This window comes from Uloborus diversus, chromosome 8 (genome assembly GCF_026930045.1).
Source record: "Uloborus diversus isolate 005 chromosome 8, Udiv.v.3.1, whole genome shotgun sequence".
NCBI lineage: Eukaryota > Metazoa > Arthropoda > Arachnida > Araneae > Uloboridae > Uloborus > Uloborus diversus.
In genome coordinates, this window is record NC_072738.1 from 23,375,596 (window position 1) to 23,447,684 (window position 72,089).

The 72,089-nt window shown below is 35.6% G+C and overlaps 6 non-coding genes and 3 pseudogenes across 6 annotated transcripts; all 9 read left to right on the plus strand.

Moving 5' to 3' along the window:
* The first annotated feature begins 12,918 nt into the window (after positions 1-12,918).
* On the plus strand, positions 12,919-13,111 carry LOC129228777 (U2 spliceosomal RNA). Its single transcript, XR_008580968.1, has one exon. It is a non-coding gene; the product is annotated as a U2 spliceosomal RNA (small nuclear RNA).
* Positions 13,112-16,754: 3,643 nt separating this feature from the next.
* On the plus strand, positions 16,755-16,947 carry LOC129228775 (U2 spliceosomal RNA). The gene has a single exon (XR_008580966.1). It is a non-coding gene; the product is annotated as a U2 spliceosomal RNA (small nuclear RNA).
* A 5,356-nt stretch (positions 16,948-22,303) lies between these two features.
* Positions 22,304-22,496, plus strand: LOC129228773 (U2 spliceosomal RNA). The gene has a single exon (XR_008580964.1). It is a non-coding gene; the product is annotated as a U2 spliceosomal RNA (small nuclear RNA).
* Positions 22,497-27,858: 5,362 nt separating this feature from the next.
* On the plus strand, positions 27,859-28,019 carry LOC129228780 (U2 spliceosomal RNA; annotated as a pseudogene).
* Positions 28,020-34,229: 6,210 nt separating this feature from the next.
* On the plus strand, positions 34,230-34,390 carry LOC129228782 (U2 spliceosomal RNA; annotated as a pseudogene).
* Positions 34,391-47,715: 13,325 nt separating this feature from the next.
* LOC129228774 (U2 spliceosomal RNA) lies at positions 47,716-47,908 on the plus strand. Its single transcript, XR_008580965.1, has one exon. It is a non-coding gene; the product is annotated as a U2 spliceosomal RNA (small nuclear RNA).
* Positions 47,909-53,243: 5,335 nt separating this feature from the next.
* Positions 53,244-53,436, plus strand: LOC129228776 (U2 spliceosomal RNA). Its single transcript, XR_008580967.1, has one exon. It is a non-coding gene; the product is annotated as a U2 spliceosomal RNA (small nuclear RNA).
* Positions 53,437-58,788: 5,352 nt separating this feature from the next.
* LOC129228778 (U2 spliceosomal RNA) lies at positions 58,789-58,984 on the plus strand. Its single transcript, XR_008580969.1, has one exon. It is a non-coding gene; the product is annotated as a U2 spliceosomal RNA (small nuclear RNA).
* A 5,336-nt stretch (positions 58,985-64,320) lies between these two features.
* On the plus strand, positions 64,321-64,424 carry LOC129228781 (U2 spliceosomal RNA; annotated as a pseudogene).
* Positions 64,425-72,089: the final 7,665 nt, after the last annotated feature.

The window sequence follows — 72,089 nt, forward strand, 5'->3', positions numbered from 1 at the left end:
ATCAATGGATGAAGTGTTGAAAGCTAATTCAGTCTGTTTTGTAGACTCGCAATATAAAGCTTGTTTCCTCTCGAGATCTCTGGCTTTTTTGAAGCATTTTTCTTCCGAATGATTTAGTTTCCCGCAGTAATTGCAGCTAAATTTCGGCCCCATACAATTAAGTCGTGAAGAATTCCAATTTTTTCGAGGATCCAGGTCGCTTCCACTGCTTGAAGACGATGGCTTTCTATTTCCGAAATTCTTTTGCATTGGAGGTTTCTCGTCAGGAGACTTGCATTTTGTCGTGTATGCATCAGCTATAATTTTCCCTTCATCTTTGCGTTTCAAACAAATTCTTCCATACTCTGTGATAAGTTGCTTCGATACATTCTCCAGCGTAAAATCTTTATCTTCTAATCTGTATAGTATTTGAACTAAGTTATCATATTCTTCGGGTAAACGGCGTATAAGTTGGAAACACAGTAACAACTCTGGCATGTCAAAACCAGCATCTCTTATTTGTAGCGTTTTTTCTTCCACTTTCTTGCAAAATAAACCAACAGTTTCTTCTCTCGGGTTAAATTTCAGTTCAAAGAATTCATCCAGTAATCCAGCTAAACGTGCTCGGGATGTCGGTTCAAAATTTAACTTCAGAATTTCCCAGGCTTCCTTTCCACTTTCAGTCTGTGCGATGAGGATTTGAAATTTCCTTTCTACGGACTGATAAATGGTGGTATAAGTCCTTCGTTTACGCCATTCAAAGTCTCTTTTATCTCGTTCAGACGCAGCGTCATCACATTTGACTTCTTCAGCGTTTGTAACAAACTCGTAACAATTTCTATCAATCAAAACACACTTTATGTCGAGTTTCCAGGACGCATAATTATAGTCGAACAGCTTTGGAAATGTATACGAAAGTTCTTGCACTTGAGCCATTTCAGTTTTTCAAACAGTTCAATAGTTTTCAAATACTACACCAGTTTGCAACTATTGGACCTTTTAACGCATGAAGAAGGCCCATAACCAATATTCCGATAAGTAGCAGAGTTTGTGTACGCAGTGCCATTGCCTGGTGTAGTTAGAAACCGAGAGATAACTAGCATATTAATTTAAAATATGTTTATTTTATACTCAAGAATTAACGTAAAATAAAAGTATTTACAGAACATGTTAAACAGACAAAATCAACACATAGAATCACCCGCACATGGATACAGTCGACTGCTTAAATACCTTCTTAAGCTACAGAAATTTGCATACGGTTAAGCAAATGAAACAGTTAATACATTACGACAGAATAAAATTAAAATTCCAACAATATCGATGGTGTTATATTGTAAATCAACATATTTTACGTTTAATTTTCAACTTATTTATGTATTGGCTCCCCCCCTCCCTCTACTATAATTGTTTTCGACACTGTAATGTTGAAATATGCATAAAATATGACTTATTACCTTTTGCCAGTTGACAATGCTTTAAGCACCGGAGCCTTCGGGGTTTAACAGATGGGCGAGTTCGGCCCATTTTTTCTTTTTATCCTCTTTCGTGAATTCCTCAAAGAATTTATTCTTATGAACGCTTGGATTTTCTTAAAGAAAATCTAAAATGATTTCAATGTGATTCTTCGTCACATAAAATGTGTACTTTGAAGCAGCTATTTGCAGGCCTTTCAGTGATAGAGTCTTCAAAGTTCGCGCCTTATCGTACACGGAAGAAGCGAAACGAAAACTACCTGCGGTGAAAGAACGTTGGTCGTAAAAAGTCACGTGCTTCAGCGCGCCGATCATGCTAGCCGCACCCGGCGAAAAAACCTTCCCCCTTTCGCGTCTGTTATCTTAAACTCGCCGCAAGCTAGGAGTTAGGACTTTGGAATAGTACATTGCGAGATATTTACGTCAGAGCCGATCACGTGACGGGAAATGTCGAACTCGAAAGCAGAAAACCTTGGAATGACCTCCCAGGCGTGATGAGCAGGGAGGTTATTCCAAGGTTTTCTGCTTTGTTATTAGTTTGTTTAAGCCTTTTAAGCTTTGAAAACTTGTTGTAAAGCGAGAAATGTTGCATATATACCTATTTTATGTTTGCAGTTATAACCCCCACCCCCTCCCCTTCTTTCTCCTGCACCATTTTTGGGGTTGGCCACATCCTAATTCGTTTTCCTCGTGCCAATACCTTTCAGAAAAACTCCCGTTTTTGCGTCACAAAAATAGAACGGAAGACCACTCCCCCCCCCCGGTACAGTTAAACCCCCGCCCTTGCCCCCTGCACCATTTTCGGCGTTGGCAAAATCCTAATTTCAAATTCGTTGTCCTCCTGCCAATAAAGACCTGTCAGAAAACTTACTCCCGCAATTGTATCACAAATTGAATGGAAAACCACTTGCTCCTCCTCCCCGTGCAGTTTTAACTCCCCCCCCCCCCTGCTCCCTGAACTATTTCCGGGATTGGCAACATCCAAATTCGCTTTCCCCGAGCCAATATATTTCAGAAAAACCATCTCCCATAATTGTATCACAAAAATCGAATAATCTCACCTGCTTTGGGGCAGGCGAGATTTCGCTCGCAAGCAAACGCGCGAAGAAAGTCGCTTTTCCCCCTTCCTTTGGCGATTGGAATAGGAACTTGCGAGATTCATTCTGTGAGACTTCGGTTTTCCTTATAGCGCCATCTAATAAGACGATTAGAACTAATCTCGCAAGGTGAATTTCGAGCTTGGAATAAGCACCCAGGTCAGAGGAGTCGGAGTCAGGATTATTTTAAGGTAGAGTCGGAATCGGTTATTTTCGCTCCGACTGTGCAACCTTGGTGATAACTGCTCTATTAGTTATGAAAAGTGAAAATAGGGGAATGCAGGTGGGACACTGATCCACACCATAATCGGAAAATTCAACTTGTGAGTTTTCAATGAGTTTTATATTAACGATGATCGGGTTTTACTGTAACTGTAAAACATATCAACATTTTTAAGGCTATTTTTGCTTCAATTACGATCAGATTTCTGAAACTACTTTGTGAAAACTTTTCAGTTTCTTTATACTATTTGAAATATTTGGCATTTTGTTAGAAATAATTGCATCTCAGATTTTGCATCCATTGATAAAATTGAAAACGGTTCGGAAATTGCACACATCCCGAACACGATGTGCCCCAGGCAAAACAGACAAAAAGGAATAATAAGATTCTAATAGTATACAGGCGTCCCTCGTATAACAAGATACTTGTACAACATGGTTTCGATATTACTCGATACCAAATTTACGATTATTATAAAACGGTTTCGATATTACAAGGTACGAAACTTAAATTTAATACTTCATGGTTTAGATATAACACGAATGCTTTTTTTAAAAAAAGATGGAATTTCATTTTTGTTTAATACATTCGGTAAATGTTTCATAATAACTCTAATACTTTACTTTGTTTTTACGAAACTTAGTTTCGATACAACAGGGTACACATCCCTTCGTTTGCATTATTTCTAAGTCTCGTACAACACGGTTTCGATGTAACACGAAACACGGTTCCGATATAACACGATACACATTGACGTGATTTTTAGTATGTACACGATTTATTAGTGTACAAAATGAGTTAAGGGGTCTAAGGACCTTTAAACTTCAAAATTTTCGACTTTCTGGAAAAAATATATGTTATGAATATTTTAATTCTGAAGAATTTGATACCTTATTTATTACCATACGACAAAAACTTTTCAAGTTATCGTAAAAATGCGTAAACTTTCCCCCATAGAGATTTATGTTAACAGCAGCTGTTTAAGCCTCTTTTGCTCAGATGCCGGTTTCTTCGGTTTTCTCGTTTTGCGCGCATAATATCTCAGAAAGTGTCTTATATTTTTCCGTAAAATTTTTCATACTTGTTTGTCTAGTTTATATTTATGACCTGAACCTAAATTTGTTTAATTTTTTTTAAATTATTTATTTATTTTTTGAAATTTTACAAGTCATAATCAAAAATTTCCAAAATTTTGGGCAAAAATATATATATTTTTTAATATTACCCTTTCATTTTTAGTTAAAATTTAGGTTCATATCATAAATATATACCGGACAAACATGTATAAAAAGTTTTATGGAAATATATAAGAAACTTTCTGAGATATCATGCGTGCAAAACGAGAAAACCGAAGAAACCGGTACCTGAGAAAAAGAGGCTTAAACAGCTGCTATTAACATAAATCTCTATGGGGAAATTTTACGCATGTTTACGATAACTTGAAAAGTTTTTGGCGTATGGTAAAAAATAAGGTATCAAATTGTTCAGAATCAAATTATGCATAACATATATTTTTTCCAGAAAGTCGAAAATTTTGAAGGTTAAGGTTCCTTAGACCCCTTAAAAAGTTATTTTTAAAAAAGTGGTTTCGATACTAATCGGAATGAATTGACCGTGTTATACGAGAGACGCCTGTATACAATTCTGTTCGTAGCGTCACACGGCATTGCAGAACCATGAAGAGGAACTGGACGGCTAATCGGAACGAATTGACCGTGTTTTACGAGAGACGCCTGTATACAATTCTGTTCGTAGCATCACACGGCATTGCAGAACCATGAAGAGGAACTGGACGGCTGATAAAAAAAATTTTAACGGGAATACGGATCATGATTTAACTTCGGTGGAGAGCGTGAGCTCTTTTGCTGAGTGTGAGAGGATTGAGTCATTGTTGGAACAGATCATTGATGGTATGAAGGGAGGAGGAGGAAAATTATCAATAAAAAGAGAAAATCTTTTCAGGGGTTTAACAGGAAAACCAAGTTTTACATATATATATATAACATTAAATCATTAAACAAACTCGGAGTTATTGTTAACTATTATTTAAAAAACTGACAAAAATATATAGATAGTGCGCAGACGTCAATGATAACATACGGTAGGAATTTTACCAAACCAGGCGTGCTGACCAGGTCTGTGGAGTCGGAGTCAGGCCTATTTTAAGGTTAAGGAATCGAGATCGGTCATTTTCGCTCCGACTCTATTAGTTATGAAAAGTTGAAATAGGGGAATGCAAGAGTTATCCACACCGTAATCGTAAAATTCAATTTGTGAGTTTTCAGTAAGTTTCAAATTAACAATGGACGGGTTGACTGAAACTAAAACATATCAATATTTGTAAGGATATTTTTACTTCAATTACAATCAGATTTTGAACACTTTTTTATTTCTTTATTTCACTTGAGATATTTGCTATTTTGTTCGAGATAATTGCATCTCAGATATTGTAAAATGTCACACATTGAGGAAATTGAAAACTGTTCGGAAATTGCACACATCACGAACTCGACATCGATCTGCTCCTGCCAAATAAGATAGAGAAGAATAATAGAATTCGTATCAGTACAATGTTATCACGGAGTAGGAAGAAGGAGAGAAATGTCCTACGGGTTTGCTAGTGTAAAAGTGGCAACGATTGTTCACTTTTTTAGAGGGCGCTGTCTTCGAACAGCTCCCGTCAATCGCAGCAGATCAATGTAAATGATGCTAAGTTTCTCATTTTTTTAGAGGCAGCTATTAAAGCAAAAAAAGAAAAATACTACTGGAAATTGGTTGTAATAAAGGGCTAATATAGTGGACGATGTACGGGTTTCGTCCACAGGAAGTTTGCAAAGTATTTTGATGGAAAAATTAATTTTATTTTTCATCACCAACTTGCCGTATTCGTCTGCTATTAATATTGCGCTGTGCGATGTTCTTTTTTTTTTACGAGTTGGAATGTTTCTATTCCTGTAAATAATTGACGAAATGAGAATACGGTAAAATTAATTACGTAAATACTTTTTTTTAATTAGTTGTAAATTTCGTGACATGTTTCGAGAACTAATTAAAGCGAAATAACTTTTACTTTCACGACCTTTAACAGATAAAAATAAATGTTAATGTTCTATTTACTTAACTTCAAGCTGATATTGATTATAATAATTTTATTCATGTATTTACTCACTGCTTAAACAGAATTGTTATCATTATTTTTTTATTATTGCATTTATTTCGACAACCAAATGGAAAAAAAAATCCAGAAACCTTATTCATTAAAAAAATACATGTACAAAAAGAGTAAATTTTAATTTTTGAAAACTTGATTAATTTCAACAGTCAATCCCACAAATATCTCAAAAAAGCGTTCCAAGGTATAATTTTTTTAATTTAATTAACATTCCAACTCGTAAAAAAAAACATCGCACAGCGCAATATTAATAGCAGACGAATTCGGCAAGTTGATGATGAAAAATAAAATTAATTTTTCCATCAAAATACTGTGCAAACTTCCTGTGGAGGAAACCCGTACATCGTCCACTATATTAGCCCTTTATTACAACCAATTGCCAGTAGTATTTTTCTTTTTTTTTTTTTTTTTTTTGCTTTAATAGCTGCCTCTAAAAAAATGAGAAACTTAGCATCATTTACATTGATCTGCTGCGATTGACGGGAGCGGTTCGCCGACAGCGCCCTCTAAGTAAGTGAACACTTGTTGCCACTTCTAAATAGGAAAGACTTATCTCCTCCCTTCTACCTCCCTGAAATTTATGCATTGAATCGCAAGGGAGAGCACACAATCATATTGGACCACTCCCTTTAACCCGAAATTGATTATCCTTTTTCCTTGGTGATCGTTGGAACTAGGTTTTCTGATATATAAAGCATTACATCCTTAAACAAACTGGAAGATTTAATAAGTGTCATCCAAAAGTAAGGGTGTAGATGAGGTAGAAGATCAGGGATTGATTGAAAGTTAATAACTTCCCAGCAGAAAGTGTACAATATATATCCTTCCCCATTAAAATCCTGTGAGGATTCAACTTTATACCCTGATTCACTAAAGTCTATTAATGCAACATTAGATCAATCACTAACTTAATTTCAGACTTCACGCTGATTTTGCAAACAAATAATCTGTGGCAAACTATTTTTCTCGGCAACACTTTTAGAAAACTCTAGCTTCTAATTGCTTCTCAGATTTTGTCATCCATTGATGAAATTGAAAATGGTTCGGAAATTGCACCCTTCACGAACTCGATATGCTCGAACTCGACCGAAAAAAAATAGACAGAGAGTAATAATAAGATTCTAATAGTACAGTAGACCCTCGCTTTACGCAGGGGTTACGTTCCACGAAAAAGCCGCGTAAATCAAAATCGCATAAATTAAGACAATATTGGTGTTAAAATAGGGGTTAGGTTCCATAGATTTAAAAAAAAAATTATTTTAGTGATGACTAATTGTATAATAAGCTTAGGGTGATATCGATTTCTATGCACAACATATGTAAAGAAAACATAAATTAACTTCGGGTTCTGTTTATGAAAAGGAGCTGGCTATGATAGTCTTTTGGCAGTCACTAAGAATTTTTCTCTGTAGTTTTTTGCAGAGCATTTACGCCTCCATGATCACTTGCGTCATTTCCATGACAGAATCTTCCATCATTAACAAATCAGAAAGATCATTTCTATTGGCTAGGAATGACTCAAAATTTTCAATGCGAACGTTTTTGGTTGTGTGTCACCGATGTCGGTATGCTCGTTCGTTTTGTCCTCCTTTGTCACTCCTAAAAACTCTTCTTCCAGTGAGTTCTGAACTGTGTGAGTTTAATAACTTTACTTCTGGAAAGAGCTTTGGAACCAATCGCATAAAATGTCTCCAGAGGCTCATGCTTGATTATTAGCATGCCAAACTTCAGTTTATTCCGTGTAATCTGCAATCTTTAGGAGTTGGGATTTTGAAAGAGGGGAAAATTTTATCTCTTTGCCTTGCAGCATCCGCGTAAAACCGAAACTTCATCCACGTAAAATAAAATAAAGGTGTCAAATCTTAATCCTCTGAAATAACCTCCTTCAATTTCAGTGGAAAAACTGCCTCTGCACTCCCGTGCGCATCAAAATCAGAAGTATCCCCCCCCCACACACACACAGAATGAAGGGACACACCCTGAAATGTTATAGAGCACGCCCCGTTAACGAGACTACCCCTCCCCAAATAAGATTTTTAAAAAAATTTTAATCCCGCTCCTCATAATATCAATGGTGCAACCTCTGCCAGGAGTCCCCATCGTGGCGCTCCTATTTTCTTCCCATGCAGAAATGAACTCTCTCAAGGTCAAGAATCTTTTTGTTAAAGCCATAAAATACAAGCACTTGTTTATGCCATTTCAGATAGTTATTTCTGTGAGGGTTACCAATGAGCGGGGAGAGGTATATATAGCACAGGCTGCATCAATGAAAATTTCAGGGGGGGGGGCAATTTCAGAAGGTTTCTGTGCCCAGTTCGTGTAATCTTTTTTTGGGAGGAGGGGGGGGGATCCAGCAATGGAAGGCGCACGACGTCGTTCTTGGGTGGATGGGCAGTGTATCGCCCCTTCGAATGCTATTGTGGCACCCCCCAACGACAGGTCTCCCCATAAGGAGATCAAAACCCCTCAAAAATTACCCCCTATCAATTTTAGTGAAAAAGACAGCCCTTGTACCCCCGTGCGCACTCAAATCAGAAGTATTCCCCCAATATGAATTCACACACCCTCAAATACTATACAGCACGCCCCGTTGACGAAGATCCCCCCCCCCCCCAAATAAGATTTTAAAAACGTTTAAAATCCCTCGCCCCCATAATATCAATGGAGCAATCTCCGCCAGGAGCCCCCATCTTGAACGGCGGTAGGGGTTCACAGCGCGTTGACGGTGTTTTAGTCCGCTGTTTTATAGCAAGCTCTGTTTTAAGCCGTCGAGCAATGGTCGATGGTAAACGTTACTCATGCCCTTGAAATGCTATGAAAACCTAATATAATCTAACTAATATCATCTGAAAAATATGTGATTGAACAGTCACATGCTTTCCGTAAATGTGCAATGGATCCTTATTGCTTTTGCTGCGAGTTTTATGCCAGTGGTTCGCCGAAATTTCCTTTTACTTTCCCTTTTGAAATACGGTATTTTTGGGAAATACCGTATTTACAACATGACCTTGCCCAAAATTACCAGCATGTTTTCCTTCGTTTACTTGACTTATCTTGACTTGTATGCTTCACGATGTTTTTACGTTTGTTTTGCACTGCTTAATATTTTTGAACTATTAAGATTTCTTAAATGCAGTGGTTTGCAAACTGTTGTTCATTAGTCCCCCTTTTGTTCACAAGGAATTTGTCTCTCCCCCCTCGCCCTTAGCCACAAATAGTGGTAGGTAAGGGGGACCCTAGAGTGAAAAGTCTCTCCCGCCCCCGAAAGATTGTTTCAGAAAATATTTTCCGTAAAATCTATCTCCTTCTTCATTAATCTGTTTATTGAAATATTTTTTCTTAGTTTTTTTTTTCAAAATTTGTTTGTAATTGAGTGAGGAAAATTGTTCGTCAGGGAAACAACACTTTGTAAAAATAATGGTTATGAACATTCAAGAATAAGTCACTAAGTTCACTCCCCTGAATAGTTACACAGTTTCTCAATAGATGGCGGGATAAGATGCAAAGTTAAACACTCCGCGAGCAATAGCGGATAAGAAGAAAAAGTTCTTTTTGCTCTGCAGTCTACTCATCTGTGCTATGGCAAGGCGGAGATTCAAAACGTTACTGTAATGTATATTTCTTTTCGGTTTTCATTCTGTAAAGAAAGAATCCGCAAATTGCAAAATACCAAATACCGAGAGCCTCGTCATGACACCCAGAAACTGCTGTTTTCGCTCTTGTTATAGACTCATCGCTGATAGCTATTATACGTTTTTCACGAGAAGGCACTTAGCCCCGCCTCCTCTTACGGAGAGTTCCATTTTACGCGGGGTGATTGGTAAACATATCAAGACAACCTTAACTTGGGCGTGCATTTTAATGTGCAAAAAAGTCTTAGTCCTTTACATTACTTGCTTCACTTGTCTGTTGCTATTATATTTACTTATCCATTTTAAAAACTGCTGCTTTAATAACAAAATGCTATGATCTGAATATACCTTTTGCCGAAAACAGCGAAATAGAATCATCGGGTACCACGTGACGAAGGAGGAGTCAAGTGCCTTCTCGTGGAAAACGGACATTAGCTAAAACACACTCGATGGTGTACTGAATTAACTTAAGCTTTCAGTTTGTTGATAATTTCAACTGCAATGAGACAGCATATGCCACCAGTCTCCTCCTCGATGGTTTCCTAAGCTCGTTGAGTGCGAACAATTTTTTTTTCCTGTTCTTTGGTTTTGTCCAGGAACTACCATTTGGGGAAGAGCACCAAAAAATTACCAGCACCCCCCCCCCCCCATGAACGAAACCTCGGTTTTAAGCACGAAAATTTTCAGAAACTGCTTTTATGTCAATAAAAATTACCAAATCGAATCAGGCTCTTAATAGGCATAAGTCTTACAAATTAATTTCATAGGCAATCAAAAGAAATAGTATATCAAATATTTACTTTTAAAAATAATTTATGAATCGAAAAGACTGCGGAAAACGTTTACATTTCATTCATACAGTGTTTGAACACAATGTGAACGGATAATATTGTCGACGGTTTAGGGTGAGGGGGCATGACCCTTATAACCCTCCCCTTGTATCCCCCCGCCACTATTCTCCCCCCCCCCCCACCCAGCCAACGAATGGGAGACGCGACGAAAGCGGAAGTTATTTTCACTTCAAATCAGAATTAGCCTTTTTCATGGCTATTACACGCCATCTCACATTCTCCATCCGACGTTTTGTATTTCTTATCATACCTAACTCAACCAAATCTGATGCTTCACACGCTAGAAAGGGCACTCCAAATAAAAGAAGGAAGGCACAAGTCAGAGACACGAAGTCTAACCAAGTACAGGTTCACTGCTTGTCTTGTCATCAACAGACTCTACAAAAGTTGTTGGTGGAGACCGCAGCAAGCTTGGAGAAATTCTGAATTTTCTAATAGCAAACAAAGACGAAATAACTAAGTCAAAGGAAGATTTTGGGCTTATGCTGACAAGAAAAAAAAATCGAGATCGAACGTATTCTTAGAGAAAAGATCACTATGAAACTGTCGAGACTTTGTCATGCTCCCACATAGTAACACCTCAGAATGGAGTGACTGTGACACAGAGAAGGACGATCAAAAACGACTCAAAAATGGACGAAAAGACAATCTCCTTACAAGACCATCCTTATCCAGAAGGAATTCAACTGATTTGAATAAGATGAAATTGAGGATCCAGCTACTAGTGACCCCACAAATGCAAATCCTAGTACAAGAAAGCGAAGGAAGCTGCAGCCCATAACTTTTGTAACTTTCATAACGATCCTGTAAAGTTGTTCTACTACCCTTTTTTTTTCTGCCGAAGCAGAATCATCAACAAGATACTAAGACTCGACCTTCTAACCCCCCAAGACGAAATTCTCAAAACTGAGAAGTACCTCACAAAAGCCAAGTTCCAACTTCGCCCCCCCCCCCCACCCCCCGTCGCTTACTTTTAAAACAATGTTCTCTCAAGTCAGTAATAACCAATAAACTTTCCCACAAATGAAATAGATTTTGAGCTGGCAAATATGGTATTTTCCATAATAAAGGACATCCATGTAAAAATGGGACCAGAAAAAAAAACTTCTACCCATGTTTCCTGCAATCATCGAAAAAAATGACGAAGCCGAAGCTTCTTACTCCCCAGCATAGGCTATCTTAAAACAAGCATTGAGCGACTACGCCCGAAGCAAAGTTTCCATCCTGTGCTTTGTCTGTCAGAGATCTGGACACTGCAGTCAAATGCATCCGAAAACCAAGAAGTATGAAATGTGTCCAAGGACACCCTTTGGTAGGAAACCAATAACCCAAAAGCAAACAAGAACCGACCTGCTATGGTCTTTGCAGTAGCGACCACGCTACACGCTACCGGTTTGCCCGGCGCGTCCCGAGTCCCGTCCGGTCAGTCAGCACTGCACCTTCCAGAAGCAAAGCTGAAATGCTTGGAAAAGACTGCCCGGAAATGAGAAGGTAATGGTGAACTTTCTTGGCCAAGAAAGGATCTAGTATTCTCCGCAGGTCTCGTGGAGCTCGCCACTCCTCTCTGCTAAATTGAAGATCAAAAGAATTTACAGAAATGCGTTTCGTCATGTTGCTTCCCAGGCTACTGAAGACAAACTCTGGAGAAAACTGTGCGAGATGTCGCACTGTATTCCGAATTCTCCTCCAACTGCTGCTGTGGCTGTTTTAAGACTTACCTATTTGTATCGTTCTCACCTGACGGATTCTCCAATCTGTACTTTATGTAACCCTTGGACAAGTCATGGACGCTGCTCATCTGGACGATTGCTCAGCACTAACAAATTTTAATTGTGTTGTTGACAAATATTTGAGAGCCCGCGGTTTAATGAACTAATGGCCAATTGACCCGGCATTTGTGAAAATAAAAAAATTAAATGGTTGGAAAAGCAGCAAGCTCTACCTTAATTCAACAGGACCCACGGCTTCTCTGCAACTAAAAAATTGTTAATCGCCCAAATATTGCGACGTCGCCAAGAGTCTAACAAATCGAAATATTTCCGCTCATCTCCCATTTTGTAGCATAAGGATTTTGGAAATAAATCTCAAAGCTTCTCAATAAAAAAAGAGATAGGCAATTTCACCGAACATCGATATTTCAGTACGATAATAATAATGAACAATGGATGATAGAAACCGGGGAAAGAATGAAAAGCTTATTAGCAACAGCCACAACAGCATTGGGTTGCATACTATACTAGTACTTTTACTGCCATCTTTTGACAAAAATACGAACTATAACACCTGATTTGAGGGAATTCTTTTGAATATTTTTTATCGAATATTTTCAAACAAACAACTGATTTGAGAAAAGAATTCCGTTTTACACTGAAAATGGAGAACAAATAATGTTTTTATGAAGTTGAATGTAAAAAATATAATAAATTATATGGTCACCACTTTATTTTCCATGGCTATTAATATCTACAGATCCTGAGCAATTGCTCGTCATCGCTTCTCGGCCTTTATGGCTAAGATCATGTGTAGTATCTGCTCTTGTCAGAGTAATATCTGATGCGCCGTCCAATGGATGGCAAGATTTACTCCTACTTTTTGGGACAATCGCTGGAGTGTGGAATTCATTCTACCTCCAGCGGTGGGTTGACCCGTAATTGCACTACTTGCAGGAACGGCTTTCATTGTACAATAAAATAGATTACATCTCTGAGAGAGGGCATTATATGAACTAAGTCTATATTTTAGTGCCATGAAGTAGGATCGAGGGGAAAGATGCCAGTGACGTCAGGGTATTAGCGCGCTTAATTCTTCAACCTTTTTTACCGTTTTAATGTTTAAAAGTTTCTTGGGCGTTAATCTACAGAAAGGAAAGAAATACAAGGCTGCATGTTTTGAGTCCCATACACAAACTAATAAGACGATAAAAAAAAAAAAAACAGTAACGCTAATTAAAATCTACAATACAAATTTTTAGTTTCTCTTGTGTCGTTTTGGATATACTTTATCCAATATGCGTGTTTTAAAGGGGTAGAAAGCGGAAATTTTGCACAATAAAATTGAGCAAAAAAAGAAATGAAAATAATTTACTGTGCTTGACAAGTTTCCTCTTGCGTCTACTTAATTTTGTTAGCCAAGGCTTTGAAAAACAACAATAATATTTTATTTTAAACTTGTCTTAAAGAAAATGGAAGAGATAACACAGATATAAGGAATAAATAAAATATATTTGAATTTCGTGATACCCTATTTGAATATAAATACTGCCGATATTTTTAGATGAAGGTTTTTTTACGTGAAGTAACTATAACTCTGACCAAGAGTTATAACAAACCTTGTTTTTGAAAACTGAAGTAGAACCTTATTAACCTGGACTAATAGGGGATCGAAGTCATCTGGATTTTTAAAAACAAATTAAACAAAATAACCTACAAATAGAACCAATGCACATAAATAACTATTGAACACAGAAAAAATTGTATTTTGAATTCAAGAGAATGAATTATAAACCTGCATAGAGGGAGTTACAAGAATGAAAATACAACCTTACAAAAATACACTATTGCACTAACGCGTTCTTTATTTATAAATCATGTACATTTAAATGGTACATACATGAGGACAGTGGCTGGATAAAGCGAAGTCCGCTTTTTTTTTTCTCGCGCCCTCGAATCTGTGCGTCTTCGGCTTTTTGCACAAACCTGGATTTCCGAAGGGCTTTGGGAGTCCAGGTTGATGCCCTCTTGGGAGACCTAGTAAACCCCCGGGTGCCTCCGGCATGAAACATAGGTTTATTCAAAAAATTTCAGAAAAAAAAGAAATATTAAGCATTTAAAATATGAAACTAGAAAGAAAAAAAAAGAATAATGCAAAAGTTAATCAAACTAAAAAACATAAATAGTTACTCACTTAAAAGAAAATTAGCAGATAGGATAAAAAGCGTGTAAGTGGGATTTTATGCACTCTCCTGTATTTGGCTGAGATTTCAAATTGATCAATAGAGTAAATAATTTTTAAAAACAGTGGCATATTTTTCAAAACAAGTCGATAAAACGAGGCGGCACGCAGAAAGTGGCTCGTTACACAGTTATTTTTAAGTGTTAGAGAGTGGGATAAGTAAGCACTTCTCGCGTGGGACGGAACAGGAACATGCATACTTGCCACATAAATAGTTTAGTCTGTAAGTCCGTGTATTAAATTAAATAATAATTTACTGAATATTCATTGTTTCCTCGTCAATTGCTACCACCAATGGTGGTTTATTTCGGGGGGCGGCAGATTTTGCCATTAAATGAAGGAATAAACTTTCTCTTCTTGTGATAAAACCATACAACAATAGTTTTTCCTTTACAAATATTCTACTTCACCCTTTTCTTAGAACATGGAGGGGGAGTCTGTTAATTTTGGCAGAGGCACTTACAAGCACCAGCGAGTAAACATATGACTCTCCGTCATGGGCGCAAAAAGGAGGGAAACAGTCTTGTCCCCATATTAAAAGAGGAAAAAAATACTGCTAACTTTGTGCTGTAGTCTTTATTGTGCAATTATGAAATACGAGTATTTGGAGATTTTAGTGCAACATCTGACCGGTATTACACAGAACAAAGCATTAAATTAGCAGAAGAATACATAAATCACGTATTGCGAAGAGTGTCATTCTGTAAATATTGAGATTAACTTAGATTATAGCTGAAGCAGGCTTAGAACATTGACATTGAGAATTTCCTGCTTACTAGCATAAATGCTAAGGATCATATATTTAGATCTTATTTTAATTCAAAGCTTCAACAACATTTTATTGACAATTAGGCTCTTATCTTAGAACCATGTGACAGTTGTGCAACCAAAGGGGGAGGGGGAGGGGAGAGGCAAGGGGACTGCCCCTCCCGAGAAGGGCGAGTATATTAATTTTTCAAAAACATTCCATCGCTCCATCATATTGTTAAAGAGAAGAAATAAAACGCGCCTTGGGAAAACGAAGTAATTTTAATAGAAAAAAATGTAGAATGTTGGGGGGGAAATCTAAAGTCTTTAAAATGCAACACTACCGAAGCCCCGTCCCCCAGCCAAACCTATTCAAGAACTTCTCAAATCTCGTTTCCAAGGCTTCAATTTCGCAAAATTCCAGGGGACATTGCCTTCTAACAACATCAAAAATCGTTAAAGACTGCTTTTTTAGGAAGTAAAATTTTGAAAAACTGCCGACTCCGAAATGTTACCAAATGCGGTCTACAGTCACGTTTTCAATACTTAAATTTTGGAAAAATTCAGAACAAGTCCCTCGAACTTCTTTTTTCTAATACCATCCAATTCGTCTTAATTGGATTTTTTAAAAAGGACAATCGATTGAGGTGCTTAGCAATCAGTCCCCTTAAAATAGAGTAAACTGATGTTCCGGTTTAAAATCTGAAAATGAAAAAACTACAGTTTAAAATAAAAAAAAAAACAGAATCACTAAATATTGCTTTAAAACTTTGTCGTTTAGAATTTCTATTTCGAAATGATTTTAGGGAAGAGTCTCAGACCACCCACTTCCCTAACATCATCAAACGTTGTCGGCAACTGCGTTTTGGAACTTCAATTTCGAAAAATTGGGAGAGGGGTGATCAATTTCCCACCAGTTTTCAAAAAAATCGATTGGAAATAGTGCCTAAGTCCCCTCTCTGACCCTAACGTCAATAAATATCGCCTATAATAGCGTATTTAGGACTTCAGTTTCTAAAAATTTCTTCAGAAATCCTGACGAAATCTTCCTCCCCATAACATCACCCGGGTTGAGTAGGGTTGCCTGTGGGAAATTTGAGCATCAGGGTTGCAACTAAAAAATTGTTTATCGCCCAAATTTTGCGACGTAGCCAAGAGTCTAACAAATCGAATTATTTCCGCTCATCTCCCATTTTGTAGCATAAGGATTTTGGAAATAAATCTCAAAGCTTCTCAATAAAAGAAGAGATAGGCAATTTCACAGAACATCGATTTTTCAGTACGATATTAATAATGAACAGTGGATGATAGAATTCGGGGAAAGAATAAAAAGCTTATTAGCAACAGCTGCAACAGCATTGGGTTGCGTGCTATACTAGCACTTTTACTGCCATCTTTTGACAAAAATACGAACTATAACACCTGATTTGAGGGAATTCTTTTGAATATTTTTATCGAATATTTTCAAACAAACAACTGATTTGAGAAAAGAATTCCGTTTTACACTGAAAATGGAGAACAAATAATGTTTTTATGAAGTTGAATGTAAAAAATATAATAAATTATATGGTCACCACTTTATTTTCCATGGCTATTAATATATACAGATCCTGAGCAATTGCTCGTCATCGCTTCTCGGCCTTCATGGCTAAGATCATGTGTAGTATCTGTTCTTGTCAGAGTAATATCTGATACGCCATCCAATGGATGGCAAGATTTACTCCTACTTTTTGGGACAATTGTTGGAGTGTGGAATTCATTTTACCTCCAGCGGCGGGTTGACCTGCAATTGCACTACTTGCAGGAACGGCCCTCATAATACAATAAAATAGATTACCTCACCAAATTCCAAGCCACGCTTACTCTTTTGAACACTAGGTGGCAGGGCTGCACGGGGTCACTCAAAACTTGCGGCGGAAGTCTCTTTTGTATTGCTTCTTACGACGAATTGTTCTGTTTACGTATCTGTAATTTGATTGAATTTTTTAAATTAATCATGAATTTCAAAGGCGCAAAATTTTCGTAAAAAGAGGGGATGTTGTTCTGCTTTCGGGTACAGCATGAGGACAGGAGCAAATAAGATGTCAGAAATAAGGATGTTCAAATTTCTAAAGGTCCTGATCGTCGAATCAAAGCCAATGCTTTAAAGCGAAAGGATTGAATCTTAATGAATATTATGTAGTAAATACACTTTGTGCGAGGTATTTACGAGCTGGAAACATTCACCTTAATTTCATCAGCATTGTATTTTTACTGTAATGTGTGAAGATCTATATTGATCTATATTAAATTGATTATTAGAAAAACTCAACCTGAACAATTTTTTATTTGCTTCCTGCAAAGCTGAAAGTTTCCAGTGTTTTGACGGGTTTCAAACAGTTTGATTTGTGTGATTAAAATAAAGAACCACTATTCATTACCTCATGAGAAAAAAACTTCCCATAGCTCGAACTATCAATAACTCGAACCATTTAGCCCGTCTCTTGGGACTTCGAGTTATTGACGGTACTTTAATATTAGGCGCTCTAATTGTAAACAAATTTAGATATTCGACAATCGGTAAACAAACACATTAATTAAAGTTATAGTATAGTATCATAGTATAGCTATTGGTATTACATTCAAAGCAATTTTAACGCAGGAGAAAGCACTCGAAGTTTAAATTTAAATTTTGTTATCTTTCAATTTTTTTTTTTTATGCCTATCAATCTTGCTACAGAAGCTAGTTGATTAAACAAAAAAAAAGTAAAATATATATTAAATATCAATAAATATAATAAAATGTATTAAATATCAAAACTGAAAATTAGGTAGCAACTGTAATAAGTGTGTGTGAACTGAAAAGCTACAACAGGAGAATTGATTGAATATGACACCAAAACTCCCTGTCATAGCCATTCTGTGTGAACACAGTGCAGAAAAGCTTCCATCTTTGAAAAAATAGCTTCAACTTAAGAATAGGAATTACAATTCACAACGTACCTGCAATCCAGTAGATTTGTGATATCTTGAAAGCAGACTTTGTATCAACTTTATTTCTGTTAAGGAGGTATTCATAAATGCTTATCATTGAAATCGCGGTAATAATCGACAAACGAAGACTCGTTTTTTTTTTTTTTTTTTTTTTCTTTTTTCTGTATTTAAAGGATCAGGAAAATCAGATCCGTTGATCGACAATTTTTGAGAATAGCAAAGCCTATTATACTCATTTAATGCATTAAAATACGCAAAAGACATGATTCTACCTAGAACTGAAAGAAAACAAAATTGCCTGAACACTGTAAACATCAATCGTTAGCAATAGATTCGCCATCCATCTACTAAAGGATCGGTAAGGTCACAGCCATTGAAAGATAATTTTTAACAATAACTAAGTTTGTCTTTCTTATTTAATGCATTGAAATACGCAGAAGACATTATTCTGCTTTTTAAAGAAGCACAACAAAATCGCTTTCGCTATGAACACCTATCTCTAGCAATGGAGATTGGCGCTTAACCGGAAATAAGTCTCGCTACTTCCGGTCTACGTCAGTGGTTTGTTTGTTTATTTAGGATATTTGGTGAATATGAACTAAGTCTAGATTTTAGCGCCATGAAGTAGGATCGAGGGGAAAGATGCCAGTGACGTCAGGGTATTAGCGCGCGTAATTCTTCAACCTTTTTTACCGTTTTAATGTTTAAAAGTTTCTTGGGCGTTAATCTACAGAAAGGAAAGAAATACAAGGGTGCATGTTTTGAGTCCCATACACAAACTAATAAGACGATACAAAAAAAAAAAACAGTAACGCTAATTAAAATCTACAATACAAATTTTTAGTTTCTCTTGTGTAGTTTTGGATATACTTTATCCAATATGCGTGTTTTAAAGGGGTAGAAAGCGGAAATTTTGCACAATAAAATTGAGCAAAAAAAGAAATGAAAATAATTTTACTGTGCTTGACAAGTTTCCTCTTGCGTCTACTTAATTTTGTTAGCCAAGGCTTTGAAAAACAATAATAATATTTTATTTTAAACTTGTCTTAAAGAAAATGGAAGAGATAACACAGATATAAGGAATAAATAAAATATATTTGAATTTCGTGATACCCTATTTGAATATAAATACTGCCGATATTTTTAGATGAAGGTTTTTTTACGTGAAGTAACTATAACTCTGACCAAGAGTTATAACAAACCTTGTTTTTGAAAACTGAAGTAGAACCTTATTAACCTGGACTAATAGGGGATCGAAGTCATCTGGATTTTTAAAAACAAATTAAACAAAATAACCTACAAATAGAACCAATGCACATAAATAACTACTTGAACACAGAAAAAATTGTATTTTGAATTCAAGAGAATGAATTATAAACCTGCATAGAGGGAGTTACAAGAATGAAAATACAACCTTACAAAAATACACTATTGCACTAACGCGTTCTTTATTTATAAAGTATGTACATTTAAATGGTACATACATGGGGACAGTGGCTGGATAAAGCGAAGTCCGCTTTTTTTTTCTCGCGCCCTCGAATCTGTGCGTCTTTGGCTTTTTGCACAAACCTGGATTTCCGAAGGGCTTTGGGAGTCCAGGTTGATGCCCTCTTGGGAGACCTAGTAAACCCCCGGGTGCCTCCGGCATGAAACATAGGTTTATTCAAAAAATTTCAGAAAAAAAAGAAATATTAAGCATTTAAAATATGAAACTAGAAAGAAAAAAAAAGAATAATGCAAAAGTTAATCAAACTAAAAAACATAAGGAGTTACTCACTAAAAAAAAACTTAGCAGATAGGATAAAAAGCGTGTAAGTGGGATTTCATGCACTCTCCTGTATTTGGCTGAGAGTTCAAATTGATTAATAGAGTAAATAATTTTTAAAAACAGTGGCATATTTTTCAAAAGAAGTCGATAAAACGAGGCGGCACGCAGAAAGTGGCTCGTTACACAGGTATTTTTAAGTGTTAGAGAGTGGGATAAGTAAGCACTTCTCGCGTGGGACGGAACAGGAACATGTATACTAGCCACATAAATAGTTTAGTCTGTAAGTCCGTGTATTAAATTAAATAATAATTTACTGAATATTCATTGTTTCCTCGTCAATTGCTACCACCAATGGTGGTTTATTTCGGGGGGCGGCAGATTTTGCCATTAAATGAAGGAATAAACTTTCTCTTCTTGTGATAAAACCATACAACAATAGTTTTTCCTTTACAAATATTCTACTTCACCCTTTTCTTAGAACATGGAGGGGGAGCCTGTTAATTTTGGCAGAGGCACTTACAAGCACCAGCGAGTAAACATATGACTCTCCGTCATGGGCGCAAAAAGGAGGGAAACAGTCTTGTCCCCATATTAAAAGAGGAAAAATATACTGCTAACTTTGTGCTGTAGTCTTTATTGTGCAATTATGAAATACGAGTATTTGGAGATTTTAGTGCAACATCTGACCGATATTACACAGAACAAAGCATTAAATTAGCAGAAGAATACATAAATCAGGTATTGCGAAGAGTGTCATTCTGTAAATATTGAGATTAACTTAGATTATAGCTGAAGCAGGCTTAGAACATTGACATTGAGAATTTCCTGCTTACTAGCATAAATGCTAAGGATCATATATTTAGATCTTATTTTAATTCAAAGCTTCAGCAACATTTTATTGACAATTAGGCTCTTATCTTAGAACCATGTGACAGTTGTGCAACCAAAGGGGGAGGGGGAGGGGAGAGGCATGGGGACTGCCCCTCCCGAGAAGGGCGAGTATATGAATTTTTCAAAAACATTCCATCGTTCCATCATATTGTTAAAGAGAAGAAATAAAACGCGCCTTGGGAAAACGAAGTAATTTTAATAGAAAAAAATGTAGAATGTTGGGGGGGGGGGAAATCTAAAGTCTTCAAAATGCAACACTACCGAAGCCCCGTCCCCCAGCCAAACCTATTCAAGAACTTCTCAAATCTCGTTTCCAAGGCTTCAATTTCGCAAAATTCCAGGGGACATTGCCTTCTAACAACATCAAAAATCGTTAAAGACTGCTTTTTTAGGAAGTAAAATTTTGAAAAACTGCCGACTCCGAAATGTTACCAAATGCGGTCTACAGTCACGTTTTCAATACTTAAATTTTGGAAAAATTCAGAACAAGTCCCTCGAACTTCTTTTTTCTAATACCATCCAATTCGTCTTAATTGGATTTTTTAAAAAGGACAATCAAATGAGGTGCTTAGCAATCAGTCCCCTTAAAATAGAGTAAACTGATGTTCCGGTTTAAAATCTGAAAATGAAAAAACTACAGTTTAAAAATAAAAAAAAAACAGAATCACTAAATATTGCTTTAAAACTTTGTCGTTTAGAATTTCTATTTCGAAATGATTTTAGGGAAGAGTCTCAGACCACCCACTTCCCTAACATCATCAAACGTTGTCGGCAACTGCGTTTTGGAACTTCAATTTCGAAAAATTGGGAGAGGGGTGATCAATTTCCCACCAGTTTTCAAAAAAATCGATTGGAAATAGTCCCTAAGTCCCCTCTCTGACCCTAACGTCAATAAATATCGCCTATAATAGCGTATTTAGGACTTCAGTTTCTAAAAATTTCTTCAGAAATCCTGACGAAATCTTCCTCCCCATAACATCACCCGGGTTGAGTAGGGTTGCCTGTGGGAAATTTGAGCATCAGGGTTGCAACTAAAAAATTGTTTATCGCCCAAATTTTGCGACGTAGCCAAGAGTCTAACAAATCGAATTATTTCCGCTCATCTCCCATTTTGTAGCATAAGGATTTTGGAAATAAATCTCAAAGCTTCTCAATAAAAGAAGAGATAGGCAATTTCACAGAACATCGATTTTTCAGTACGATATTAATAATGAACAGTGGATGATAGAATTCGGGGAAAGAATAAAAAGCTTATTAGCAACAGCTGCAACAGCATTGGGTTGCGTGCTATACTAGCACTTTTACTGCCATCTTTTGACAAAAATACGAACTATAACACCTGATTTGAGGGAATTCTTTTGAATATTTTTATCGAATATTTTCAAACAAACAACTGATTTGAGAAAAGAATTCCGTTTTACACTGAAAATGGAGAACAAATAATGTTTTTATGAAGTTGAATGTAAAAAATATAATAAATTATATGGTCACCACTTTATTTTCCATGGCTATTAATATATACAGATCCTGAGCAATTGCTCGTCATCGCTTCTCGGCCTTCATGGCTAAGATCATGTGTAGTATCTGTTCTTGTCAGAGTAATATCTGATACGCCATCCATTGGATGGCAAGATTTACTCCTACTTTTTGGGACAATTGCTGGAGTGTGGAATTCATTCTACCTCCAGCGGCGGGTTGACCTGCAATTGCACTACTTGCAGGAACGGCCCTCATAATACAATAAAATATATTACCTCACCAAATTCCAAGCCACGCTTACTCTTTTGAACACTAGGTGGCAGGGCTGCACGGGGTCACTCAAAAGTTGCGGCGGAAGTCTCTTTTGTATTGCTTCTTACGACGAATTGTTCTGTTTACGTATCTGTAATTTGATTGAATTTTTTAAATTAATCATGAATTTCAAAGGCGCAAAATTTTCGTAAAAAGAGGGGATGTTGTTCTGCTTTCGGGTACAGCATGAGGACAGGAGCAAATAAGATGTCAGAAATAAGGATGTTCAAATTTCTAAAGGTCCTGATCGTCGAATCAAAGCCAATGCTTTAAAGCGAAAGGATTGAATCTTAATGAATATTATGTAGTAAATACACTTTGTGCGAGGTATTTACGAGCTGGAAACATTCACCTTAATTTCATCAGCATTGTATTTTTACTGTAATGTGTGAAGATCTATATTGATCTATATTAAATTGATTATTAGAAAAACTCAACCTGAACAATTTTTTATTTGCTTCCTGCAAAGCTGAAAGTTTCCAGTGTTTTGACGGGTTTCAAACAGTTTGATTTGTGTGATTAAAATAAAGAACCACTATTCATTACCTCATGAGAAAAAAACTTCCCATAGCTCGAACTATCAATAACTCGAACCATTTAGCCCGTCTCTTGGGACTTCGAGTTATTGACGGTACTTTAATATTAGGCGCTCTAATTGTAAACAAATTTAGATATTCGACAATCGGTAAACAAACACATTAATTAAAGTTATAGTATAGTATCATAGTATAGCTATTGGTATTACATTCAAAGCAATTTTAACGCAGGAGAAAGCACTCGAAGTTTAAATTTAAATTTTGTTATCTTTCAATTTTTTTTTTTTATGCCTATCAATCTTGCTACAGAAGCTAGTTGATTAAACAAAAAAAAAGTGAAATATATTAAATATCAATAAATATAATAAAATATATTAAATATCAAAACTGAAAATTAGGTAGCAACTGTAATAAGTGTGTGTGAACTGAAAAGCTACAACAGGAGAATTGATTGAATATGACACCAAAACTCCCTGTCATAGCCATTCTGTGTGAACACAGTGCAGAAAAGCTTCCATCTTTGAAAAAATAGCTTCAACTTAAGAATAGGAATTACAATTCACAACGTACCTGCAATCCAGTAGATTTGTGATATTTGAAAGCAGACTTTGTATCAACTTTATTTCTGTTAAGGAGGTATTCATAAATGCTTATCATTGAAATCGCGGTAATAATCGACAAACGAAGACTCGTTTTTTTTTTTTTTTTTTTTTTTTTTTTTTTTTTTTTTTCTGTATTTAAAGGATCAGGAAAATCAGATCCGTTGATCGACAATTTTTGAGAATAGCAAAGCCTATTATACTCATTTAATGCATTAAAATACGCAAAAGACATGATTCTACCTAGAACTGAAAGAAAACAAAATTGCCTGAACACTGTAAACATCAATCGTTAGCAATAGATTCGCCATCCATCTACTAAAGGATCGGTAAGGTCACAGCCATTGAAAGATAATTTTTAACAATAACTAAGTTTGTCTTTCTTATTTAATGCATTGAAATACGCAGAAGACATTATTCTGCTTTTTAAAGAAGCACAACAAAATCGCTTTCGCTATGAACACCTATCTCTAGCAATGGAGATTGGCGCTTAACCGGAAATAAGTCTCGCTACTTCCGGTCTACGTCAGTGGTTTGTTTGTTTATTTAGGATATTTGGTGAATATGAACTAAGTCTAGATTTTAGCGCCATGAAGTAGGATCGAGGGGAAAGATGCCAGTGACGTCAGGGTATTAGCGCGCGTAATTCTTCAACCACTTTTACCGTTTCAATGTTTAAAAGTTTCTTGGGGGTTAAGCTACAGAAACGAGCGAAATACAAGGCTGCATGTTTTGAGTCCCATACACAAACTAATAAGACGATACAAAAAAAAAAAAACAGTAACGCTAATTAAAATCTACAATACAAATTTTTAGTTTCTCTTGTGTAGTTTTGGATATACTTTATCCAATATGCGTGTTTTAAAGGGGTAGAAAGCGGAAATTTTGCACAATAAAATTGAGCAAAAAAAGAAATGAAAATAATTTTACTGTGCTTGACAAGTTTCCTCTTGCGTCTACTTAATTTTGTTAGCCAAGACTTTGAAAAACAATAATAATATTTTATTTTAAACTTGTCTTAAAGAAAATGGAAGAGATAACACAGATATAAGGAATAAATAAAATATATTTGAATTTCGTGATACCCTATTTGAATATAAATACTGCCGATATTTTTAGATGAAGGTTTTTTTACGCGAAGTAACTATAACTCTGACCAAGAGTTATAACAAACCTTGTTTTTGAAAACTGAAGTAGAACCTTATTAACCTGGACTAATAGGGGATCGAAGTCATCTGGATTTTTTAAAACAAATTAAACAAAATAACCTACAAATAGAACCAATGCACATAAATAAATACTTGAACACAGAAAAAATTGTATTTTGAATTCAAGAGAATGAATTATAAACCTGCATAGAGGGAGTTACAAGAATGAAAATACAACCTTACAAAAATACACTATTGCACTAACGCGTTCTTTATTTATAAAGTATGTACATTTAAATGGTACATACATGGGGACAGTGGCTGGATAAAGCGAAGTCCGCTTTTTTTTTCTCGCGCCCTCGAATCTGTGCGTCTTTGGCTTTTTGCACAAACCTGGATTTCCGAAGGGCTTTGGGAGTCCAGGTTGATGCCCTCTTGGGAGACCTAGTAAACCCCCGGGTGCCTCCGGCATGAAACATAGGTTTATTCAAAAAATTTCAGAAAAAAAAGAAATATTAAGCATTTAAAATATGAAACTAGAAAGAAAAAAAAAGAATAATGCAAAAGTTAATCAAACTAAAAAACATAAGGAGTTACTCACTAAAAAAAACTTAGCAGATAGGATAAAAAGCGTGTAAGTGGGATTTCATGCACTCTCCTGTATTTGGCTGAGAGTTCAAATTGATTAATAGAGTAAATAATTTTTAAAAACAGTGGCATATTTTTCAAAAGAAGTCGATAAAACGAGGCGGCACGCAGAAAGTGGCTCGTTACACAGGTATTTTTAAGTGTTAGAGAGTGGGATAAGTAAGCACTTCTCGCGTGGGACGGAACAGGAACATGTATACTAGCCACATAAATAGTTTAGTCTGTAAGTCCGTGTATTAAATTAAATAATAATTTACTGAATATTCATTGTTTCCTCGTCAATTGCTACCACCAATGGTGGTTTATTTCGGGGGGCGGCAGATTTTGCCATTAAATGAAGGAATAAACTTTCTCTTCTTGTGATAAAACCATACAACAATAGTTTTTCCTTTACAAATATTCTACTTCACCCTTTTCTTAGAACATGGAGGGGGAGCCTGTTAATTTTGGCAGAGGCACTTACAAGCACCAGCGAGTAAACATATGACTCTCCGTCATGGGCGCAAAAAGGAGGGAAACAGTCTTGTCCCCATATTAAAAGAGGAAAATATACTGCTAACTTTGTGCTGTAGTCTTTATTGTGCAATTATGAAATACGAGTATTTGGAGATTTTAGTGCAACATCTGACCGATATTACACAGAACAAAGCATTAAATTAGCAGAAGAATACATAAATCAGGTATTGCGAAGAGTGTCATTCTGTAAATATTGAGATTAACTTAGATTATAGCTGAAGCAGGCTTAGAACATTGACATTGAGAATTTCCTGCTTACTAGCATAAATGCTAAGGATCATATATTTAGATCTTATTTTAATTCAAAGCTTCAGCAACATTTTATTGACAATTAGGCTCTTATCTTAGAACCATGTGACAGTTGTGCAACCAAAGGGGGAGGGGGAGGGGAGAGGCATGGGGACTGCCCCTCCCGAGAAGGGCGAGTATATGAATTTTTCAAAAACATTCCATCGTTCCATCATATTGTTAAAGAGAAGAAATAAAACGCGCCTTGGGAAAACGAAGTAATTTTAATAGAAAAAAATGTAGAATGTTGGGGGGGGGGGAATCTAAAGTCTTCAAAATGCAACACTACCGAAGCCCCGTCCCCCAGCCAAACCTATTCAAGAACTTCTCAAATCTCGTTTCCAAGGCTTCAATTTCGCAAAATTCCAGGGGACATTGCCTTCTAACAACATCAAAAATCGTTAAAGACTGCTTTTTTAGGAAGTAAAATTTTGAAAAACTGCCGACTCCGAAATGTTACCAAATGCGGTCTACAGTCACGTTTTCAATACTTAAATTTTGGAAAAATTCAGAACAAGTCCCTCGAACTTCTTTTTTCTAATACCATCCAATTCGTCTTAATTGGATTTTTTAAAAAGGACAATCAAATGAGGTGCTTAGCAATCAGTCCCCTTAAAATAGAGTAAACTGATGTTCCGGTTTAAAATCTGAAAATGAAAAAACTACAGTTTAAAATAAAAAAAAAAAACAGAATCACTAAATATTGCTTTAAAACTTTGTCGTTTAGAATTTCTATTTCGAAATGATTTTAGGGAAGAGTCTCAGACCACCCACTTCCCTAACATCATCAAACGTTGTCGGCAACTGCGTTTTGGAACTTCAATTTCGAAAAATTGGGAGAGGGGTGATCAATTTCCCACCAGTTTTCAAAAAAATCGATTGGAAATAGTCCCTAAGTCCCCTCTCTGACCCTAACGTCAATAAATATCGCCTATAATAGCGTATTTAGGACTTCAGTTTCTAAAAATTTCTTCAGAAATCCTGACGAAATCTTCCTCCCCATAACATCACCCGGGTTGAGTAGGGTTGCCTGTGGGAAATTTGAGCATCAGGGTTGCAACTAAAAAATTGTTTATCGCCCAAATTTTGCGACGTAGCCAAGAGTCTAACAAATCGAATTATTTCCGCTCATCTCCCATTTTGTAGCATAAGGATTTTGGAAATAAATCTCAAAGCTTCTCAATAAAAGAAGAGATAGGCAATTTCACAGAACATCGATTTTTCAGTACGATATTAATAATGAACAGTGGATGATAGAATTCGGGGAAAGAATAAAAAGCTTATTAGCAACAGCTGCAACAGCATTGGGTTGCGTGCTATACTAGCACTTTTACTGCCATCTTTTGACAAAAATACGAACTATAACACCTGATTTGAGGGAATTCTTTTGAATATTTTTATCGAATATTTTCAAACAAACAACTGATTTGAGAAAAGAATTCCGTTTTACACTGAAAATGGAGAACAAATAATGTTTTTATGAAGTTGAATGTAAAAAATATAATAAATTATATGGTCACCACTTTATTTTCCATGGCTATTAATATATACAGATCCTGAGCAATTGCTCGTCATCGTTTCTCGGCCTTCATGGCTAAGATCATGTGTAGTATCTGTTCTTGTCAGAGTAATATCTGATACGCCATGCAATGGATGGCAAGAGTTTCTCCTACTTTTTGGGACAATCGCTGGACTGTGGAATTCCAACTCCAGCTCTCGTCCGGTGAGCAACATACTAAAATTAATGATTTAAAGACACTATTCCACACTGCCATAACCGTCGAGCGGTACCGGACAAATCGACGTGTTATACAGTGTTATACCTGCCAGGGGTTCAACTACCTGGCAGTTAACTGCTTTCGAAAAGTCCGCTGTGTCGTCTGCGGGGGGGAACACTCTCGTGACAAGTGCCCGGCCAAAATTAACAAGGAAAAGCCCAAATGTGTTAACTGTGGGGGTGATCACGTAGCCTCTTATAGGGGTTGCGTGGCCTTCCCCAAACCCAAAATCAACCTGGAAGGTAAACGAGCCGTTAACCGCGGAAGCGGTGCTAGCCGCAGAGTAGGAACTTCCTACGCTGAGGCAACTTCCAGTAATCTACCTGAGCATTCCACCCCTAATATTAAGGAGCCTAACTCCAGCAATGAAATTACTGATTTCATGCAACTTTTTGCGGAAATTAATAAAATATTTAACCTCTCAAAAGTCTTTTCCAAACTCAGGACGGCCCTCCCTATTCTAAAAAGTCAGGAAAATCTCATAGGCAAAATTTCTACTCTAGTCCAAATCTTTATTGATGAGGACTAAGTTTTTCTCCATTTTTATCCCCTTTTTTCATTTTAATTCAGTTCTGGACTCCAAATTTTCTTAAGTCATGTTTTGACCGCCAGGGAATGCTCCTACGTCATCGGCTTAACTTGCCGACCAATAAGCTTATTCCTCTCCGGAGGATCCATCCCACCAATGGCAAGACTTGGGAGGTGCGAGGCCACGCCTCAGGTACTCCCCAGGAACGTTCATTTAGATATTCGTCTCATTCTACCTCCAGCGGCGGGTTGACCTGCAATTGCACTACTTGCAGGAACGGCCCTCATAATACAATAAAATAGAATACCTCACCAAATTCCAAGCCACGCTTACTCTTTTGAACACTAGGTGGCAGGGCTGCACGGGGTCACTCAAAACTTGCGGCGGAAGTCTCTTTTGTATTGCTTCTTACGACGAATTGTTCTGTTTACGTATCTGTAATTTGATTGAATTTTTTAAATTAATCATGAATTTCAAAGGCGCAAAATTTTCGTAAAAAGAGGGGATGTTGTTCTGCTTTCGGGTACAGCATGAGGACAGGAGCAAATAAGATGTCAGAAATAAGGATGTTCAAATTTCTAAAGGTCCTGATCGTCGAATCAAAGCCAATGCTTTAAAGCGAAAGGATTGAATCTTAATGAATATTGTGTAGTAAATACACTTTGTGCGAGGTATTTACGAGCTGGAAACATTCACCTTAATTTCATCAGCATTGTATTTTTACTGTAATGTGTGAAGATCTATATTGATCTATATTAAATTGATTATTAGAAAAACTCAACATGAACAATTTTTTATTTGCTTCCTGCAAAGCTGAAAGTTTCCAGTGTTTTGACGGGTTTCAAACAGTTTGATTTGTGTGATTAAAATAAAGAACCACTATTCATTACCTCATGAGAAAAAAACTTCCCATAGCTCGAACTATCAATAACTCGAACCATTTAGCCCGTCTCTTGGGACTTCGAGTTATTGACGGTACTTTAATGTTAGGCGCTCTAATTGTAAACAAATTTAGATATTCGACAATCGGTAAACAAACACATTAATTAAAGTTATAGTATAGTATCATAGTATAGCTATTGGTATTACATTCAAAGCAATTTTAACGCAGGAGAAAGCACTCGAAGTTTAAATTTAAATTTTGTTATCTTTCAATTTTTTTTATGCCTATCAATCTTGCTACAGAAGCTAGTTGATTAAACAAAAAAAAAGTGAAATATATTAAATATCAATAAATATAATAAAATATATTAAATATCAAAACTGAAAATTAGGTAGCAACTGTAATAAGTGTGTGTGAACTGAAAAGCTACAACAGGAGAATTGATTGAATATGACACCAAAACTCCCTGTCATGGCCATTCTGTGTGAACACAGTGCAGAAAAGCTTCCATTTTTGAAAAAATAGCTTCAACTTAAGAATAGGAATTACAATTCACAACGTACCTGCAATCCAGTAGATTTGTGATATTTGAAAGCAGACTTTGTATCAACTTTATTTCTGTTAAGGAGGTATTCATAAATGCTTATCATTGAAATCGCGGTAATAATCGACAAACGAAGACTCGTTTTTTTTTTTTTTTTTTTTTTTTCTGTATTTAAAGGATCAGGAAAATCAGATCCGTTGATCGACAATTTTTGAGAATAGCAAAGCCTATTATACTCATTTAATGCATTAAAATACGCAAAAGACATGATTCTACCTAGAACTGAAAGAAAACAAAATTGCCTGAACACTGTAAACATCAATCGTTAGCAATAGATTCGCCATCCATCTACTAAAGGATCGGTAAGGTCACAGCCATTGAAAGATAATTTTTAACAATAACTAAGTTTGTCTTTCTTATTTAATGCATTGAAATACGCAGAAGACATTATTCTGCTTTTTAAAGAAGCACAACAAAATCGCTTTCGCTATGAACACCTATCTCTAGCAATGGAGATTGGCGCTTAACCGGAAATAAGTCTCGCTACTTCCGGTCTACGTCAGTGGTTTGTTTGTTTATTTAGGATATTTGGTGAATATGAACTAAGTCTAGATTTTAGCGCCATGAAGTAGGATCGAGGGGAAAGATACCAGTGACGTCAGGGTATTAGCGCGCGTAATTCTTCAACCACTTTTACCGTTTCAATGTTTAAAAGTTTCTTGGGGGTTAAGCTACAGAAACGAGCGAAATACAAGGCTGCATGTTTTGAGTCCCATACACAAACTAATAAGACGATACAAAAAAAAACAGTAACGCTAATTAAAATCTACAATACAAATTTTTAGTTTCTCTTGTGTAGTTTTGGATATACTTTATCCAATATGCGTGTTTTAAAGGGATAGAAAGCGGAAATTTTGCACAATAAAATTGAGCAAAAAAAGAAATGAAAATAATTTACTGTGCTTGGCAAGTTTCCTCTTGCGTCTACTTAATTTTGTTAGCCAAGACTTTGAAAAACAATAATAATATTTTATTTTAAACTTGTCTTAAAGAAAATGGAAGAGATAAGACAGATATAAGGAATAAATAAAATATATTTGAATTTCGTGATACCCTATTTGAATATAAATACTGCCGATATTTTTAGATGATGGTTTTTTTACGCGAAGTAACTATAACTCTGACCAAGAGTTATAACAAACCTTGTTTTTGAAAACTGAAGTAGAACCTTATTAACCTATACTAATAGGGGATCGAAGTCATCTGGATTTTTTAAAACAAATTAAACAAAATAACCTACAAATAGAACCAATGCACATAAATAAATACTTGAACACAGAAAGAATTGTATTTTGAATTCAAGAGAATGAATTATAAACCTGCATAGAGGGAGTTCAAGAATGAAATTACAACCTTACAAAAACACACTATTGCACTAACGCGTTCTTTATTTATAAAGTATGTACATTTAAATGGTACATACATGGGGACAGTGGCTGGATAAAGCGAAGTCCGCTTTTTTTTTTTCTCGCGCCCTCGAATCTGTGCGTCTTTGGCTTTTTGCACAAACCTGGATTTCCGAAGGGCTTTGGGAGTCCAGGTTGATGCCCTCTTGGGAGACCTAGTAAACCCCCGGGTGCCTCCGGCATGAAACATAGGTTTATTCAAAAAATTTCAGAAAAAAAAGAAATATTAAGCATTTAAAATATGAAACTAGAAAGAAAAAAAAAGAATAATGCAAAAGTTAATCAAACTAAAAAACATAAGGAGTTACTCACTAAAAAAAACTTAGCAGATAGGATAAAAAGCGTGTAAGTGGGATTTCATGCACTCTCCTGTATTTGACTGAGAGTTCAAATTGATTAATAGAGTAAATAATTTTTAAAAACAGTGGCATATTTTTCAAAAGAAGTCGATAAAACGAGGCGGCACGCAGAAAGTGGCTCGTTACACAGGTATTTTTAAGTGTTAGAGAGTGGGATAAGTAAGCACTTCTCGCGTGGGACGGAACAGGAACATGTATACTAGCCACATAAATAGTTTAGTCTGTAAGTCCGTGTATTAAATTAAATAATAATTTACTGAATATTCATTGTTTCCTCGTCAATTGCTACCACCAATGGTGGTTTATTTCGGGGGGCGGCAGATTTTGCCATTAAATGAAGGAATAAACTTTCTCTTCTTGTGATAAAACCATACAACAATAGTTTTTCCTTTACAAATATTCTACTTCACCCTTTTCTTAGAACATGGAGGGGGAGCCTGTTAATTTTGGCAGAGGCACTTACAAGCACCAGCGAGTAAACATATGACTCTCCGTCATGGGCGCAAAAAGGAGGGAAACAGTCTTGTCCCCATATTAAAAGAGGAAAATATACTGCTAACTTTGTGCTGTAGTCTTTATTGTGCAATTATGAAATACGAGTATTTGGAGATTTTAGTGCAACATCTGACCGATATTACACAGAACAAAGCATTAAATTAGCAGAAGAATACATAAATCAGGTATTGCGAAGAGTGTCATTCTGTAAATATTGAGATTAACTTAGATTATAGCTGAAGCAGGCTTAGAACATTGACATTGAGAATTTCCTGCTTACTAGCATAAATGCTAAGGATCATATATTTAGATCTTATTTTAATTCAAAGCTTCAGCAACATTTTATTGACAATTAGGCTCTTATCTTAGAACCATGTGACAGTTGTGCAACCAAAGGGGGAGGGGGAGGGGAGAGGCATGGGGACTGCCCCTCCCGAGAAGGGCGAGTATATGAATTTTTCAAAAACATTCCATCGTTCCATCATATTGTTAAAGAGAAGAAATAAAACGCGCCTTGGGAAAACGAAGTAATTTTAATAGAAAAAAATGTAGAATGTTGGGGGGGGGGGGGGAATCTAAAGTCTTCAAAATGCAACACTACCGAAGCCCCGTCCCCCAGCCAAACCTATTCAAGAACTTCTCAAATCTCGTTTCCAAGGCTTCAATTTCGCAAAATTCCAGGGGACATTGCCTTCTAACAACATCAAAAATCGTTAAAGACTGCTTTTTTAGGAAGTAAAATTTTGAAAAACTGCCGACTCCGAAATGTTACCAAATGCGGTCTACAGTCACGTTTTCAATACTTAAATTTTGGAAAAATTCAGAACAAGTCCCTCGAACTTCTTTTTTCTAATACCATCCAATTCGTCTTAATTGGATTTTTTAAAAAGGACAATCAAATGAGGTGCTTAGCAATCAGTCCCCTTAAAATAGAGTAAACTGATGTTCCGGTTTAAAATCTGAAAATGAAAAAACTACAGTTTAAAATAAAAAAAAAAAAAAAAACAGAATCACTAAATATTGCTTTAAAACTTTGTCGTTTAGAATTTCTATTTCGAAATGATTTTAGGGAAGAGTCTCAGACCACCCACTTCCCTAACATCATCAAACGTTGTCGGCAACTGCGTTTTGGAACTTCAATTTCGAAAAATTGGGAGAGGGGTGATCAATTTCCCACCAGTTTTCAAAAAAATCGATTGGAAATAGTCCCTAAGTCCCCTCTCTGACCCTAACGTCAATAAATATCGCCTATAATAGCGTATTTAGGACTTCAGTTTCTAAAAATTTCTTCAGAAATCCTGACGAAATCTTCCTCCCCATAACATCACCCGGGTTGAGTAGGGTTGCCTGTGGGAAATTTGAGCATCAGGTTTGCAACTAAAAAATTGTTTATCGCCCAAATTTTGCGACGTAGCCAAGAGTCTAACAAATCGAATTATTTCCGCTCATCTCCCATTTTGTAGCATAAGGATTTTGGAAATAAATCTCAAAGCTTCTCAATAAAAGAAGAGATAGGCAATTTCACAGAACATCGATTTTTCAGTACGATATTAATAATGAACAGTGGATGATAGAATTCGGGGAAAGAATAAAAAGCTTATTAGCAACAGCTGCAACAGCATTGGGTTGCGTGCTATACTAGCACTTTTACTGCCATCTTTTGACAAAAATACGAACTATAACACCTGATTTGAGGGAATTCTTTTGAATATTTTTATCGAATATTTTCAAACAAACAACTGATTTGAGAAAAGAATTCCGTTTTACACTGAAAATGGAGAACAAATAATGTTTTTATGAAGTTGAATGTAAAAAATATAATAAATTATATGGTCACCACTTTATTTTCCATGGCTATTAATATATACAGATCCTGAGCAATTGCTCGTCATCGTTTCTCGGCCTTCATGGCTAAGATCATGTGTAGTATCTGTTCTTGTCAGAGTAATATGTGATACGCCATGCAATGGATGGCAAGAGTTTCTCCTACTTTTTGGGACAATCGCTGGACTGTGGAATTCCAACTCCAGCTCTCGTCCGGTGAGCAACATACTAAAATTAATGATTTAAAGACACTATTCCACACTGCCATAACCGTCGAGCGGTACCGGACAAATCGACGTGTTATACAGTGTTATACCTGCCAGGGGTTCAACCACCTGGCAGTTAACTGCTTTCGAAAAGTCCGCTGTGTCGTCTGCGGGGGGGAACACTCTCGTGACAAGTGCCCGGCCAAAATTAACAAGGAAAAGCCCAAATGTGTTAACTGTGGGGGTGATCACGTAGCCTCTTATAGGGGTTGCGTGGCCTTCCCCAAACCCAAAATCAACCTGGAAGGTAAACGAGCCGTTAACCGCGGAAGCGGTGCTAGCCGCAGAGTAGGAACTTCCTACGCTGAGGCAACTTCCAGTAATCTACCTGAGCATTCCACCCCTAATATTAAGGAGCCTAACTCCAGCAATGAAATTACTGATTTCATGCAACTTTTTGCGGAAATTAATAAAATATTTAACCTCTCAAAAGTCTTTTCCAAACTCAGGACGGCCCTCCCTATTCTAAAAAGTCAGGAAAATCTCATAGGCAAAATTTCTACTCTAGTCCAAATCTTTATTGATGAGGACTAAGTTTTTCTCCATTTTTATCCCCTTTTTTCATTTTAATTCAGTTCTGGACTCCAAATTTTCTTAAGTCATGTTTTGACCGCCAGGGAATGCTCCTACGTCATCGGCTTAACTTGCCGACCAATAAGCTTATTCCTCTCCGGAGGATCCATCCCACCAATGGCAAGACTTGGGAGGTGCGAGGCCACGCCTCAGGTACTCCCCAGGAACGTTCATTTAGATATTCGTCTCATTCTTCCTCCAGCGGCGGGTTGACCTGCAATTGCACTACTTGCAGGAAGGGCCCTCATAATACAATAAAATAGAATACCTCACCAAATTCCAAGCCACGCTTACTCTTTTGAACACTAGGTGGCAGGGCTGCACGGGGTCACTCAAAACTTGCGGCGGAAGTCTCTTTTGTATTGCTTCTTACGACGAATTGTTCTGTTTACGTATCTGTAATTTGATTGAATTTTTTTAATTAATCATGAATTTCAAAGGCGCAAAATTTTCGTAAAAAGAGGGGATGTTGTTCTGCTTTCGGGTACAGCATGAGGACAGGAGCAAATAAGATGTCAGAAATAAGGATGTTCAAATTTCTAAAGGTCCTGATCGTCGAATCAAAGCCAATGCTTTAAAGCGAAAGGATTGAATCTTAATGAATATTGTGTAGTAAATACACTTTGTGCGAGGTATTTACGAGCTGGAAACATTCACCTTAATTTCATCAGCATTGTATTTTTACTGTAATGTGTGAAGATCTATATTGATCTATATTAAATTGATTATTAGAAAAACTCAACATGAACAATTTTTTATTTGCTTCCTGCAAAGCTGAAAGTTTCCAGTGTTTTGACGGGTTTCAAACAGTTTGATTTGTGTGATTAAAATAAAGAACCACTATTCATTACCTCATGAGAAAAAAACTTCCCATAGCTCGAACTATCAATAACTCGAACCATTTAGCCCGTCTCTTGGGACTTCGAGTTATTGACGGTACTTTAATGTTAGGCGCTCTAATTGTAAACAAATTTAGATATTCGACAATCGGTAAACAAACACATTAATTAAAGTTATAGTATAGTATCATAGTATAGCTATTGGTATTACATTCAAAGCAATTTTAACGCAGGAGAAAGCACTCGAAGTTTAAATTTAAATTTTGTTATCTTTCAATTTTTTTTATGCCTATCAATCTTGCTACAGAAGCTAGTTGATTAAACAAAAAAAAAGTGAAATATATTAAATATCAATAAATATAATAAAATATATTAAATATCAAAACTGAAAATTAGGTAGCAACTGTAATAAGTGTGTGTGAACTGAAAAGCTACAACAGGAGAATTGATTGAATATGACACCAAAACTCCCTGTCATGGCCATTCTGTGTGAACACAGTGCAGAAAAGCTTCCATTTTTGAAAAAATAGCTTCAACTTAAGAATAGGAATTACAATTCACAACGTACCTGCAATCCAGTAGATTTGTGATATTTGAAAGCAGACTTTGTATCAACTTTATTTCTGTTAAGGAGGTATTCATAAATGCTTATCATTGAAATCGCGGTAATAATCGACAAACGAAGACTCGTTTTTTTTTTTTTTTTTTTTTTTTTTTTTTTTTTTTTTTTTTCTGTATTTAAAGGATCAGGAAAATCAGATCCGTTGATCGACAATTTTTGAGAATAGCAAAGCCTATTATACTCATTTAATGCATTAAAATACGCAAAAGACATGATTCTACCTAGAACTGAAAGAAAACAAAATTGCCTGAACACTGTAAACATCAATCGTTAGCAATAGATTCGCCATCCATCTACTAAAGGATCGGTAAGGTCACAGCCATTGAAAGATAATTTTTAACAATAACTAAGTTTGTCTTTCTTATTTAATGCATTGAAATACGCAGAAGACATTATTCTGCTTTTTAAAGAAGCACAACAAAATCGCTTTCGCTATGAACACCTATCTCTAGCAATGGAGATTGGCGCTTAACCGGAAATAAGTCTCGCTACTTCCGGTCTACGTCAGTGGTTTGTTTGTTTATTTAGGATATTTGGTGAATATGAACTAAGTCTAGATTTTAGCGCCATGAAGTAGGATCGAGGGGAAAGATACCAGTGACGTCAGGGTATTAGCGCCCGTAATTCTTCAACCACTTTTACCGTTTCAATGTTTAAAAGTTTCTTGGGGGTTAAGCTACAGAAACGAGCGAAATACAAGGCTGCATGTTTTGAGTCCCATACACAAACTAATAAGACGATACAAAAAAAAACAGTAACGCTAATTAAAATCTACAATACAAATTTTTAGTTTCTCTTGTGTAGTTTTGGATATACTTTATCCAATATGCGTGCTTTAAAGGGATAGAAAGCGGAAATTTTGCACAATAAAATTGAGCAAAAAAAGAAATGAAAATAATTTACTGTGCTTGGCAAGTTTCCTCTTGCGTCTACTTAATTTTGTTAGCCAAGACTTTGAAAAACAATAATAATATTTTATTTTAAACTTGTCTTAAAGAAAATGGAAGACATAAGACAGATATAAGGAATAAATAAAATATATTTGAATTTCGTGATACCCTATTTGAATATAAATACTGCCGATATTTTTAGATGATGGTTTTTTTACGCGAAGTAACTATAACTCTGACCAAGAGTTATAACAAACCTTGTTTTTGAAAACTGAAGTAGAACCTTATTAACCTATACTAATAGGGGGTCGAAGTCATCTGGATTTTTTAAAACAAATTAAACAAAATAACCTACGAATAGAACCAATGCACATAAATAAATACTTGAACACAGAAAGAATTGTATTTTGAATTCAAGAGAATGAATTATAAACCTGCATAGAGGGAGTTCAAGAATGAAATTACAACCTTACAAAAACACACTATTGCACTAACGCGTTCTTTATTTATAAAGTATGTACATTTAAATGGTACATACATGGGGACAGTGGCTGGATAAAGCGAAGTCCGCTTTTTTTTTTTCTCGCGCCCTCGAATCTGTGCGTCTTTGGCTTTTTGCACAAACCTGGATTTCCGAAGTGCTTTGGGAGTCCAGGTTGATGCCCTCTTGGGAGACCTAGTAAACCCCCGGGTGCCTCCGGCATGAAACATAGGTTTATTCAAAAAATTTCAGAAAAAAAAGAAATATTAAGCATTTAAAATATGAAACTAGAAAGAAAAAAAAAGAATAATGCAAAAGTTAATCAAACTAAAAAACATAAGGAGTTACTCACTAAAAAAAACTTAGCAGATAGGATAAAAAGCGTGTAAGTGGGATTTCATGCACTCTCCTGTATTTGACTGAGAGTTCAAATTGATTAATAGAGTAAATAATTTTTAAAAACAGTGGCATATTTTTCAAAAGAAGTCGATAAAACGAGGCGGCACGCAGAAAGTGGCTCGTTACACAGGTATTTTTAAGTGTTAGAGAGTGGGATAAGTAAGCACTTCTCGCGTGGGACGGAACAGGAACATGTATACTAGCCACATAAATAGTTTAGTCTGTAAGTCCGTGTATTAAATTAAATAATAATTTACTGAATATTCATTGTTTCCTCGTCAATTGCTACCACCAATGGTGGTTTATTTCGGGGGGCGGCAGATTTTGCCATTAAATGAAGGAATAAACTTTCTCTTCTTGTGATAAAACCATACAACAATAGTTTTTCCTTTACAAATATTCTACTTCACCCTTTTCTTAGAACATGGAGGGGGAGCCTGTTAATTTTGGCAGAGGCACTTACAAGCACCAGTGAGTAAACATATGACTCTCCGTCATGGGCGCAAAAAGGAGGGAAACAGTCTTGTCCCCATATTAAAAGAGGAAAATATACTGCTAACTTTGTGCTGTAGTCTTTATTGTGCAATTATGAAATACGAGTATTTGGAGATTTTAGTGCAACATCTGACCGATATTACACAGAACAAAGCATTAAATTAGCAGAAGAATACATAAATCAGGTATTGCGAAGAGTGTCATTCTGTAAATATTGAGATTAACTTAGATTATAGCTGAAGCAGGCTTAGAACATTGACATTGAGAATTTCCTGCTTACTAGCATAAATGGTAAGGATCATATATTTAGATCTTATTTTAATTCAAAGCTTCAGCAACATTTTATTGACAATTAGGCTCTTATCTTAGAACCATGTGACAGTTGTGCAACCAAAGGGGGAGGGGGAGGGGAGAGGCATGGGGACTGCCCCTCCCGAGAAGGGCGAGTATATGAATTTTTCAAAAACATTCCATCGTTCCATCATATTGTTAAAGAGAAGAAATAAAACGCGCCTTGGGAAAACGAAGTAATTTTAATAGAAAAAAATGTAGAATGTTGGGGGGGGGGGGGGAATCTAAAGTCTTCAAAATGCAACACTACCGAAGCCCCGTCCCCCAGCCAAACCTATTCAAGAACTTCTCAAATCTCGTTTCCAAGGCTTCAATTTCGCAAAATTCCAGGGGACATTGCCTTCTAACAACATCAAAAATCGTTAAAGACTGCTTTTTTAGGAAGTAAAATTTTGAAAAACTGCCGACTCCGAAATGTTACCAAATGCGGTCTACAGTCACGTTTTCAATACTTAAATTTTGGAAAAATTCAGAACAAGTCCCTCGAACTTCTTTTTTCTAATACCATCCAATTCGTCTTAATTGGATTTTTTAAAAAGGACAATCAAATGAGGTGCTTAGCAATCAGTCCCCTTAAAATAGAGTAAACTGATGTTCCGGTTTAAAATCTGAAAATGAAAAAACTACAGTTTAAAATAAAAAAAAAACAGAATCACTAAATATTGCTTTAAAACTTTGTCGTTTAGAATTTCTATTTCGAAATGATTTTAGGGAAGAGTCTCAGACCACCCACTTCCCTAACATCATCAAACGTTGTCGGCAACTGCGTTTTGGAACTTCAATTTCGAAAAATTGGGAGAGGGGTGATCAATTTCCCACCAGTTTTCAAAAAAATCGATTGGAAATAGTCCCTAAGTCCCCTCTCTGACCCTAACGTCAATAAATATCGCCTATAATAGCGTATTTAGGACTTCAGTTTCTAAAAATTTCTTCAGAAATCCTGACGAAATCTTCCTCCCCATAACATCCAGTGAGCTGTATAGTAACCCTGGAGTGCGGATCGGGTCGAATCGGATTGGGGTAGAGTGTAACCTTCGAATCTCGCCAATGTTCCCCTCGTTAGGCTTAGGAACTGGTCTTAGCATTGGAGTCTACGAGAACGCTCGCAAGCTTTAAAAAATATTTAAAAATAACCCATTTGCTTTTTGTTATCAAATGACCGGTTTTTAGCCACATCACGTTGTCGGTCGGCTGAATATATACATCATTAAACAGAACAATTCTTTACTTTTATTTAGTATTAGAATAAAAATTTGGCTACTTTTCGGCAACCATTATTGCCAAGACTCGGGTTGACGTGAGATGACGTAGAAGGAGAGGGAGGGAACTTCCATCTCTCGGAGCGCTCGCAGATATGTTTTTCTTTCCCTTCGTTTTTTGTTTGTTTCGCTTAATAAGAGTAAGAATAAACAGATACTTTGTTCATGAAAATTTTAATTGTATAATTAAAAATGTTAGTATTTTTCATCGAGGATTATTTAATACAGTACTTCTTAAACAAATGCAGATTTATTTCAATTTATTAACCATTTACCTACTGTAAAAGCACTTAAACGAGTCGTAATTTTTGCGAAAATGAACGTATCGGTGACTTTGCGAGATAAAAAATTTAGTGAATTGTATGTGAATAGAATAGAAAGTTTAAATATTTCGGCTTAAATTTTCGCGATAATAATGAGCTCGCGAAAATTAAAGTAAAACGAAAACAAGTCTTTTTACATTCACAGTATTGTTTTTGTATGTTTCTCTCTTTATCTCTTTTCTACAAGGAAGTTTTAGGTTTTCTTTCTCAAGTATTCAGCAGATATTTTTTTGTAAGTATTGTGTTGTCTTCCTAAAATTTATTCAAAAAAAAAAAAAAACCAACATTATCAGAAACATAAAAAAAAAAAGGTTTTTAGCTAAAACTATGAGGTATAATAATTTTTGAATCACAGATTTTTTTTTCCCCGATCGTCAGGAAAGAATTTATTGAAGAAAAAAACTTATCAATTTTCCTTTTACACAATTCCGAGTTTTTTTTTTTACAGATTTGTGATATATCGCATTATATTTTCATCTTTTTGAGAACTATTTCTTTTGCAATGTAAAGAAACAGTTGGAAAAAATTAAAAGAAATTATGTTTAAACTCGCAACATTATTATTAATTATTTTAAATTCATAAACACTTAGAAAGTTAACAACAAAGTTATCTAAGAATAACAAAAATCAAAAAATTTTTATTCTCATAAAAGATTAGCACTTTCTTCTTCATTTTCTTCAGTTTTATTCTATACAGATTTGGCATTTAAAAGCTGTGGAAACTAAACTTTTTAAAACTAACAGGAATTCAGAAATTAAAAAGTACCTTTAAAAAGCAGTCGTATAGCATAAAGTCATAATGTGACGGTACTTCCCAATATGGAGTATCTACGTATTTTTCTTAGATTCATTTACATCTACAAAGAATGTCGGAACTATATAGGCTTGGATCTACCTAAGCTACCAGCCTATGGGGGGGGGGGGCTCCATTAAGCCCCTACAGATTTTGTTGCAGGGGGACCTAAAATGTACGGATACGAGCCTGAAACCATAGTTGTGCATATCAGTTGATGCTTTGATAGTTGTGCATATCAGTTGATGCTTTGTGTTGTGACAAGAAATAATTTTCTGAGCTTCAATTGTGGAGGTTCTAAGCAGGTCCGAATCTACATTCCGACATAATTAACTAGCTGCTTCGCCCTACTTTGCAAAGTCTACCTCGGAAATGAAGGTTATGTCAAGTGACGTTCAACAATCAGGCTTGAACAAGAAAACTTTTCAAAATTTCCCGACAGATTGCGGAAAAATAACCAAAAAGGAAATTTTTTAAACTCCTTGACTTCAAGAAAAGCCTCAAAACAAAAGCTAGAATTTCAGTATTTATAAGATTGCAAATATATTTAACGCATGTGAATAAGAATGAGAACCAGGTTGGAGGAGAGCATAATATGGTGCTGTGTGCATATCTATAGAATGGTGCGCGGCTCTTGCCCCTATCACAGGGCTAAAATACCTTACACTATGCCATTTACCAAACCTTTAAATTAATTTCTCCGTAACCCCTCTTCCCTTCCACCCATTAGCAAATATTTTTAAAACATTTCTTAAACAAGCACACACACAAAGCATGATCAAACAAAATCACTTTGGTTTGTCAATAAGATTAATATATAATTGCAATAAGTTAATAGAGAATGGATCGTTGGAATGGACCCGAATATGGATACGTTGAGAAAGTGGACGCTTTGAATCAACCGTGAGAAAGTATTTTTCTGCAGTGACCAACGCTTGTTTTTCTTCTTTTGATCAAAAGCATCCCATTGCTGAGGGTGTGTGTTCTTCGAATGAAGCCCCCCTTCCCCGATTGAAGATAGCAGTACAAAGAAAACAAACGAGGCAAACGCTTAAAAGGTCCTCCTTCCCCCAAAACCGTAATAAAACTGTCCTCTTCATTCTTGCGTTGACGAATTGTTTTCCGCCTATTTCCGTGGGAAAAGTAGGAAAATGGTTAAAAATAAAGGCACATTTTAAGCCTATATCCCAATCCTTTATTTAAATAAAGTTGAAGAAAGAAGTTAATAAAAATGTGTACGCAAACATAAAATGAAAAATACAAAATAAAATTAAAAAATGCGATTTTGTAGCTGCATGAACTAAAAAGTAAAAAACAAATATCAGTAGCGAGATCCTCAGTAATGAACCTTCCCGTATTGTAATTAATGTATATTTATATTTCTGGGGTAATGCAACGTCCCCATAGTCTATTAATTCTTGCTGTATTAATAAACTATGCTTACTATACATAAACTACTACTTACTGCTGTAATAATAATACCCCATGAGTGAGTATCGGATTGGGGAAGGGGGGTACTCCCTCATGGGCGGTAAGGAGGGGTCCTTACCACAAATGTTCATGTTTTGAACGTTTTACCTCTCTTGCACCTCAAACGAATGTTCTCTTCCTCTCCAAAAAAAAAGGATATTTAACTAAATAGTGGAAACTAATTAGGGGAATGCTACTTCGAAAAATTTTAAGTGAGGGGAGGGGGACGGTGGTCATATTTGGATTCAGGAGCTCATTTTTCCACATGAATCAGTAAGAATGATGTGAAAAGAATTTTTGAAGAGGCTTTTTCATTTCTTTTCTTTTATTATTATTATTATTATTATTAATTTGATCGCGCAGTGTTATCAAAAAGAAGTATGTTTTTCTTTAAAAAAAAGATACAGTTGTTGCAAATCAGTAAGTTGTGGTAATCGTAAAATAATTATGAAAACAAAACAAAACATGAAAAGAATTCGCTTAGAATTACAAAATACGTGGTAAAAGAAATGTATTAGAAATTCAGAGTGATGTTTCAGAATTAATATTTCAGAATCATTCCCCCATTGTATACATTAGTGAGGGAATGACAGTGAAGGAATTGCTGCAATTTGATTTCAACAGCCACGACCCAGGCGTAATAAATTTCTGAATTTAAGCACACAAATATTCTTTAACAAGGAAGTAACGATTATTCACTTTTCATGCATTATTTTATTATCCTTTTCTTATGAAAACAGAGTGGGGAAATGACAAACGTAAAAAAAAAACGTTACCTGATTTGGTGAACTCAGATCTCTACTTTATTCTACTTTTTTTCAGCTGTTAATTACTAAAGGTGAATTCCAAGAAAAAGGAGACATGGCACTTGAGTTTTAAAAATTAATAATCTACCACTTGCCATATACTATTCTCTTCAGAAATAATTGAATTTCTTGAATCTTAACCTGTTTTTCCCAAATAGTTTGATGACTTTCAGAAAATCAAGTGCAAAATCAAGTTTTCTGTTTATGTTTTTACGCAGCAAAAATCTCTGCTTTGTTACATCTGTAATTCAAATAAACTTATTATCAACATATAATATTTAGGTTAACTTTCATCTTTTGAATGTCTAGGTAAACTTTTTGGTAAGTTTTTTCAAGTTTCTTTATTTCAACCATGAAATAGATCCATAAATAAAGTGACAATTTGATGTCCTTCCGTTACTGAAATACTACATCGCAATTAGTTCACCAAGAACCTATGGGATATAGAAGTTTTTTTTTTTTTTTTTTTTTTTTTTTTAATGCAAAGCTGAATTTTGTCCCTTGTCTAGGAGGCATAGTTAAAATTTTAGTAGATATTTAATTTATATGGTTTTTAATGGCAACGGAAGGACTAAAAAAAAAAAAAAACTTTAACGGAAGGGCATTTATCTATAAGCTAATGCAGGTTGCAGGGTATTATTTAAGAACGCTAGTAGAAAACAAACTATTGTTTAAAGTAAGTAAGCACATTTAAGACGGGCCTGATAATCGTCTTATCATCCATTTTAATCGTAAGCTTTTATTCATGCATGCGATTGGTGACGAGGGAAAGATCACTGACTTAAAAATTTTATCTGTTGCCAGTTTCTGTTAAATAAACAAAATACTTCTTATTTATTTCAGCAAGAAAGGCTTCGAAAAAGATTTAAAAATTTCCCTTGATCCTACTTTTGGGTGTAGCTACACTTGGAAGTTTAGTTACATTTCCTTTTCCGTGCTGTCCTCTGTTATTTAGAGAGAGAGAAAAATCATTTGAATTTTGACACCTTGAGTTTTCCGCCAACACGAATTGCGATAGGACCCTACTCGTTGAAGTTCATATTCCTACAGATGAAATGGAATGTAAATGGCAAAGAAATCTGCACCCGTCCAAGAATGACACATAATTTTCCAGAATAGATAATACGAGGCATATCCATGAAAAATAAAATAGTGATAAGGATGCAGTAATTAAGATTGTGATTTTATGACTGATGTCCACCAATACATTTATCAGAAAGATTATTTACAGCGTATTACGTTATGTATTTTTATTTCTTATCAGTGTTAACTGATGGGAATGAGTAATCGGGAAATTTTGAATTTAGATAAAGTTTTACTGTTTAAATTCATCCATACAGGAGTTTTCGCCTGAAAAAACGTAATTTTAAACAAAAAAAAATATTTTTTAAGTGTAAAGTCTGCTTGAGTTAGACCCTGAAAAAAAAATGAATAAAACCAATCCGCTGACGATTTGTAACTATGATGACGAAAATTTCGCTCTCTAAATAAATACTACTAACAACCATCGTCATGGTAATCTGAAAAGACTCCAAGGATGACCACTCGTAAAAGGAGAGTAAAATCCTTTTTGGTGAAGTGAGGATGTGAGGATAGTAATCGTTATTGCTCAAAAAAAAAAAAAAAAAAAATTCTGAAAAAAATATAAATAAAATCAAACCGCACATGATTTGTAACTATGAAGGCGAAATTTCGCTCTTAAATAAGTAATAAAAACAACAATCTCATGGTAATCAGGTACCATGATGATGGGTAATCATGGTAAAATCAGAGCAACATCAAACTTGGGAAATGAGTGAGGATAGTACGCAATTCGTGATTGCTCAAAAAAAAAAAAAAACCTATTTTCTTTTATATGTGTTCGGACTGACTCTTTGATAGCAATCGAAAGAACACATTTTTTCTGCTTACAAAAGGATTCGTTTCGGATTGGGACTTCTGATTCATATTGAACTGAAGGTATAAATAACCTTTCTGAAGTAAGTTTTGAGAAAAATTCTAAGCCTTTATTTACGCGATTGGTAACGATTTCATTATACTCGACGTTAAATCCCGGTTATCACAAATTTGCCATTTCAACTGCGTTTGCGCACGGACTTAGCTTTTTGGGCTTTCTGTTTTAAGATTTCGTGTTGCTTGTTTATATTTAGGCTGTGCTAGAGTCCCAACAAATTAATGAATGCGATTAGAGTATTTTCACAGCAATTTCGGGATACATTATATGAAATTATGGATATGAATAACTGATAATCTTTATAAAGAAAAGAGAAAAATGACACTTCAATATTTATTGGTTTGGAAATATTTATTTAACGTAAACGTAAAACACGTTATGTAATTCAAAAATGATCTGAATATTACAAATATCCGTCTTTTGCGGATATTTTACGTTAGGTGTAAACAGCTTAATATTATACATTTCTATTTAGGTTGAGGGTTCGGCTTTGTATTGGAAGTGATGCTACAGATCGAGTACACTCTTCTGAGGTTAAAAATTTGGCCCTGAAAAACACCTTTGTTTGATAGAAAAATCAAACTCCGTATCCATTAATATTTCAGACGCAAAACTCTATCTTTACCGAGGCGTAAAAACTAAATCAAAGAAAGCTTTGTAATTTCTAATTTTTGTTTGTTCTCATCTCATATTAACAAATTTAAATGTTTTTCATTAGTTTGATCAAGAGTTTCGAAATCAGCAAAGTCCGTGCGCAAGCGCAGTTGAAATGGCAAATTTGTGATAACCGGGATTTAACGTCGAGTTTTCATTATTGGCACACAATAGTAGAAAGCTTAATCATTTAAAATTCTTATATACTGTCAATTCCTATGAGTTAACAAACAAAACACTTGTAATTGATTTTAGTAAGGGATTTTCAATTTTTTCTCGTGATTCTGCTTTTACGACTAGCAAAACTCAGTAATTGTGATTATCTTTCTTTTTGCTTGTTTTCTCATTTCTCTATAAAAAATATTTGAATTTAATGCGCGCTTTTTCCCACGAGATTCATCTTAAAATGAGCTGAGGCAATCGAAGTCGCGATTATTTTATTTTTTTAATTTAATATAAGTTCTTGAACTACTAACTACTGTAACATATTTCACGTTAAATATAAGTGTCAAGTCCACCCTTTATGGTTTTACAACAGGATACGGTACACAACACAACAATACTTCATTTAAGTTTCAATTGCATCAATTATTTTCTTTCAAGAGAAAAACAAAACTGCCAGTCCCCCTAAAAAGCGCAGCTATTGCATCACTGGTTGCATCCAATGAGACCCAGTGCAAGAGCAAAAATCGTAACGCCAGCGAAACAGCGATAATCTTACAAATCTAGTCTTCTGCTCAACCCCGTTCTCCCGCCAAGCGAGCTCAAGTTTCCACTATTGTAGCTTCTCTCCAGGATACTATATACAGCTCAATGATAACATCACCCGGGTTGAGTAGGGTTGCCTGTGGGAAATTTGAGCATCAGGGTTGCAACTAAAAAATTGTTTATCGCCCAAATTTTGCGACGTAGCCAAGAGTCTAACAAATCGAATTATTTCCGCTCATCTCCCATTTTGTAGCATAAGGATTTTGGAAATAAATCTCAAAGCTTCTCAATAAAAGAAGAGATAGGCAATTTCACAGAACATCGATTTTTCAGTACGATATTAATAATGAACAGTGGATGATAGAATTCGGGGAAAGAATAAAAAGCTTATTAGCAACAGCTGCAACAGCATTGGGTTGCGTGCTATACTAGCACTTTTACTGCCATCTTTTGACAAAAATACGAACTATAACACCTGATTTGAGGGAATTCTTTTGAATATTTTTATCGAATATTTTCAAACAAACAACTGATTTGAGAAACGAATTCCGTTTTACACTGAAAATGGAGAACAAATAATGTTTTTATGAAGTTGAATGTAAAAAATATAATAAATTATATGGTCACCACTTTATTTTCCATGGCTATTAATATATACAGATCCTTGTCATCGATTCTCGGCCTTCATGGCTAAGATCATGTGTAGTATCTGTTCTTGTCAGAGTAATATCTGATACGCCATCCAATGGATGGCAAGAGTTTCTCCTACTTTTTGGGACAATCGCTGGAGTGTGGAATTCATTCTACCTCCAGCGGCGGGTTGACCTGCAATTGCACTACTTGCAGGAACGGCCCTCATAATACAATAAAATAGAATACCTCACCAAATTCCAAGCCACGCTTACTCTTTTGAACACTAGGTGGCAGGGCTGCACGGGGTCACTCAAAACTTGCGGCGGAAGTCTCTTTTGTATTGCTTCTTACGACGAATTGTTCTGTTTACGTATCTGTAATTTGATTGAATTTTTTAAATTAATCATGAATTTCAAAGGCGCAAAATTTTCGTAAAAAGAGGGGATGTTGTTCTGCTTTCGGGTACAGCATGAGGACAGGAGCAAATAAGATGTCAGAAATAAGGATGTTCAAATTTCTAAAGGTCCTGATCGTCGAATCAAAGCCAATGCTTTAAAGCGAAAGGATTGAATCTTAATGAATATTGTGTAGTAAATACACTTTGTGCGAGGTATTTACGAGCTGGAAACATTCACCTTAATTTCATCAGCATTGTATTTTTACTGTAATGTGTGAAGATCTATATTGATCTATATTAAATTGATTATTAGAAAAACTCAACATGAACAATTTTTTATTTGCTTCCTGCAAAGCTGAAAGTTTCCAGTGTTTTGACGGGTTTCAAACAGTTTGATTTGTGTGATTAAAATAAAGAACCACTATTCATTACCTCATGAGAAAAAAACTTCCCATAGCTCGAACTATCAATAACTCGAACCATTTAGCCCGTCTCTTGGGACTTCGAGTTATTGACGGTACTTTAATGTTAGGCGCTCTAATTGTAAACAAATTTAGATATTCGACAATCGGTAAACAAACACATTAATTAAAGTTATAGTATAGTATCATAGTATAGCTATTGGTATTACATTCAAAGCAATTTTAATGCAGGAGAAAGCAGTCGAAGTTTAAATTTAAATTTTGTTATCTTTCAAATTTTTTTTATGCCTATCAATCTTGCTACAGAAGCTAGTTGATTAAACAAAAAAAAAGTGAAATATATTAAATATCAATAAATATAATAAAATATATTAAATATCAAAACTGAAAATTAGGTAGCAACTGTAATAAGTGTGTGTGAACTGAAAAGCTACAACAGGAGAATTGATTGAATATGACACCAAAACTCCCTGTCATGGCCATTCTGTGTGAACACAGTGCAGAAAAGCTTCCATTTTTGAAAAAATAGCTTCAACTTAAGAATAGGAATTACAATTCACAACGTACCTGCAATCCAGTAGATTTGTGATATTTGAAAGCAGACTTTGTATCAACTTTATTTCTGTTAAGGAGGTATTCATAAATGCTTATCATTGAAATCGCGGTAATAATCGACAAACGAAGACTCGTTTTTTTTTTTTTTTTCTTTTTTCTGTATTTAAAGGATCAGGAAAATCAGATCCGTTGATCGACAATTTTTGAGAATAGCAAAGCCTATTATACTCATTTAATGCATTAAAATACGCAAAAGACATGATTCTACCTAGAACTGAAAGAAAACAAAATTGCCTGAACACTGTAAACATCAATCGTTAGCAATAGATTCGCCATCCATCTACTAAAGGATCGTAAGGTCACAGCCATTGATAGATAATTTTTAACAATAACTAAGTTTGTCTTTCTTATTTAATGCATTGAAATACGCAGAAGACATTATTCTGCTTTTTAAAGAAGCACAACAAAATCGCTTTCGCTATGAACACCTATCTCTAGCAATGGAGATAGGCGCTTAACCGGAAATAAGTCTCGCTACTTCCGGTCTACGTCAGTGGTTTGTTTGTTTATTTAGGATATTTGGTGAATATGAACTAAGTCTAGATTTTAGCGCCATGAAGTAGGATCGAGGGGAAAGATACCAGTGACGTCAGGGTATTAGCGCGCGTAATTCTTCAACCACTTTTACCGTTTCAATGTTTAAAAGTTTCTTGGGGGTTAAGCTACAGAAACGAGCGAAATACAAGGCTGCATGTTTTGAGTCCCATACACAAACTAATAAGACGATACAAAAAAAAAACAGTAACGCTAATTAAAATCTACAATACAAATTTTTAGTTTCTCTTGTGTAGTTTTGGATATTCTTTATCCAATATGCGTGTTTTAAAGGGATAGAAAGCGGAAATTTTGCACAATAAAATTGAGCAAAAAAAGAAATGAAAATAATTTACTGTGCTTGGCAAGTTTCCTCTTGCGTCTACTTAATTTTGTTAGCCAAGACTTTGAAAAACAATAATAATATTTTATTTTAAACTTGTCTTAAAGAAAATGGAAGAGATAAGACAGATATAAGGAATAAATAAAATATATTTGAATTTCGTGATACCCTATTTGAATATAAATACTGCCGATATTTTTAGATGATGGTTTTTTTACGCGAAGTAACTATAACTCTGACCAAGAGTTATAACAAACCTTGTTTTTGAAAACTGAAGTAGAACCTTATTAACCTATACTAATAGGGGATCGAAGTCATCTGGATTTTTTAAAACAAATTAAACAAAATAACCTACAAATAGAACCAATGCACATAAATAAATACTTGAACACAGAAAGAATTGTATTTTGAATTCAAGAGAATGAATTATAAACCTGCATAGAGGGAGTTCAAGAATGAAATTACAACCTTACAAAAACACACTATTGCACTAACGCGTTCTTTATTTATAAAGTATGTACATTTAAATGGTACATACATGGGGACAGTGGCTGGATAAAGCGAAGTCCGCTTTTTTTTCCTCGCGCCCTCGAATCTGTGCGTCTTTGGCTTTTTCACAAACCTGGATTTCCGAAGGGCTTTGGGAGTCCAGGTTGATGCCCTCTTGGGAGACCTAGTAAACCCCCGGGTGCCTCCGGCATGAAACATAGGTTTATTCAAAAAATTTCAGAAAAAAAAGAAATATTAAGCATTTAAAATATGAAACTAGAAAGAAAAAAAAAGAATAATGCAAAAGTTAATCAAACTAAAAAACATAAGGAGTTACTCACTAAAAAAAACTTAGCAGATAGGATAAAAAGCGTGTAAGTGGGATTTCATGCATTCTCCTGTATTTGACTGAGAGTTCAAATTGATTAATAGAGTAAATAATTTTTAAAAACAGTGGCATATTTTTCAAAAGAAGTCGATAAAACGAGGCGGCACGCAGAAAGTGGCTCGTTACACAGGTATTTTTAAGTGTTAGAGAGTGGGATAAGTAAGCACTTCTCGCGTGGGACGGAACAGGAACATGTATACTAGCCACATAAATAGTTTAGTCTGTAAGTCCGTGTATTAAATTAAATAATAATTTACTGAATATTCATTGTTTCCTCGTCAATTGCTACCACCAATGGTGGTTTATTTCGGGGGGCGGCAGATTTTGCCATTAAATGAAGGAATAAACTTTCTCTTCTTGTGATAAAACCATACAACAATAGTTTTTCCTTTACAAATATTCTACTTCACCCTTTTCTTAGAACATGGAGGGGGAGCCTGTTAATTTTGGCAGAGGCACTTACAAGCACCAGCGAGTAAACATATGACTCTCCGTCATGGGCGCAAAAAGGAGGGAAACAGTCTTGTCCCCATATTAAAAGAGGAAAATATACTGCTAACTTTGTGCTGTAGTCTTTATTGTGCAATTATGAAATACGAGTATTTGGAGATTTTAGTGCAACATCTGACCGATATTACACAGAACAAAGCATTAAATTAGCAGAAGAATACATAAATCAGGTATTGCGAAGAGTGTCATTCTGTAAATATTGAGATTAACTTAGATTATAGCTGAAGCAGGCTTAGAACATTGACATTGAGAATTTCCTGCTTACTAGCATAAATGCTAAGGATCATATATTTAGATCTTATTTTAATTCAAAGCTTCAGCAACATTTTATTGACAATTAGGCTCTTATCTTAGAACCATGTGACAGTTGTGCAACCAAAGGGGGAGGGGGAGGGGAGAGGCATGGGGACTGCCCCTCCTGAGAAGGGCGAGTATATGAATTTTTCAAAAACATTCCATCGTTCCATCATATTGTTAAAGAGAAGAAATAAAACGCGCCTTGGGAAAACGAAGTAATTTTAATAGAAAAAAATGTAGAATGTTGGGGGGGGGGGGAATCTAAAGTCTTCAAAATGCAACACTACCGAAGCCCCGTCCCCCAGCCAAACCTATTCAAGAACTTCTCAAATCTCGTTTCCAAGGCTTCAATTTCGCAAAATTCCAGGGGACATTGCCTTCTAACAACATCAAAAATCGTTAAAGACTGCTTTTTTAGGAAGTAAAATTTTGAAAAACTGCCGACTCCGAAATGTTACCAAATGCGGTCTACAGTCACGTTTTCAATACTTAAATTTTGGAAAAATTCAGAACAAGTCCCTCGAACTTCTTTTTTCTAATACCATCCAATTCGTCTTAATTGGATTTTTTAAAAAGGACAATCAAATGAGGTGCTTAGCAATCAGTCCCCTTAAAATAGAGTAAACTGATGTTCCGGTTTAAAATCTGAAAATGAAAAAACTACAGTTTAAAATAAAAAAAAAACAGAATCACTAAATATTGCTTTAAAACTTTGTCGTTTAGAATTTCTATTTCGAAATGATTTTAGGGAAGAGTCTCAGACCACCCACTTCCCTAACATCATCAAACGTTGTCGGCAACTGCGTTTTGGAACTTCAATTTCGAAAAATTGGGAGAGGGGTGATCAATTTCCCACCAGTTTTCAAAAAAATCGATTGGAAATAGTCCCTAAGTCCCCTCTCTGACCCTAACGTCAATAAATATCGCCTATAATAGCGTATTTAGGACTTCAGTTTCTAAAAATTTCTTCAGAAATCCTGACGAAATCTTCCTCCCCATAACATCACCCGGGTTGAGTAGGGTTGCCTGTGGGAAATTTGAGCATCAGGGTTGCAACTAAAAAATTGTTTATCGCCCAAATTTTGCGACGTAGCCAAGAGTCTAACAAATCGAATTATTTCCGCTCATCTCCCATTTTGTAGCATAAGGATTTTGGAAATAAATCTCAAAGCTTCTCAATAAAAGAAGAGATAGGCAATTTCACAGAACATCGATTTTTCAGTACGATATTAATAATGAACAGTGGATGATAGAATTCGGGGAAAGAATAAAAAGCTTATTAGCAACAGCTGCAACAGCATTGGGTTGCGTGCTATACTAGCACTTTTACTGCCATCTTTTGACAAAAATACGAACTATAACACCTGATTTGAGGGAATTCTTTTGAATATTTTTATCGAATATTTTCAAACAAACAACTGATTTGAGAAAAGAATTCCGTTTTACACTGAAAATGGAGAACAAATAATGTTTTTATGAAGTTGAATGTAAAAAATATAATAAATTATATGGTCACCACTTTATTTTCCATGGCTATTAATATATACAGATCCTGAGCAATTGCTCGTCATCGTTTCTCGGCCTTCATGGCTAAGATCATGTGTAGTATCTGTTCTTGTCAGAGTAATATCTGATACGCCATGCAATGGATGGCAAGAGTTTCTCCTACTTTTTGGGACAATCGCTGGAGTGTGGAATTCATTCTACCTCCAGCGGCGGGTTGACCTGCAATTGCACTACTTGCAGGAACGGCCCTCATAATACAATAAAATAGAATACCTCACCAAATTCCAAGCCACGCTTACTCTTTTGAACACTAGGTGGCAGGGCTGCACGGGGTCACTCAAAACTTGCGGCGGAAGTCTCTTTTGTATTGCTTCTTACGACGAATTGTTCTGTTTACGTATCTGTAATTTGATTGAATTTTTTAAATTAATCATGAATTTCAAAGGCGCAAAATTTTCGTAAAAAGAGGGGATGTTGTTCTGCTTTCGGGTACAGCATGAGGACAGGAGCAAATAAGATGTCAGAAATAAGGATGTTCAAATTTCTAAAGGTCCTGATCGTCGAATCAAAGCCAATGCTTTAAAGCGAAAGGATTGAATCTTAATGAATATTGTGTAGTAAATACACTTTGTGCGAGGTATTTACGAGCTGGAAACATTCACCTTAATTTCATCAGCATTGTATTTTTACTGTAATGTGTGAAGATCTATATTGATCTATATTAAATTGATTATTAGAAAAACTCAACATGAACAATTTTTTATTTGCTTCCTGCAAAGCTGAAAGTTTCCAGTGTTTTGACGGGTTTCAAACAGTTTGATTTGTGTGATTAAAATAAAGAACCACTATTCATTACCTCATGAGAAAAAAACTTCCCATAGCTCGAACTATCAATAACTCGAACCATTTAGCCCGTCTCTTGGGACTTCGAGTTATTGACGGTACTTTAATGTTAGGCGCTCTAATTGTAAACAAATTTAGATATTCGACAATCGGTAAACAAACACATTAATTAAAGTTATAGTATAGTATCATAGTATAGCTATTGGTATTACATTCAAAGCAATTTTAACGCAGGAGAAAGCACTCGAAGTTTAAATTTAAATTTTGTTATCTTTCAAATTTTTTTTATGCCTATCAATCTTGCTACAGAAGCTAGTTGATTAAACAAAAAAAAAGTGAAATATATTAAATATCAATAAATATAATAAAATATATTAAATATCAAAACTGAAAATTAGGTAGCAACTGTAATAAGTGTGTGTGAACTGAAAAGCTACAACAGGAGAATTGATTGAATATGACACCAAAACTCCCTGTCATGGCCATTCTGTGTGAACACAGTGCAGAAAAGCTTCCATTTTTGAAAAAATAGCTTCAACTTAAGAATAGGAATTACAATTCACAACGTACCTGCAATCCAGTAGATTTGTGATATTTGAAAGCAGACTTTGTATCAACTTTATTTCTGTTAAGGAGGTATTCATAAATGCTTATCATTGAAATCGCGGTAATAATCGACAAACGAAGACTCGTTTTTTTTTTTTTTTTTTTTTTTTTTTTTCTGTATTTAAAGGATCAGGAAAATCAGATCCGTTGATCGACAATTTTTGAGAATAGCAAAGCCTATTATACTCATTTAATGCATTAAAATACGCAAAAGACATGATTCTACCTAGAACTGAAAGAAAACAAAATTGCCTGAACACTGTAAACATCAATCGTTAGCAATAGATTCGCCATCCATCTACTAAAGGATCGTAAGGTCACAGCCATTGATAGATAATTTTTAACAATAACTAAGTTTGTCTTTCTTATTTAATGCATTGAAATACGCAGAAGACATTATTCTGCTTTTTAAAGAAGCACAACAAAATCGCTTTCGCTATGAACACCTATCTCTAGCAATGGAGATTGGCGCTTAACCGGAAATAAGTCTCGCTACTTCCGGTCTACGTCAGTGGTTTGTTTGTTTATTTAGGATATTTGGTGAATATGAACTAAGTCTAGATTTTAGCGCCATGAAGTAGGATCGAGGGGAAAGATACCAGTGACGTCAGGGTATTAGCGCGCGTAATTCTTCAACCACTTTTACCGTTTCAATGTTTAAAAGTTTCTTGGGGGTTAAGCTACAGAAACGAGCGAAATACAAGGCTGCATGTTTTGAGTCCCATACACAAACTAATAAGACGATACAAAAAAAAAAAAACAGTAACGCTAATTAAAATCTACAATACAAATTTTTAGTTTCTCTTGTGTAGTTTTGGATATACTTTATCCAATATGCGTGTTTTAAAGGGATAGAAAGCGGAAATTTTGCACAATAAAATTGAGCAAAAAAAGAAATGAAAATAATTTACTGTGCTTGGCAAGTTTCCTCTTGCGTCTACTTAATTTTGTTAGCCAAGACTTTGAAAAACAATAATAATATTTTATTTTAAACTTGTCTTAAAGAAAATGGAAGAGATAAGACAGATATAAGGAATAAATAAAATATATTTGAATTTCGTGATACCCTATTTGAATATAAATACTGCCGATATTTTTAGATGAAGGTTTTTTTACGCGAAGTAACTATAACTCTGACCAAGAGTTATAACAAACCTTGTTTTTGAAAACTGAAGTAGAACCTTATTAACCTATACTAATAGGGGATCGAAGTCATCTGGATTTTTTAAAACAAATTAAACAAAATAACCTACAAATAGAACCAATGCACATAAATAAATACTTGAACACAGAAAGAATTGTATTTTGAATTCAAGAGAATGAATTATAAACCTGCATAGAGGGAGTTCAAGAATGAAATTACAACCTTACAAAAACACACTATTGCACTAACGCGTTCTTTATTTATAAAGTATGTACATTTAAATGGTACATACATGGGGACAGTGGCTGGATAAAGCGAAGTCCGCTTTTTTTTTCTCGCGCCCTCGAATCTGTGCGTCTTTGGCTTTTTGCACAAACCTGGATTTCCGAAGGGCTTTGGGAGTCCAGGTTGATGCCCTCTTGGGAGACCTAGTAAACCCCCGGGTGCCTCCGGCATGAAACATAGGTTTATTCAAAAAATTTCAGAAAAAAAAAGAAATATTAAGCATTTAAAATATGAAACTAGAAAGAAAAAAAAAGAATAATGCAAAAGTTAATCAAACTAAAAAACATAAGGAGTTACTCACTAAAAAAAACTTAGCAGATAGGATAAAAAGCGTGTAAGTGGGATTTCATGCACTCTCCTGTATTTGGCTGAGAGTTCAAATTGATTAATAGAGTAAATAATTTTTAAAAACAGTGGCATATTTTTCAAAAGAAGTCGATAAAACGAGGCGGCACGCAGAAAGTGGCTCGTTACACAGGTATTTTTAAGTGTTAGAGAGTGGGATAAGTAAGCACTTCTCGCGTGGGACGGAACAGGAACATGTATACTAGCCACATAAATAGTTTAGTCTGTAAGTCCGTGTATTAAATTAAATAATAATTTACTGAATATTCATTGTTTCCTCGTCAATTGCTACCACCAATGGTGGTTTATTTCGGGGGGCGGCAGATTTTGCCATTAAATGAAGGAATAAACTTTCTCTTCTTGTGATAAAACCATACAACAATAGTTTTTCCTTTACAAATATTCTACTTCACCCTTTTCTTAGAACATGGAGGGGGAGCCTGTTAATTTTGGCAGAGGCACTTACAAGCACCAGCGAGTAAACATATGACTCTCCGTCATGGGCGCAAAAAGGAGGGAAACAGTCTTGTCCCCATATTAAAAGAGGAAAATATACTGCTAACTTTGTGCTGTAGTCTTTATTGTGCAATTATGAAATACGAGTATTTGGAGATTTTAGTGCAACATCTGACCGATATTACACAGAACAAAGCATTAAATTAGCAGAAGAATACATAAATCAGGTATTGCGAAGAGTGTCATTCTGTAAATATTGAGATTAACTTAGATTATAGCTGAAGCAGGCTTAGAACATTGACATTGAGAATTTCCTGCTTACTAGCATAAATGCTAAGGATCATATATTTAGATCTTATTTTAATTCAAAGCTTCAGCAACATTTTATTGACAATTAGGCTCTTATCTTAGAACCATGTGACAGTTGTGCAACCAAAGGGGGAGGGGGAGGGGAGAGGCATGGGGACTGCCCCTCCTGAGAAGGGCGAGTATATGAATTTTTCAAAAACATTCCATCGTTCCATCATATTGTTAAAGAGAAGAAATAAAACGCGCCTTGGGAAAACGAAGTAATTTTAATAGAAAAAAATGTAGAATGTTGGGGGGGGGGGAATCTAAAGTCTTCAAAATGCAACACTACCGAAGCCCCGTCCCCCAGCCAAACCTATTCAAGAACTTCTCAAATCTCGTTTCCAAGGCTTCAATTTCGCAAAATTCCAGGGGACATTGCCTTCTAACAACATCAAAAATCGTTAAAGACTGCTTTTTTAGGAAGTAAAATTTTGAAAAACTGCCGACTCCGAAATGTTACCAAATGCGGTCTACAGTCACGTTTTCAATACTTAAATTTTGGAAAAATTCAGAACAAGTCCCTCGAACTTCTTTTTTCTAATACCATCCAATTCGTCTTAATTGGATTTTTTAAAAAGGACAATCAAATGAGGTGCTTAGCAATCAGTCCCCTTAAAATAGAGTAAACTGATGTTCCGGTTTAAAATCTGAAAATGAAAAAACTACAGTTTAAAATAAAAAAAAAAAAAAAAACAGAATCACTAAATATTGCTTTAAAACTTTGTCGTTTAGAATTTCTATTTCGAAATGATTTTAGGGAAGAGTCTCAGACCACCCACTTCCCTAACATCATCAAACGTTGTCGGCAACTGCGTTTTGGAACTTCAATTTCGAAAAATTGGGAGAGGGGTGATCAATTTCCCACCAGTTTTCAAAAAAATCGATTGGAAATAGTCCCTAAGTCCCCTCTCTGACCCTAACGTCAATAAATATCGCCTATAATAGCGTATTTAGGACTTCAGTTTCTAAAAATTTCTTCAGAAATCCTGACGAAATCTTCCTCCCCATAACATCACCCGGGTTGAGTAGGGTTGCCTGTGGGAAATTTGAGCATCAGGGTTGCAACTAAAAAATTGTTTATCGCCCAAATTTTGCGACGTAGCCAAGAGTCTAACAAATCGAATTATTTCCGCTCATCTCCCATTTTGTAGCATAAGGATTTTGGAAATAAATCTCAAAGCTTCTCAATAAAAGAAGAGATAGGCAATTTCACAGAACATCGATTTTTCAGTACGATATTAATAATGAACAGTGGATGATAGAATTCGGGGAAAGAATAAAAAGCTTATTAGCAACAGCTGCAACAGCATTGGGTTGCGTGCTATACTAGCACTTTTACTGCCATCTTTTGACAAAAATACGAACTATAACACCTGATTTGAGGGAATTCTTTTGAATATTTTTATCGAATATTTTCAAACAAACAACTGATTTGAGAAAAGAATTCCGTTTTACACTGAAAATGGAGAACAAATAATGTTTTTATGAAGTTGAATGTAAAAAATATAATAAATTATATGGTCACCACTTTATTTTCCATGGCTATTAATATATACAGATCCTGAGCAATTGCTCGTCATCGTTTCTCGGCCTTCATGGCTAAGTTAATCATGTGTAGTATCTGTTCTTGTCAGAGTAATATCTGATACGCCATGCAATGGATGGCAAGAGTTTCTCCTACTTTTTGGGACAATCGCTGGAGTGTGGAATTCATTCTACCTCCAGCGGCGGGTTGACCTGCAATTGCACTACTTGCAGGAACGGCCCTCATAATACAATAAAATAGAATACCTCACCAAATTCCAAGCCACGCTTACTCTTTTGAACACTAGGTGGCAGGGCTGCACGGGGTCACTCAAAACTTGCGGCGGAAGTCTCTTTTGTATTGCTTCTTACGACGAATTGTTCTGTTTACGTATCTGTAATTTGATTGAATTTTTTAAATTAATCATGAATTTCAAAGGCGCAAAATTTTCGTAAAAAGAGGGGATGTTGTTCTGCTTTCGGGTACAGCATGAGGACAGGAGCAAATAAGATGTCAGAAATAAGGATGTTCAAATTTCTAAAGGTCCTGATCGTCGAATCAAAGCCAATGCTTTAAAGCGAAAGGATTGAATCTTAATGAATATTGTGTAGTAAATACACTTTGTGCGAGGTATTTACGAGCTGGAAACATTCACCTTAATTTCATCAGCATTGTATTTTTACTGTAATGTGTGAAGATCTATATTGATCTATATTAAATTGATTATTAGAAAAACTCAACATGAACAATTTTTTATTTGCTTCCTGCAAAGCTGAAAGTTTCCAGTGTTTTGACGGGTTTCAAACAGTTTGATTTGTGTGATTAAAATAAAGAACCACTATTCATTACCTCATGAGAAAAAAACTTCCCATAGCTCGAACTATCAATAACTCGAACCATTTAGCCCGTCTCTTGGGACTTCGAGTTATTGACGGTACTTTAATGTTAGGCGCTCTAATTGTAAACAAATTTAGATATTCGACAATCGGTAAACAAACACATTAATTAAAGTTATAGTATAGTATCATAGTATAGCTATTGGTATTACATTCAAAGCAATTTTAACGCAGGAGAAAGCACTCGAAGTTTAAATTTAAATTTTGTTATCTTTCAAATTTTTTTTATGCCTATCAATCTTGCTACAGAAGCTAGTTGATTAAACAAAAAAAAAGTGAAATATATTAAATATCAATAAATATAATAAAATATATTAAATATCAAAACTGAAAATTAGGTAGCAACTGTAATAAGTGTGTGTGAACTGAAAAGCTACAACAGGAGAATTGATTGAATATGACACCAAAACTCCCTGTCATGGCCATTCTGTGTGAACACAGTGCAGAAAAGCTTCCATTTTTGAAAAAATAGCTTCAACTTAAGAATAGGAATTACAATTCACAACGTACCTGCAATCCAGTAGATTTGTGATATTTGAAAGCAGACTTTGTATCAACTTTATTTCTGTTAAGGAGGTATTCATAAATGCTTATCATTGAAATCGCGGTAATAATCGACAAACGAAGACTCGTTTTTTTTTTTTTTTTTTTTTTCTGTATTTAAAGGATCAGGAAAATCAGATCCGTTGATCGACAATTTTTGAGAATAGCAAAGCCTATTATACTCATTTAATGCATTAAAATACGCAAAAGACATGATTCTACCTAGAACTGAAAGAAAACAAAATTGCCTGAACACTGTAAACATCAATCGTTAGCAATAGATTCGCCATCCATCTACTAAAGGATCGGTAAGGTCACAGCCATTGAAAGATAATTTTTAACAATAACTAAGTTTGTCTTTCTTATTTAATGCATTGAAATACGCAGAAGACATTATTCTGCTTTTTAAAGAAGCACAACAAAATCGCTTTCGCTATGAACACCTATCTCTAGCAATGGAGATTGGCGCTTAACCGGAAATAAGTCTCGCTACTTCCGGTCTACGTCAGTGGTTTGTTTGTTTATTTAGGATATTTGGTGAATATGAACTAAGTCTAGATTTTAGCGCCATGAAGTAGGATCGAGGGGAAAGATACCAGTGACGTCAGGGTATTAGCGCGCGTAATTCTTCAACCACTTTTACCGTTTCAATGTTTAAAAGTTTCTTGGGGGTTAAGCTACAGAAACGAGCGAAATACAAGGCTGCATGTTTTGAGTCCCATACACAAACTAATAAGACGATACAAAAAAAAACAGTAACGCTAATTAAAATCTACAATACAAATTTTTAGTTTCTCTTGTGTAGTTTTGGATATACTTTATCCAATATGCGTGTTTTAAAGGGATAGAAAGCGGAAATTTTGCACAATAAAATTGAGCAAAAAAAGAAATGAAAATAATTTACTGTGCTTGGCAAGTTTCCTCTTGCGTCTACTTAATTTTGTTAGCCAAGACTTTGAAAAACAATAATAATATTTTATTTTAAACTTGTCTTAAAGAAAATGGAAGAGATAAGACAGATATAAGGAATAAATAAAATATATTTGAATTTCGTGATACCCTATTTGAATATAAATACTGCCGATATTTTTAGATGATGGTTTTTTTACGCGAAGTAACTATAACTCTGACCAAGAGTTATAACAAACCTTGTTTTTGAAAACTGAAGTAGAACCTTATTAACCTATACTAATAGGGGATCGAAGTCATCTGGATTTTTTAAAACAAATTAAACAAAATAACCTACAAATAGAACCAATGCACATAAATAAATACTTGAACACAGAAAGAATTGTATTTTGAATTCAAGAGAATGAATTATAAACCTGCATAGAGGGAGTTCAAGAATGAAATTACAACCTTACAAAAACACACTATTGCACTAACGCGTTCTTTATTTATAAAGTATGTACATTTAAATGGTACATACATGGGGACAGTGGCTGGATAAAGCGAAGTCCGCTTTTTTTTTCTCGCGCCCTCGAATCTGTGCGTCTTTGGCTTTTTGCACAAACCTGGATTTCCGAAGGGCTTTGGGAGTCCAGGTTGATGCCCTCTTGGGAGACCTAGTAAACCCCCGGGTGCCTCCGGCATGAAACATAGGTTTATTCAAAAAATTTCAGAAAAAAAAAGAAATATTAAGCATTTAAAATATGAAACTAGAAAGAAAAAAAAAGAATAATGCAAAAGTTAATCAAACTAAAAAACATAAGGAGTTACTCACTAAAAAAAACTTAGCAGATAGGATAAAAAGCGTGTAAGTGGGATTTCATGCACTCTCCTGTATTTGGCTGAGAGTTCAAATTGATTAATAGAGTAAATAATTTTAAAAACAGTGGCATATTTTTCAAAAGAAGTCGATAAAACGAGGCGGCACGCAGAAAGTGGCTCGTTACACAGGTATTTTTAAGTGTTAGAGAGTGGGATAAGTAAGCACTTCTCGCGTGGGACGGAACAGGAACATGTATACTAGCCACATAAATAGTTTAGTCTGTAAGTCCGTGTATTAAATTAAATAATAATTTACTGAATATTCATTGTTTCCTCGTCAATTGCTACCACCAATGGTGGTTTATTTCGGGGGGCGGCAGATTTTGCCATTAAATGAAGGAATAAACTTTCTCTTCTTGTGATAAAACCATACAACAATAGTTTTTCCTTTACAAATATTCTACTTCACCCTTTTCTTAGAACATGGAGGGGGAGCCTGTTAATTTTGGCAGAGGCACTTACAAGCACCAGCGAGTAAACATATGACTCTCCGTCATGGGCGCAAAAAGGAGGGAAACAGTCTTGTCCCCATATTAAAAGAGGAAAATATACTGCTAACTTTGTGCTGTAGTCTTTATTGTGCAATTATGAAATACGAGTATTTGGAGATTTTAGTGCAACATCTGACCGATATTACACAGAACAAAGCATTAAATTAGCAGAAGAATACATAAATCAGGTATTGCGAAGAGTGTCATTCTGTAAATATTGAGATTAACTTAGATTATAGCTGAAGCAGGCTTAGAACATTGACATTGAGAATTTCCTGCTTACTAGCATAAATGCTAAGGATCATATATTTAGATCTTATTTTAATTCAAAGCTTCAGCAACATTTTATTGACAATTAGGCTCTTATCTTAGAACCATGTGACAGTTGTGCAACCAAAGGGGGAGGGGGAGGGGAGAGGCATGGGGACTGCCCCTCCTGAGAAGGGCGAGTATATGAATTTTTCAAAAACATTCCATCGTCCCATCATATTGTTAAAGAGAAGAAATAAAACGCGCCTTGGGAAAACGAAGTAATTTTAATAGAAAAAAATGTAGAATGTTGGGGGGGGGGGGGAATCTAAAGTCTTCAAAATGCAACACTACCGAAGCCCCGTCCCCCAGCCAAACCTATTCAAGAACTTCTCAAATCTCGTTTCCAAGGCTTCAATTTCGCGAAATTCCAGGGGACATTGCCTTCTAACAACATTAAAAATCGTTAAAGACTGCTTTTTTAGGAAGTAAAATTTTGAAAAACTGCCGACTCCGAAATGTTACCAAATGCGGTCTACAGTCACGTTTTCAATACTTAAATTTTGGAAAAATTCAGAACAAGTCCCTCGAACTTCTTTTTTCTAATACCATCCAATTCGTCTTAATTGGATTTTTTAAAAAGGACAATCAAATGAGGTGCTTAGCAATCAGTCCCCTTGAAATAGAGTAAACTGATGTTCCGGTTTAAAATCTGAAAATGAAAAAACTACAGTTTAAAATAAAAAAAAAACAGAATCACTAAATATTGCTTTAAAACTTTGTCGTTTAGAATTTCTATTTCGAAATGATTTTAGGGAAGAGTCTCAGACCACCCACTTCCCTAACATCATCAAACGTTGTCGGCAACTGCGTTTTGGAACTTCAATTTCGAAAAATTGTGAGAGGGGTGATCAATTTCCCACCAGTTTTCAAAAAAATCGATTGGAAATAGTCCCTAAGTCCCCTCTCTGACCCTAACGTCAATAAATATCGCCTATAATAGCGTATTTAGGACTTCAGTTTCTAAAAATTTCTTCAGAAATCCTGACGAAATCTTCCTCCCCATAACATCACCCGGGTTGAGTAGGGTTGCCTGTGGGAAATTTGAGCATCAGGGTTGCAACTAAAAAATTGTTTATCGCCCAAATTTTGCGACGTAGCCAAGAGTCTAACAAATCGAATTATTTCCGCTCATCTCCCATTTTGTAGCATAAGGATTTTGGAAATAAATCTCAAAGCTTCTCAATAAAAGAAGAGATAGGCAATTTCACAGAACATCGATTTTTCAGTACGATATTAATAATGAACAGTGGATGATAGAATTCGGGGAAAGAATAAAAAGCTTATTAGCAACAGCTGCAACAGCATTGGGTTGCGTGCTATACTAGCACTTTTACTGCCATCTTTTGACAAAAATACGAACTATAACACCTGATTTGAGGGAATTCTTTTGAATATTTTTATCGAATATTTTCAAACAAACAACTGATTTCAGAAAAGAATTCCGTTTTACACTGAAAATGGAGAACAAATAATGTTTTTATGAAGTTGAATGTAAAAAATATAATAAATTATATGGTCACCACTTTATTTTCCATGGCTATTAATATATACAGATCCTGAGCAATTGCTCGTCATCGCTTCTCGGCCTTCATGGCTAAGATCATGTGTAGTATCTGTTCTTGGCAGAGTAATATCTGATACGCCATCCAATGGATGGCAAGATTTCATTCACTCGTCATTTCCCACTTTGGATCCCGGTAAAAGAACGGACGTGGGAAAATGAGGCTAAAAGGAAAACCCGCCGCTATAGGAGTAGCGGCGAAGAGGAATGCGGCGCCGAGCGCTAGGAAGAAGCTTCCCGGGAGTATTCCCGGTTCGCGAACTCCGGCCAAGGCGGCCACCCCCTTCACCCACCGCACAAACTCCCCAATACAGTCCACTTCATGGGCGGACATGACCCCATCTGATGATGAGATGGAAGTCAACCCCACTAACACCCCAGAAAAGTACGACTCACCCCTGTCATACAGCGAGGTGACTGACATCATCAAAACAGCCAAGGATATGTTCCGATACACAGACATCTTCTTCCCTGACGGTGAGGATGAGATTCTCCAACTCTTGGACCAGGACGGGATCCCGGACGCTCAAGTGGCGGAGGCCCTGGTGAGTCATGCATTGACTGACAAAATTAAATTCCTATCCTTTCAGAAATTCTTTCACATTTCTGAATACCTTAATGCTCAGGAATTTCAGCTGCCACGTAGAACTTGTAAAGCGCCTTCGCCCGTAAAGGCTGCGCCTGTAGCACTGGAAAATAAGTTCTCCACCCTCCCCCAAGTCTCGAATCCAAATTTAAATTCCCAGGAAACTACAGTGGCTCCCAAAAGTCTTCGTACACCTACGACTTTCAACGAAATAGGCCCCAACCCATTGGTTAGAATTAATATTTCGGAATAAGTATTTAATTATAAAATCTATGATCAATTTTTAACAAAACTACATGAAAAGTTTTTAAAAAATATTAAAGCTTAATTTTTAAAAAATAAAAAACCAAAAAGTGCCGGAAATTTTATTTCACAAAAGTCTTCGTACACTTTATAAAATGTCTATATATTATTGAATAATCTAACTTTTGATTAAGTTATTAATTAGTAGAATATCATACAGTATTCATAACACCTTTTAAACGTCTGGGAATAGATTTCATTCTTTTTCTTTCTTTTTTTTTGCGTAATTTCTGAGTAAGTGTTCAACCACACTTCGAGTCTCACTGTTTCTAGCACTATTTTCGTCTTAAAGCCCTATTTTCGTAATTTAGCCTCCAGATATCTCTAAATACGTTACATTAAGTTAAAATCTGGAGATTGAGGGCGTATTTTCTAAACTTAAGGACAATTTTCGAGGCACTAGACGCAAACGTTAAAAACCGTGTGCTTCTTATCGTTATCTTGATAAAAAACAAAGTTGTTTCCAATAACCAAATTTTTGGCTAAGAGTTCAAAATTGGTTTTTAAAATATTTAAAGGAACAGCATGATTCATTATTTCATCAAAAAATTACAAACTACCAAGTCCTGATGCTGATATGCACCCTCACGCTAGAACACCTCCACCGTCCTGATAAACTGATCCAAATAAGTTCTCAAGATTAAGTTTCTAATTTTTTCTTCTATTTACAGTTATACAACAATTTAACCAAAAATGTTAAATTAATGTTTATCTGTAAGTAAGACATAATTCTAAAACGATTTTAGCTTATTTATCATTGATTTTGCGACGAAAAGCGTAAGCTTTCTGTTTTACGCACGACCAAGAAAATTTCTGCGGGAAGAGGTCCCATTTATTCCAGCTAATCAGAGAACTTGGCGAACAATTTTAGGTGAAAATTAAATGTAAAATGTTTCATTTAACTCTGCAGAAACTTTTACAACACTCAAATGTGTATTTTTCATAATTTTTTTTAAACTTTAAATCTCCGATCACGTTTTGTCAACTTTGCCGGTTGACCTTTTCTTACCTTGTTTTCGGTCCGATTCCTTTCTTTAAAGCATTTTATCGAGCACTTTACTATACAAACAAATAAATTAACTAATTTAGAGACATTTCAAGCCAATTTACCACTACTGTGGGGAAAAAATTCAAATTTTGAATGGTGTTTGCTGTTTTTTACGAATACCAGCCTTTTTACAGTAATAAGCACAATATTAAGGAATAATTAAACAAAAATTAAAGCCAAATGACTTATAAGGGTCAACACAATGCAAAAATATTAATAAAACGACATATGATAATTTTAATCATGAATGTATTCTAAAATATTTGAGTGTACGATGACTTTTGTGACGTGTTATTTCTCTGTCTCTTCGTTTTCTGACCCATTTCGAAAAAAAGATCCGTCAATATTTTGAAAAAACCAATGAGTTGTATTTAGAATGACATAGGAATGATGTGAAAAAATATTGGACTTCATATTCGAATTCAGTTTCGAGTTATTTGTGTTTTACTAAAAAATTTCAAAGTGTACGAACACTTTTGGGAGCCACTGTACCTCTACCTCTCCGGCTAGAGGAGTTAATCAGCTTGCCCCCCTCGTGGTGGAGACCCCCCCCCCAACTACCTTGATTTCATCCGCAAGCTAAATGATAACTGTCAGAACTTTAAACTTAGGAATAGGAAGGATGAAACAGCGATCTTTGTGGATGACCCCACTGATCGCAATAAAATTATTAATCTACTCAAGTCTAGTAACATAGACTTTTACATTCAAAGGGCAAAGGGACCCAGACTATTCAAATATGTCATTAGAGGACTACCCACTTGCACCGACACTGAGGAAATTACGAAAGCACTTTCCGAATTAAATTTTCCTATTGTAAAGGTCGCTCAATTGACCAAAAGGGACGCTACTAAGCTCCCACTATTCCAACTCCAGCTCTCGTCCGGTGAGCAACATACTAAAATTAACGATTTAAAAACACTCTTCCACACTGCCATAACCGTCGAGCGATACCGGACCAATCGACGTGTTATACAGTGTTATACCTGCCAGGGGTTCAATCACCTGGCAGCTAACTGCTTTCGTAAAGTCCGCTGTGTCATTTGCGGGGGGGGGGGGGGGGGACACTCTCGTGACAAATGCCCGGCCAAAATCAACAAGGAAAAGCCTAAATGTGTTAATTGTGGGGGTGATCACGTAGCCTCTTATAGGGGTTGCGTGGCCTTCCCCAAACCCAAAATCAACCTGGAAGGTAAACGAGCCGTTAACCGCGGAAGCGGTGCTAGCCGCAGAGTAGGAACTTCCTACGCTGAGGCCACTTCCAGTAATTTACCTGAGCATTCCACCCCGAATATTAAGGAGCCTAACTCCAGCAACGAAATTACTGATTTCATGCAACTTTTTGCGGAAATTAATAAAATATTTAACCTCTCAAAAGTCTTTTCCAAACTCAGGACGGCCCTCCCTATTCTAAAAAGTCAGGAAAACCTTATAGGCAAAATTTCAACTCTAGTCCAAATCTTTATTGATGAGGACTAAGTTTTTATTCTTTTTTATCCCCTTTTTTCATTTTAATTCAGTTCTGGACTCCAAATTTCTTAAGTCATGTTTTTGACCGCCAGGGAAAGCTCCAACGTCATCGGCTTAACTTGCCGACCAATAAGCTTATTCCTCTCCGGAGGATCCATCCCACCAATGACAGACTTGGGAGGTGCGAGGCTCCGCCCCAGGTACTCCCCAGGAACGTGCATTTAGATTTTCGTCTCCTACTTTTTAGGACAATCGCTGGAGTGTGGAATTCATTCTACCTCCAGCGGCGGGTTGACCTGCAATTGCACTACTTGCAGGAACGGCCCTCATAATACAATAAAATAGATTATCTCACCAAATTCCAAGCCACGCTTACTCTTTTGAACACTAGGTGGCAGGGCTGCACGGGGTCACTCAAAACTTGCGGCGGAAGTCTCTTTTGTATTGCTTCTTACGACGAATTGTTCTGTTTACGTATCTGTAATTTGATTGAATTTTTTAAATTAATCATGAATTTCAAAGGCGCAACATTTTCGTAAAAAGAGGGGGTGTTGTTCTGCTTTCGGGTACAGCATGAGGACAGGAGCAAATAAGATGTCAGAAATAAGGATGTTCAAATTTCTAAAGGTCCTGATCGTCGAATCAAAGCCAATGCTTTAAAGCGAAAGGATTGAATCTTAATGAATATTATGTAGTAAATACACTTTGTGCGAGGTATTTACAAGCTGGAAACATTCACCTTCATTTCATCAGCATTGTATTTTTACTGTAATGTGTGAAGATCTATATTGATCTATATTAAATTGATTATTAGAAAAACTCAACCTGAACAATTTTTTATTTGCTTCCTGCAAAGCTGAAAGTTTCCAGTGTTTTGACGGGTTTCAAACAGTTTGATTTGTGTGATTAAAATAAAGAACCACTATTCATTACCTCATGAGAAAAAAACTTCCCATAGCTCGAACTATCAATAACTCTAACTATTTAGCCCGTCTCTTGGGACTTCGAGTTATTGACGGTACTTTAATATTAGGCGCTCTAATTGTAAACAAATTTAGATATTCGACAATCGGTAAAGAAGTATAGTATCATAGTATAGCTATTGGTATTACATTCAAAGCAATTTTAACGCAGGAGAAAGCACTCGAAGTTTAAATTTAAATTTTGTTATCTTTGACCAAGAGTTATAACAAACCTTGTTTTTGAAAACTGAAGTAGAACTTTATTAACCTGGACTAATAGGGGATCGAAGTCATCTGGATTTTTTAAAACAAAGTAAACAAAACAACCTACAAATTGAACCAATGCACATAAATAAATACTTGAACACAGAAAAAATTGTATTTTGAATTCAAGAGAATGAATTATAAACCTGCATAGAGAGAATTACAAGAATGAAAATACAACCTTACAAAAATACACTATTGCACTAACGCGTTGTTTATTTATAGAGTATGTACATTTAGATGGTACATACATGGGTTAATGGCTGGATAAAGCGAAGTCCAGATTAATGGTTGTTTAGTGTAATTATTAATCAACATATTAATCATTTCAATTTTAAAAATAATGTATTGAAATTTAGCTACTTTCGACACAAACCAAATTAAAATTTCACCAAATTTTTTTTTCAACCAATGGGGCTGCGGTAGAAGCAAATGCCTTTTGCAGACCTAGTGCAATCCCTCGGCATAACAACCACTCTTTCACGTGGCCATGGCACCGCTATCGGTGGAATGCCATGGCCACGAGAATTTTGGCACCCAGTTTCCCCACTAGATGGAGGCACCTGGGCTCTATTTGATGCGAACCAGCTCTAGGAATTTAATTTTGCCAAGAGATACTCCATGCCAAACGTGTACTCGAGGGATCTTTTACAAGCCCCATAATCATACGATATGAACGCTGTCGATTTTCTGCATCTTGAAAATCCACCGACAAGAGCCAGGACCGAACCCGCGCCTTTGGGTGTAAGAGACCAGCATCTATCCACTACACCACTCTGTCGGCTTTTACCAAATTTATAAAGCTAATTTATTTGTAGACTAAAAAATTTCTTCATGTCTGAACTCTACAAAACATTACGTTACAGTATTTAAATGAAATCTTTCTGAATATTCTAGAAAGTTTTCTTCTGTGATAAAGTCCATTTTTTTGTGAAAACTTTTTGCCAGCTTACCTTTTGTCCTCAGAAAGTTTTTCATTTAAATATCGGATTCTTCCAAATATTCTTACCCGAGAAAAAAGTTTAATAGCTTCTTTATATGGGTCAGGAAATTGGTCTTCCAATACAGAAGAACAATTAAATGGCGTAGCTTTTGTACATTCATAAAAACACTAATGTATCCGATTAGAAAGCTATAAATGATCACAAATAAAAAAATAAATAAATAAAACTCCCACAAAAATTGATACACAATTTAAATATAATAACGATATGGTGCTTATTTTCCATCCTCCCTCTCCCTTCTTTAATTCATTGTTGCATCAATGCGAATTATTAATTATTTTAAGCATGTGGATATCATGTTCACGAAATTGTTTAGTTAAATGTATTGAATAATATTTACAAAGAAACTTCATGCATTACAATCTAGATGCAATGTAATTTTCCGGTTATTTGTTGAATGAAATTTATTACAGTGTCACAGTGCCGTTACTAAACTAATTAAATATCATAAAAGTGCATTGTGACAAGGTTGAGCCAAATCCTACATTAAAAAATAACTTCATATACCACATTTTGTGAAATTTGTCTTACTCTTTGCCTTAACATTTTAAAATTCTTTCCGAAATTAATTATTGAAATAGCTTCAAAGTGAAAAAGAAGTTTGTATTTATAATTTTTGGTGTGTTTTAGGCCCTTTGAAAATCTTGAAGGAAAACTTAAGTTTCCAGAACTTTTCCAGTAACTAGGCCCACGGCAAGTAAAGGCATTTTTAATACTTTTAAATATAATTACATACAAATATTTTCAATTCTAAAAGATGTGACTTTTATGTCTCAGGGCCGGATTTGGAAGTGTGGAGGCCCCGGGGCAACGAAGGAGTGTAGGCCCCTAATCAGGGTTCGAAAAGATCATCATATTTTCGAAAATATCCAAATATTTTGATATATATGTATATATCCGATATTTTCGACCTGTGAAAGTTGGGATATTTTGTAAAAGTTTTATTGCGGGTGCCCCTTTGTTGTGGAGGACCCGGGGCAGTAGCTCTGCCTGCCCTCCGTTAAATCCGGCCCTACATTTGGTACATCTGCATCGATTATGTACAAAATTTCAGGTGTGGATATACAGTCAGTAGCAGTGGTTGTTTCCATACGGTATACTCCACGTACGTCGTATACTCTCAAACATTTTTTAGACACATAGCGTCCAAAATGTTCATACTACGACATTATGTGGATGATCGCATACACATATCGTGCGTAATGGATTACTCGGAGTATACCCTCAGAAAAACTGATGGAAACATCACTGGTCAGTAGATCTAAAGTAGCAGTTTTAATTTTTGAAACATGCTGTAAACATTATTCAAACAATAGCTGCTCTCCCCCCCCCCCAAACCTGGTTGAACCAAAGGTGGGGGAATGGCCAATTGTTCCAGAAAGGACTTACAAGTGAGAAACAAAAGTAAACGAGAAAACAACAAAAAAATCTATCTGAAATATATCAATTCAAATGCAATTCACTATTAAAATCAAGATTATTTCAGTAAATATTGCATTAATGTTAATGTTTAGAAATATGTAATAGTCTGCAATGAATCATAGAAAGGGACTTTGGTGTGAATATTGTTTTAAAATTATAGGTTCATTGGTAGTACTAGATGTTTTAAAATTTATTGTTTTAAAATTATAGGTACATTGCTAGTAATTGATGATGACTCCTCGGTGAGGGTATTTTCCAGCATGGGGGGTGCTGACAAACTTTGTTTCTGAGGGGAGGGGTAGAAACAAAATTGCTTGTAACACTTCAGTACACAGTATCTTAACATCCACAGGGGTTGTCCATAAAGAATGTCCCACTTCACCATGTCCTGTTCCCTTGTCACATCTCTCACAACGTTAGATGAACATATTGCTATAAGGAATGCTTTTGCTTCGACCAAAATGTGCGAAGTCACATTTCTTGTAATCCCCTCCTTCCCCCTTGAGACAAACAGTCACAAGTTCCCACCCCTTTCAATTGTGACATCATTTGTGAACGACTCCTTAGGTCAGCTCTAAGTAACCAAAATTGCGCTAACAATTGTTATAAAGGAAAAGTCCGGCTCCCCCCCCCCCCCAAATAGTGCTATTCATGGTTCCACGGAAATGCAGCGAAAATCAAAACCACATAAATTAAGACTTAAAAGTAGCGCTAAAATAGGG